The following is a 72,089-nucleotide window of genomic DNA, read 5'->3' as shown; positions in this document are numbered from 1 at the left end:
CTATCTGGCAGAAGAAATGCTCAAGTTAAAATTTTGCCGGGGGAGGTACATGGGAAAAGCATTTGCAGAGGATCGAGGCCTGACCAAATCCTTCTCGCAGAATCCACATCTTGCACATTCTTTAAAGTTTATTCTTTCGCTCGAACAATGGTGGAGAAGATTTTTCTATAGGAGAGAGTAAAAGTGAGTCGATGAAGTTAACAGCATAATTATGAAGTGATAAGCTTTTTTGTATCCAGGAGTGTCGCAATGGCACAGGGAATAGAGGTAGACGGATCATGGGTCTGAGTCCCCTGGACGCCAAACTAACTGTAGCAGGTTTGAGTGATTTTCCTCTCCATGTAACTCAAACGTGAGTCTTGTCATACATTCAGCTCGGCTAGAACATTTAAAACAGAACTTATCAATGTAAAAGTATTTTATTTGAATAGGTTGTTAAAAGTTTTCATCACAATGTACACAAATACATTCATGAAAATTTTATTACATTAAGAATAGGTTTAGCCAAAGTAATTTTTAAATTTAATATTATTGAACTAATTTACCACATTGAATGCCATAGGGGTCACCGGTGACTGGTGCTGAGTTTGTAGCGCCACAGGGGTCACTGATGAATGGTGAAGCCAAGATTATTCAAAACACATAATTCGAATAAATTTTTAATGCTCTTAATTTTTTTAAAATTATTATTATTACTAAAATGGTTTGAAGAAATTAATGCAATAAATACTGAAAAAATCATTTTGGCCAGAAGCCATGTAAAATTAGCGTGGCATTCAACGTGTTAAAGAAACAAAAAAAGTGTAAATCTAGCTAAGCTTAAATACATAAAAAAGTGTAAAGATTGTTTTTAACACATAACAAAATTGGAGTAAACAAAGAAAATTAGACTGTAAATAGAAAAGTATTTATTTATAAAAATAACTACTCATAAAAATAATTATTATTTATAAAAATATTGAATAATTGAAAAAATTTTTTTGCGTTTACTGGAACACAGTTAAGACAGAAAGTAACAAAAAAAACTATAAATAATTTGGTTAAATTTAGATTACACAAACATTAAATTGCCTTTCAGACAGCAAAAAATAAAAATAATGTCAAAAATCACTGTATCAAGTTTATACACATAGCTTTACCTAACAATCAATATATTTTCTTTTGAAATATTGTTATCAAAATTGCTTCGCTTCATATTTTTTTACTACAGTTCAGGAAAAGAATTAGTTATAGATTATAAAAGCTTTTTGATAATGTTATGCTAAGTAACACAGGTAAGGTAGCAATAGCAATAAAATAAAGGTTTCTTAAAAATTATTATCACTGACGCTGAATTAGAAAGATTTACTTGTTAGCTTTTCGTGGCAGGAAAACATGGAGTATAAAGTGTTGAGCATTGAATATGAAGTACCAAATACTTTTTGTATATAGTATTCAGTAGATATCGATAAATCAATAAGAATTAATCTTGAAAAATGCCCGTGCAACAACAGAGATTCTGCATATCTAATCCATTCGTGATCCAATGACATGAATGTTATGCAAATAATATTTTTTATTTATAGTTATTTATCACAAAATTATGTAAATTATACTGCACTTGTTAACAATCCTTTAATATTTTTAAAAAGTCCAAGCTGTTAAGTACTTTTTATTATTTTATTTTAAACATAGAGCAAGGTACTCATCACCGCCATCACTCAACCATGACCAAAAATCCCATTTCTAAGGCTTTACTTTTTAACGGCCATGGTTGGAATGCCATGTAATTTTGATACTGGTCAGATATAGTGGACTCCGCTTGAGCTAGCTCTTTTAAATTTCTGGCACGATAACCAATGAGAGAACTTTCAGCAGTGGCAGAGTTCATGTGCACCTTGCAGAGTATACACGTCAGCTGTTTTATACATTGCCAAGATCAAACTCCTTACCCTAGTTCTCTAATAAGCAGTGTGAAAAATATTTTAACTAGTTGTGCCACAAGAGCACCCTGGAGCAGGCTATTAACCTTTCTTAAAAATCAAATAAATGAAATTTTACTTTCAAATGTTACATTTTTTTAAAGGAAAGTTTTTCAGTCATAAATAATTATATATCCCATGTTATCTATTTTGAGTCAAATTCAGAACTATAATTTGAAATTTTAAACTTAAAGCTGTGATGTTAGAATAAAACATTTTGAAACATTACTTTTACAAAATAATAACTAATTAAAAATTAAAAATCTACAATTCATTAGAAGATTGTTTTTTTCTTTCATGCTCACACCATATTTAATATATTAATAAAGCAAAATCTTGTTTTTTTTCCTCAGGTTTATATCAACTGTAAGTTTAGTAGCAATTTTTTTAAATAATTATAATTAGAATATGTTTATCCAAATGTCACTTGTTTTTTAAAATAGCTAGTGATTGAAAGTATACTTTTCATAATTATAATAAAAATTCGGAAACATTCTTCGTTGTTTTTTAAATTATTTAATCATTCTCTGAGAGAATTTCTGTGAAAGCTCTTGATTATAAACTAAGATAAACAAAAAAGCAAATTGGTTTATTCAAATAAAAATAATTTCTTATTCATAACAATCGCCACATTGAAAACCCCCATACAAAAGTATGATCAAACACTACAGAACAAATATAGGGCATTTTAAAAGCATTCTTCTTAATATTATAATGATAAAACATAAATGCTACAACTACAACAGAAATGTAAACATCATAATTAGGGTTAGCTCCCTCGCTTAAACATTTTTATAAGATTTGTAGCAGTACTAGTTCATCAATAATAATTGAAATGTATTAATAAGAAAGATGAAATCGTTAATTGGGAATAAATATAAAAATAAGATATAAGCATAAGTTTTAAACTTACCAAATTCAAGCATTGAGAACATCACATGCGCCGCTTACATTGAGTTCGCCACATAGCCCGGGTTGAAAATGTAAATATCTGCTCGCAGTGGGTGGGAGGGAAAAGGACAGGAAACGGAAGCTGGGCTGTTCAGATGGCTTTTTCTTTGATTAAAAACTCCATGATTAAACTCTTGTTAATTTTCAGTAAATGAATAAAACTGTACGCTTAAAGCATTTGTGAACGAAAACTGTTCATACAGCTTCAATGAGTAAAGATATTATATATGTACTTAAAAATAAAATTAATGAACACAAATTTTAAAATTTCGTAAAATTAAACTTGCTTAGTTAATGTGAATGCTACACGTGACTGTTGCATCAATTCATGAAAAAATAAAACTAATAACTACTGTAAATATGCTATCTATTTCTTAATCAGGTATATCGTATAAACTTAAAATTCGAATCTCGGAGAGTAAATTGGTTATACATTCAACTTGGCAAAATTTCCAATCATTCAAATTTTAATAATGTGCGATTTTTTGATTAATAAAAATTGATCTGATTGGTGTATTGAATTCCGTAGATACCAGTTGATGTTTCATAAAAAAATAAAACATTTAAAATAGAAGTCAAATAAAACATTTTCTTTTCAATCTCAAATTATTATTTTGTATGTTTCATGAAAGAACAAAAAAAAAAAAAAAAAGCAGAAAACCTTTTAAATATATACTTTAATTAGAGAATTATTGAAATTCTCAAGCAATTAAACAAAAACTAAGATCTGAAAAACTAAGATCGAAAATATCACAAGACAAATTTTGTGTGAACTGAAAAAAATTTTAAGAAATCCTTGTTCAAACTTAATTTACCTTAAAGATATTCAAAATGTCTTCAAAAATTCTTAAGATATTCTGAAAAATCTTAAGATGTTTTAAGGTAACATTAACTCAGGAAACTTTCTTCAAATTTTCTTAAGACAAACTTAATTCATCCTAAAGATATCCAAAATGTCTATAAAATGTCTGAAAAAATTCTTAAGATATTTTAAAGAATCTTAAGATGCTTTAAGGTAACTCTAACTGAGGAATATGTCTTAAGATTTTCTTAAGAATTTTTGAAGACAAACTTAATTCACCTTAAAGATATTCAAAATGTCTGTAAAATGTCTGCAAAAATTCTTAAGATATTTTGGAGATAGAGTTAAATCTTAAGAAATTCTTCAGATTTCTGAAGAATTTCTTAAGAAAATGACATTTTCTTAAGAAAATCTTAAGATTATTTTTAGTGGGGTCTCTTCACTCATTATATTAGCTGTAGGTAATCCTGAAACTCACGACATGAAGATGACTGCATGTCGAGTTCTATCTACACCCTACCCAACCTACCAACCAAATTTTTGATAAGGTTTTTACATATATTTACAGTTAGTTACAAGGAATTTCAATGGAGAATTATTTGACTTACGCATTATTTAAAGTTTGATTTTTTGACGAAATTAAGTTTAATAGATTTAAGTCTTAGTATTGATCGGAATTATCCTATTCTACCCTCTAGTATCTAGTTTTATTATTTTATTCGAAACCTCTGTAGCAAGTTACACCTATATACAGAGGGAAAGAGACAGGGGAACTTTGACATTTTTCTAATGCTCATGGTACCATAATTAATAAGGAATCAAATATCATCTTAAATTGCTGCATTGGGAGAAGATATACTACATAACAATTGCAATTGATTATTTCAAAGCTTGATTCAATTGATTATTTCGAACCTTGAAAGTTAATGTTTGATAGTACGAAATTTGGTCTTTGCTCAATTGAAAACCAACGCCGTCTGCTGTAAATTTTACGGTCAAGCACCTTGGTGCATTGTTAGAAAGACTGACAAATTTAGACCCTGATCCTTTATCCCATATAAGACGGCTCGCCGTTGTCAATAATTTTTTTTCAGGTTCTATTTAGAAGGATCCTTAAAGCTAGACAAACAGTCCCAAAGAAAAAAAAATATTGAATCTGAATCTTGGCTCTGAAAATTCTTGAGTCGCACAACCTTCCCCAATGCTAAATGATTTATATCACACATCAATCTGACAGTACGCGCTGTAAAGAAATTGAAAAATTTCTCTATCACTCCCAGGCTGTGGATAGGTACGTCAAACTTAAGGCTGAAGCTTCGAGTGAAATATGTGAACATGAAAAAAGAGATGGATCTGTTCAAAGTAACACTCAAGTCTAGATAAGCTATGCTTTATTTCTCAAAAAAAAAAAAAATCAGATTTTAGACGTCTGGTACATACAAAAAAATACCTTAATAATGCAGTGAAGCAAAGAATCCTACTACTTTGAAAATGATTATAAAATTTAATATTTGAATGCTGTATATGGGTGATTCTCACGAAATATGACAATTCACTGTCCCTTGCTCCAAGAACTAATACTATAATACTAAAAGAACTTTAAAAAAAATATACATAATTCACTGCTGCTAGCATTTTAAAATGACTTTGTACTAACATTGACTGTTTTATCAATGTATATTACTCACAAAGAATTCGTTTAAAAAAATTTTTCTGTCAATAATTTGTTTGTCCCAAGAAAACCTGTCATTTTCCTGGATACTTTTATTTAGTGGTTTATAACCCATATAGATAGAGCCAGCAATCTATATCTTATGTTAATAGATTGATAAGATACCCTCCTATGTGAACATGTCTTCTTGCATGAATGAAGAACCAATTTTCTTTTTCGAAATCTATTTCAAAAAAATTTTCAAGGTGAGTAGGATTTTGTGTTGTCATTTTCCTGGCTTCTTGAAATCATTTATAACATAAACTACATAGATTTATCTCAGTTATTTTAAGAAACCTTGTTGTTTTCCGCAGAATATAAACGTCTTAGGTCAAAATATTAAATTAAAGTAAAGTTATATGCTATAAAATGGCGAATTTGTCATTATCGTGGCTTATGAATGCCAGAACTTTGAAGTGTTACCAGAATTTTCTTTTAACTGCTGATACTGTAAGGATGGAAAGCAAATATTAACCTAATACCAAGTTTATGTATGATTTTAATATGTTTGGATGTAATCAAACTTATTTATTTATTTAATGATTGATTTCACACAATTGATGAACACAATTTTATTCCGTACATATCAGCAACAAAAATAATTTGATTCTTTCTACAGTGGATTAAAAGAATTAATTTAAGCAATTTATGGTTCATCTAACATAAAGGCTTAAGTTGAGTTACTTACTATTAACTTAAAATGACTGTTTTTTAAACTTCTAAGCTAATATGTCATTTTCCTGGCATTCAAGATTTGGTGAAATTCTATTTTATTTTTTTCTCAAGCAAATGTCAATAAACTTCACTGCTGTCTGTAAGATATTAATAAGTGTAACTAAAGAAGTATGCAAAAAAAATTTTTAGATTATTTTGAGGACTTTAAATTTGAAGAAATGTTTTGGTCCGAATTGTCATGTTTAAAAAGAATCACCCATATATATATAATGTAAATATTCCGAAAAAAATTAGATGGTTTGCTGCGTAGAGTGCAGGTGGAACTGAAAGCGCAATCATCTTCACGTGAAGAGTTATGAGTTGTTCTGAACTTACGTAATGAGCAAATACACTCTCATAAATTAAGCTTTCGCTTTTGATGATTCAGCAATTCTTGAGCTGTATTTCGTTCTTTTGAGGATTTTCGTCAAGAAATCACTTTATTTGCGACGCAGCGCGAACTCTAAAATCTATGACAAGAATATTTCTTCCACTTAGAATCACATTGCAGAATACTGTTAACTAGAATGAAAACTAGATGATCGAAACTTGAAATACGAAATAAGCTAACCGGATGTAGCAAAGTGGTCAGAGAGTTGGCCTCATTTCAGAAAGATTCCGAGTTCGAATCCCGGATTGGGCATGGATATAATTTATCTTTCTGTTCTATGTGTCCTTCTGTTATTAGGGCAACGTTGATCCAACTTTACGTTGTTCACGAAAAGTGCTTAACAATATCACCGTTAGATACCATAAGGTGCCAAGAGTCCCTCATGTCACTTTTTCTTCAGAAAAAAATGAATGAGGAATTTTTTTTTTTTAAATTTTGACAAAATTCGTTTCCATAAAGAAGTGACAATAGTCATTTCATCACTTTGATGAAATGTTGGCTAGGAGCATACACAAAGGAAATGATTTGTTCGTCAAAAATGAAGAAGGTTTTGTGAAATTTGGATATCCATTTTTTTAGTGAAGTTGCGAAAAAATTGTAAACTTCTGTTGTTTTTTTCTAAAACGTTACGCGAATTAAAAACTTAAATTATTGAGCAGAATTTATAACGTATATTCAAAACATCAACAAATACTAAAAATAGAAATAAAGGAAGTTTATTTCAAAAGCCTTAGCCAGCTCAATTTTCTTAAAAAAAAGTTTTTTCAAGTTTTCATTAGTTTTAAGTGCGATTCGTGAACGAAATATATTAACCGATATTAATTTTTATGCAATTCTTATTTTTATTATATAGGCAACCTTTCTTCACTAAAGCGTATCAAAATTCCGAAATTCATGTGTTTTCAAACCATTTTCTCTGGGTGAGGATCTAGTACATCTAAAAAAAGGGTCTCACGGATCTCAAGAAAGGTTGAGGTTCTTTACTTTCTAGTAAAAAAAATTTTCATTCATAGATTACTGAAAATTAATTGTTCGAAGTTACAAAAATCATACATAAAATAATCCCCTTCAAAAAATGGACCCAGGTAAGATCTTTAAATTTTTCATAAATATAGGGTTCTGATCTTTTTATACTTAAATGAACAAAATGTTTTCTAATGAGCAATCAAATTGAAAATCAATTATTGAAAAACTGACAATGATAAAAAATGTACCTGAAAAAAATTTGACGATATTGGAAAAAAAAAGAAACTAAAACCATAACTTTGCTTAGTAAAATCAAAACATACGGTATTTAAACCATTCATTTAGTAGGGGAGAGTGGGGTCATTGTAACAGAGCAAAAATTTCGAGTGTCGGGTTCTAAATTTGGTTCCTAGGTGGCGCACAAGGTGTATTTAATAAATCTACATGTACACCCCTGCTGGCAACCATTTTTATGTACTTTTGAAAGAATTACATCACAAAAGATATTTTCCCGCTACGTAAGTACTTTTTTGGTATTATAATATTATATTATAACAAAGCATTTTTGTTTAAACGAATAAAAAATATTAACCGAATATGTAAGTGGACACCTTAATTAACATTTAAAAAAAAATATTAGTTTTGTTAATTAACTAGCGGTGTTTTTAACAAATGAAGCTGAAATGGCGTCTTGGGGACAATTGTAACAATAAGTAAAGGGACGATTGTAACAGCTGAAAATAAGTAATCTTACGTCTAAAAACCATTACTTAACTCTTTAAGAACCACCAATAGTTTCCTATATCATTTATATTATGTGCATTATTTTATTTGTCACCTTTCACAGCATAAATTAAAATTTTTAATCCCTTAAAGTTAAAAGTTTAACCATTTAGGTCTCTGCTCATTATTATTTTTACTCCTAAAATATCACTATTTTGATCAGTAAAAAAATGTATCACAACTATGATAATATGTATAATTAACTATGTTTCAGTTGAATTTATGAACTGTTACAAGTGGACAATAATAAGTGGGACAATTGTAACAAGTGCACGACTGTCAAAAATTGTTAATAACTAATATAATAACATTTAAAATAAGGTATTTATTTTTTTTTAGTAGAGGATAGTCTACTTTACTCCTTTGTCAATTAATACTAATAATACATTGGATTTCTTGTTAGTTAAAAATAGTTAAGTAAAAAATATTGCAATTGACCCCACTCTCCCCTAATTTTTAAATTCATCCGGTAACGGTTAACCAGAAATTCTTTTTTTTTTTTTAAATTGTAGTTCTTATTACCACATATTTAGTAAGAGATACACGACTGGAAAGCAAATTCAACCGAATAATTTTTATGGAAACAGATACATTTGGAAATAGATACATGGTTAGATAAAATAAGTTTGCTACTAAAAAGCTTAATGAAGGGAGAAACAATACTTATTCATCTAGGAAAACCACACAAAATCACTTCATTATTATTGACATCAAAGATGCTAAAATAATTTAATTAATAGATACCACTAGTCAATAAAATGTTTTAAGAAGATTTATTCTAGAATCTTCCTTAATCCTACAAGATCTTAATAACGAATGATTTAGCATTGGTGTTCAATTCTTTTTTAACTAAAACGTTTTCTAAATCATACAATGATAGTTTAATGACATCGTCTTATCTTAATAGGATTTTCCTCCTTAAATTAATTCAATTAGAATAATATGTGATTAATTTCCTCTAGAACAGCGTGACAAATGTAATCTCCTTATTCAAATACAACAACAAAAAAGAAGCAATATTTCTATGAACGTGTACTTTCGAAGAGATGATTTTAAATGACAAATAAAATTTAGAAATTTTCTGAAGATGTAGGGTTATTTGGATGCTTCTCGTAAAAAAAATGTCCATCTCGTAGTTATATTTTTTTCAAGACATTTTTTTAATATTTTTCAAAGAATAACGGTTGCTTCGGTAGTTAATTTTTAAAAGTATAAGGACTTTTTCCGAATTTTTTGAGAAAGCATTTTCTTTCAAAAACCCGGCATTAAAAGGATGATATTTTGACTTCATTTCGTTTGACAATGTAATTTTTAGTTGTTAACATTTCAGATGGTAAGGAAAAAATTAATTAAACTTAAGATCAACATGCTATTTGCGCAGATGAATAAATTAAATGAACATAATTTAAAACTTAAATTTAAATACTGTAGAAAGCAGATACATAGTTTTGTCACAGGTAATTTTTTAGAATAACTGTTATATTTTTTTCAAATTATTGAACTTCACTGTTAAGTACTAAACATATTCATGTGAAAAAAGTCATAACTTCTTTTTAATAAGGATTGAAACTCAATCAGTACTTTTGAGTAAAATAACTATTCCACGGCATTGTTGCTGAAGCATGAGCAGACATTTTAAACGTAAGCGATGCTATGGTGCCACAGACTTCCGTACCAATTATTGCGTGTGGTACCATTTTTCAGCAAAGGCATATGAATATGATACTCAAGTTTTGGATCTAGAGGTGCGTAAGCAGTAGTATAGCATGTAATTGAGCAGTGGGATGAGTTTTCTTCCCAATCTCACGACAGATATAGAAATGATTTTAATATTTTAGGTGCTTATAACACCGCAATGTCCCAAACTCATACTTGCGAGGATTTGGGTGATTTAATGACTGTCTGACATATTTTAAATTATTACTAAATTTCAATACTTAAAGAACTTTGACAATACCACGGAAATCTCTTGAAATAGTTAAAAGTGAAATCGAAACACGAGTGACAGCTGGAAGAAGAGAGAATTTCGTTAATATATTATTTCAAACTAATTAAAATGTTAGGATTAGAGGAGTGGTTGAAAAGTTAGAATATCTAAATACTATTGTTTTGTGCATTCTGCTTGGTTATCAAAAAGTTTATAAGTTGTACAAGATAATTTTAAAAGGTGACCAAGTTGGTCGCCAAAAACGTGTAAGATCTAATAAATTCTGACAGTGGGGAAATGATCTCCACAGAGTTTTTCAGTTTTCGACATTTCATCCATCTTTGGTCTAAAGCTACAGAAAATAAGTAATCACCAGCATGGTGGAAAAATTCTGGTAAAATTACCAAAATTTACTGTATCGTATGGTAAGTTAAATTACCATATGATAATGACATATCTGTAAAAAACATAATTTTGTTAATAAAACCAAACTTTCAGCATTTAAGCCATGCATTTGGTAATTTTTCCCTTCTTATCGCAACGGTTTACCGAAAATTCAGGTTTTCAAAACGAAGTTATAATTCTTATTCATCCCATTTAGTAAAAAAATACAAAACCGTAATTAAAATTTTACCGAATAAACAGTTTTTATGCCATTTTCTAAGGTATCCTGATAAAATTACCAAGAATTTTAGTGTTGCCTCAGATCCAAGAACATGGTAAAATTTACCTCATTCTGGTAGTTTAAGTAATGATTTTCTCAGTGTTAACTTTAATTAATGCCTAATTAAAATAAAATTTAAAAACTTAACAATACGCTATTAAAAATCACATAATATTTAAACGAAATAATTTGAAAATAAAGTAACTCCAAGAATAGTATTAACCAAAGCAATGAGTCACAAACAAAGAGACTAAGGCATTGAGTTTCCAGATGAAGAACAGGGGTTCTATTCCCTCTGGCCTTAAGTCCGCCCAATTCAAGATCGATTTGTACCATGTGACTGCAAAGTAAAAACGGCAAATGTAGATTGCTAAATAAACTATCATTCCGTTAGTCACAATAAATAAGAATTTTTACCCCCATGACCCCTTTGGCTCACATTTGCTGAAGCGGGAATGCTTTAAGGCTGCTTTTCGAAAGCTCCGTCGCAGTATGAAATAAGGCTTTTGGTGAATAATATGCTATTTTACTTAGTCAGTTCTGCCGATGATTATTCTATAAATAGAGAAAAATGTCAATATTGAGAACTGTTTTGTAAAAATAAAATGCGTTTGTGGTTTAGTTTTGTTAATATTTGAACACTTACTCCAATGCCGCTTTTATCTGGGCACTTAAAAACTTGCAAAAACTGAGAACAAGGCATTAGTTTTGATAATTTTCATCCAGTTCGGAAAATGTCGCCAAATTTGCGATTTTCAAAAAAGTTAATAACTTTTTAAAACATTTAAGTTATTTGTCCATTCTGAAGCCCAGATAAATCTTCTCGACAATTTGATAGATACCGTATAAAATCAAAGTTTTGCTTCAAGTGTAAAGGTACTTTGTGGTTTTTTTTTAATTTTCCTCAGTGGCAGAGCTTCTAAAAATCTAGTTAATCTAATCAATATGATGCAAGTTTCACAAAATATTTTGGTCAAAAGAAACTGAATTTTATACAAAAAGTGCAAAGTAAAAGTTTAGATAACATAAGGTCTAAATGCTCATAAAGTCGCTTACGTACAATATTTCATTCTCATTAACCCATTCATCTACTTTTCCATACCTTCTAAAAGCTGACAGATAAATGAAATAATGATCATCCTCGTCAGGATCAGAGGTGGAAAAAATGCCATAAATAAAGTAAGGGAATGCGTTAACTTCAGCTAAACATCCGCATAGGTGAAGCAGAACTGTATCATGAAGTAAATCATTCTGTTCCGTGCTCGTGTAATTTAGTGGATAGTAAATGATTTCCGCACGAAAAACATTTCCTGGGGAAGTTGCCTCAAAAAGAATGTTTTTAAGGATAATCATTAAATAAAACGAAACATTGTTTCAAATACCTATAAATAAAGAAACAAAACTCAATAAGTGACCCTTTAGAAGATAAAGTGCAGATTTTCGCTACTACTTTTAAAATATTTTTATCCGATATAAAAGTTACAATATTTATTTATAAAATTTAAAGCATGTCCATTTAAATTGTTTCATATCATATTAAATTTTATAGCAATTAAAATATACACTAAACCACCTATTTTAACTTATACTTCTTCGGTGGTATGATAACCCTGGGAGGGTCTTGGCCACCTTCAGAACCCTTTCCCAGGCGTCTTTCGATATGGTGACAGACCTCTAATTTTTGGTTTTAAGAATTTTCATGCTTGTTTCGAGACAGTTTGATGCATCTATGGAGAGTTCTTTGTCAAGCTCTAATGGGCATGGTTAGAATTCTAATCAGGCACTCAGAACATTTTATCCTACGCATTTTCGAGTATTTTATAACATATTGCTCTTTAAAGATTTTGTATAATTCTAAATCTGTTTACATTAGCCATAGCTGGTTACCTGAGTTCCACCACAAATACTTTTTTTGAGATTTTTCTCTCTAAAATTATCTTAGTGTTTCTGTTTAAGAGTGACATTAAAGCACACGTTCACTTGTCATTACAATTTATAAGTGTGGTTTGTGAATCTTATTTTAAATTGCTGCTATGCTTTGCTTACGAACGTATAATTTACATAAAATGTGTCGCACATAAATGCCATTGTATCATACATGTTTTATTCACATTTTAAATTTTAGACAGTTACAAATCCAAATGGGAAAAAGTAGCTGATGACTTTTAAGTCAGAAAGCGTGCATTTTTATTGCTTACAATATGGCGTAATCTTACTTTTAAGCACATTTTACAACGAAACAAATCTCCGTAATGTCAGCAAAGATTTATTACAGCTGTTCACTGTAATATTTAAAAAAATTGTACCGAATGTGAGTTAAACAATTTGATTAAATAAAGATGACATTGACTTATTATGTTTCAATTGCAATGATAGAAAGAGTAACCTTTATCCAAAAAATGCACCACTCATTTATTTTAGAACTTATTCTGAAGCTTCCAGCGTCTTGAGCTAAGACAAGCGTTATAGAAATGAAATATGCTGACCTAGAAAAGCGATTGCATATTCAGTAAAATGTAGTTAACGGATCGCCAGAGATTAAACATCTGCCCGTTAAACGGTGATTTGCAGCACCTCATGGCTGATTATACATTTTACGCCTCTTTTGCGATCATGTACTAAACAGTTCAAGAAAGCATAAGATGCATTTTTGGGAAACTTAAGAAGGGACATCAAAGGTTTAAGTCCTGTTTATTCTCAGGAGCTTAATATTATGATTCTAATTTTAATGTGAGTTTTCCTGTGATGGAAAGCCATTAAACAAACATTAATGTAATGAAAAGAGAATCATTTATTTTAAGTTTAATGAATAGATTTCTGAAAGAACGGGAGAAATAAGTATAAAAATATGCGTTAATTTCTTAATTATATATTTTGATATACAGGAAAGTATCTGGCATTGTAAAATGCAGCACTGTCGTTAGTTAAATTTTTCGAGATTGATGACATACATGCTCTTTCTGCCTTGTTATACAGAATTATGCCTTGTTAATTGAAACTATGGTGTTGAAGCTTGCGGGAAGTTAAATTTTGTAGAACACTTAACTTTTCCCAAAAGCTCCGTTATTAAAATAAATTTGACGCTCATAGTTTATACAGTAAATGTTCTTTAGTTCGATACCCCATTACTGCTATACTTCTATTATAACGATCACTACACGCAGTCTCGTTTGCTGTTACATAACGACCATGCTATTTTAAAACCGATTAACCCAAACCAATTTAATCTTTTATAGTCACTGAAATTTTTTTTATTTTCTTTTAATTCCTAAAAAATTCACTCCAAAAATAAGTGTTACGGAATTTTTGCGCTTTGAAAAGTAATCATTTTTTCCTTTGACAGTAAAACGATGGCTAATAAAAGACCATAGGAAATTATTCAAGCCACTATATTGAGTGACGGTACTGCTAAATAAACGTGAATCTCTATAAACGAAGAAGAAGTGACATAACCAGTTATTCTTAACTAAGGGGTACTGGGCATATTCAATGGTAAAAAGAATTAAAAAATCTCCATTATTGAAAATTCGAAGTACACATTGCATCTTCGTGGTTGTGGAACCACCTCAAAATGTCCTGCATGAATTCATAACGTTTGTAAATTCCATTTTAAGGAGTTCAGAACTGCGAAAAGAAATCACAAAATAACATTTATAAGGTAGCAAGATATGGGTCATTCTCACAAAAACAGTCATTTTCATGTCCCCAGTATATTTTATGTTTGCTTTACAGCTTACGAAAAAAGAAAATTCAGGGAAAGTGTCCTTCGGAATGCAAGCTAACAAAAGAATAAAAATAAAATTATCAATTTTTATTTTTTATTTATTTTAGGTAATTAAAATATACCAATATGTCATTCCCTCACTTGTCCCCACTGCTGATTTAGAAAAAGAAAAAAATTGTTTCTGAAATAAGAAATTTTTTTTTACAAATTCATATTTTTTATTTCAGAATACTGAAATATAGAATTCAGAAAATCAATTTTATATTTAATTTCTGATAAAAATATTAACGCAGCACTATTTTAAACTTTGTCCCCAGTGTTTCGCGTCATTCCCTCACAACAATGTTCTTATCACCTGCAATCTTCTTAGAATAAAAATATTTTAATAAAAACTTCAGAAGTTAACAACTGGCATCATAGAACAAAATTGCAGTATGTTTCCATCTTCAACTTAAAGAAGCTTTGCTGTGGAATAAATTTGAATGAATCAAACCAGGTAAAATTTTTTACATTTGTCATTCCCTCATGTCATTTTTTAGAGTAAAATAAAATACAACTTCCTCGAGAAAGTGGATAATTATATGTTGCTTTCTTGTATGAATATAATTGTATGTGATTGACTTCAGAAATTAATTAGGTCTAACTGTTATTTTTAAATTTTATTGAATTCGTCATTCCCTCACTAGTGTATAAAGTGAGGGAATGACGCTGAAGTGAGGGAATGATTCAAGATGAGTATATTATAAATTTTTTTTTTGTTCAATCGTGCCAGCCAATTTTATTTCCCAAACCTGTAAAAACTATTAAATATATAAGACTAAATTATAATAAATATTAGATATACTTAGTATGTTATCATTTTCAAACTTTAGGTAGATGTAACTTAGATAAAAACATGTATTAAAATAAAATATCATTCCCTCACTATTAGTGTCATTCCCTCACTTTTTAAATAGTGAAAATAATTAATTTGCTTATTAATTAATTTGAAAAATAAATTAAAAAATTTATAAATTAATTTATTAGATTAATTAATTAATTATTAATTATTATAAATTAATTAATTATAATTATTATAAATTAATTAATTATAAATTAATTATTTAAAAAATTAATTAATTTAAATATTAAGTATAATTTATAGGATATATACTTTCTTTATAATGCCATTACATATTTCTATTAATATAAAAAGTTTCAAAGCTTTTTATTCACTTTACTTTTTTGGGATTTTATGAACTGAAAAATGACAGTTTTCGTGAGAATGACCCATATATGATTTATTTTAATATTTTATGCAAAATTGTAATAGGATAGTAGTAAACCATGTAAACCATAATGGAAAACTATGTAATATTTTATTTGTTCGAAATAATTCAAATTTAAACTTTATTTGTAAGTACACTGCCATTAGCCAATTCGTGTACAATATTTAAATGGCACAAGAGCAGTGACATGCAATCAGTCTGAATTCGGTCCATCAAATGAGTCTATGAAAATGGCAAGCCATGTCTTCCCTTTACCCCAAATTATTTTTAAAAAAATGTTTAGTTAATAATATAGACAGTCCGAAAAGTTAATACTGTATTAAAAATCAGACAGCTTAAATTACATTGGATTTATTGGATAAATTAACAGCGTCATTTTCCTGACAAAAAATACAGGAAACAGACAAATAAATAATGGTATACAAATCCTCCAAGTGATCGAAAATCATTAAAAATAATTTAGTATTGTATTAATTTAAAATTAGTTTCAAAAATGGTTCAACAATATTAAGTATCTAACGCTGAATTTATATTTTTAATTGTTGTTTCCAAGGATATAGACTGTGCAAAAGATAAACACTAAGGTGAACTTTTGAAGCATAAATTGCTACCAAATACTTATGCCTAATCTTAGTGTTAAAATCTGATCATTATACTTACTATCATCAGCAGATTTTGCACCTGTTTGTGTCTGACCATCTGGATATAAAATGTCTGGAAGCGAAACATCCTGGATGGGAAACATCCAAATTGTAAACTGCTGTAAGCAATTATTACGACTTACACTATCGAATTTTGGCTGCATGTAAATTTCCTGCAGTAAAATGTATAAAAGCAAGACAATTAGGATGAAACCTCCAATGCGTCCTAATTGCGTTGTATTATTTTTTAAGATTTCAACTTTTTATGTTAGTTAAATTTCTTATAGAACTATTTAAAACATTTACAAAAGAATTTTTTATTAAATCAAAAAAATTACTATTAAACTATTAAAAGATTAACAACCGTTAAGAGTTAAACGAACGTTAAAGTCTAAAACTTGAATAAATTTTGAGCGGTCTCTAAAAGTTTCATGTTCCTGAACTGACCCATTCTTAAAAAAATATTTCATCTGATCTTCCAGCAATGGAATGTCTGAAAATAAAACATTCCTATAAGTTCTCAACTATTTATTCTAAATCTATGTATTCATTAACAATATACTCTTATGATGGTTTTACCTCATCTTCAAGTCGAGTAGCAAGCAATGAGCTTATATAAGTGCAGAATAGAATGTTTTTAACTATAAATTTCATTTACAAGAAAATCTGTTCTTAGTTTCATCTGAATACTTTTTTCACAGCACAGCTATTTTTATCTATCTTAAATTTTATAATCGTCGTTGAATAGCCCACCCTATTTTTCGGATTTACGATTACTAATGTTCATCTTCGTAGCCTTGTAACTTTGAACCAAATCCAAAAGACAACGTAACTCCTGGATCAAGTATTGTGTGAAATTTGCTTTCGTAGAGGACTTTTTATGGAACTGGCCAGCATTTGTGTTACATGGAGAGGAAAACCAAAACCTCCTACTGTTAGCCTGACGACAAGGGACTCTAACCCATGGTCTCACTACCAATGAGGATATTTTACGTCTGTACTGTAGTCGGTGCAAGCCGGGTGTGGAACCAGCCATGTCAACCAGCCATCGCTGGGACAGGAACCCGGTTCACCTCATTGGAAGATAATCCCCTGAGCCATCAAGACTCATCTATCCTAAATTAGCAAAATTAATATTACTAAAACTTAATAATTCTAATTAACAGTTAGAGTAAAATTTGATTAGAGTAAACACTAATGAAAAAAAAGAGGAATCTCCAAGAATTTCAATGAAAGTTTAAAATTAAATTCAGCAAGAAATTCGACTACATTTAGTTGAATCATTAGTTTTCTCGTAAAAGATTAATTGTTAACCTCAGACAATGATTTGGGATCCAATTTTCGTGGCACTTTTGTTCAAACTCGATGAAATTAGAAGAGGTGAATTTAAGTTCCCTAAACATGAAGTTTAATATCTCCTTTTACCACCCAGAGAAAGGGTGGTCCCAAATGATTTGTCGGATTATTTGAATGAATAGGGTAATTATAAGTTTCCTATCGGATTTGTTTCCAACTAATGAGAACCTCGTTACTCTCGAGATTCTCTAAAAGAGATCTCCGTTTCCAATTACGACTTACTAATCTATTTTAACTTACTTTGTAAAACTAATTTTAAGGTAACTAAAATTATCATTCAGAATAATGTTTCTAGAGATAGAATGAAATAAATGCTTTTGTCAAAAAGATATGATAATAATAATGCTATTTACATAGTTGATGATTGTAAATATTTTGAAATTTATTGAATGAGTCGGTCTATTAACGATGGATTAAATCTTTTGGAAAATTTACGTAATTAGCTTTTAAAATCGGAAGAATTATTTTTTAAATACTGTTTGCTTGGTATGTACTGAATAAGGGATTCAGTTATTAGTTTGAATGATTTGCTATTTAAATGCTTAATTTCAAGTAATCAAGCTCGAAATGATTACTTTTTAGAAGTAAATAAATAAGTCAATGAAAAAGAAACGCAATTCGAAATATTTATTGAAATAAATAAAGAATTAAAAATATTAATATATTTAAAGTACTTTGTAAAACTAGTTTTAAAGTAAATAAAATTCAAATCAATGTTTCCAGAGATAAAATAAAACAAAGTTAGTCGTTAAAAAGATATGATTATGATAATGATATTTTCCTAAGTGATGATTGTAAACATTTTGAAATACTTGAATTAATTGAACTATTTATAATGGATATATTTTCTTGAAGAAATAACTTACACAATTAGCTTCAAAACTGGCAGAAACATCTTTTAAATATTAATTGTTTGTGAAGTTCTGAATTGGGAATTTAGTATTTAATTTAAATGACTTACTATTTAAATATTTAATGTAAAGTCTTTAAGCAAAAATTGACTTTATTTCTTGAAGTAAGTAAATAACTAAAAAAAAAAGAAACTCATTGCAAAATATATCGGTTAAAATACGCTATGTTTTATGTTGTAGTTAATAGTATAAGCTAAATAAAACGTAGGAAATTGTAATAGAAATATTCAGTGATATACAAAGTCATTGTAAAATAAATATGTTGAACACATGTTATATTTACAGTATGTGACATTTTATTTTACATTTCGTATAAGATATATAACGTAAAATGAATTTACAGTTTAATTTAGTCGAAAACATTTTTAGAATTGTTTTAGGTTTAATAAAGTGAGTAATTGTTTTTAATTGATGGTAAGAACATAATAGGACATCAAAAGTTTTAATGCAAATAATGCACTAATATTTCTTAATTTGTTTTCGCAAATTTAAAATTTTTCGGTGATTTTTTTTAAGAAAAGAAAAATAAAACTTAACACTTTCAAAATTGAATGCCTTAGAGGTTTATTATGTATATAAATCTACTGTGAAGATCCTGAATACACGTAATTGCTTTGAGATTAGAAAGTTCCACTCCTTGTTTCCTCTAACCATCAAAACCGTAATTGCTTTTTATTTTTAGTTTTTTATCCTGAAAAGTTAATTTTTTTCAGAAGACAAAAAACATTTTCCAAATAAAGTGTATAATATTTATAATGCAAGAAAATTTTGAGCTTTAAGGAAATGAATGATTACATGAAATTGAAAAATGAAGAAAACTCGCTTAAAAAATGAAATTACGCATACAGATTGTGAAATTTGATAAGTAAAACATGTGAGTAGAATTTTATTTGTCAAGGATATTTATATCCTTATAAAAATTTAAATAAGAAACTGTTTTTATCTCTCTTAACAAATGATTTTTTACATTTAAATGTTAAAAAATGTCGAACATTCGGGGTAATTTATGCAATACATGAAGCTCATCAAAATACACTATGTGTGTTTCAAAAAAAAGATATGCAGATTGTTTATTAAGAATTTGATCCGTGCCTTTCAGCTCAGCATTATGGGGACAAAATATGTCATAAGTGTTACAATGTTACGTCTAATAAGAAGAAAACATATTGGTAATGAGCAAGTTTGTATTTTTGCTCATTGAAGCTTGTCTGCTTTGTTATTGTGCTCTTTAAACTAAATACACAAGTATTTAGTAATAACGAAATTTTAATGATGGAATTTGAATATCATACATTAGTCAACTCATGGAAGCACTTTAAATGATCTGTCTGCTGAGAATTTTATTTTAAGGAATAAATCTGTTATTTTTCTAATGTTCAATACTCCTTCTGTTATTTCTAATCTGAAGCGAAAAACACATTCAGTCTGAAAGAAAATATACAATTACATAAGCGATGGGCGACGTAAAAACTAAATAGACTAGAACGACTCCGTACATGAAGAGGAGACACCAAATTGACGTTACAAATATTATTTAGCATTCAGCTTTCTTAGTTTTTATTAATTCACAAAAACTAATAAATAATAATCAGACATTTTAAGTAAATAAAATGAGAAAAGATCTAATTACAATTTATGATTCAGACAGCATATGAAATTTATTACTGGCAAGAATATTTTTGGATATATAAGGGAATTATGTAAAGTGTGATGGAGAGATACTCAGCTTACATTAAATCCCTCCATATTGTACGCGCATCATATATTAACAGCATGTACTTTTAAAAACATTTGATTTCAAACATTTATATTATACATGTAGGAACACTTTCCATTCATTTTTTTTAAATATATAATATTATCAAGAAACTATGGCTAACGATGACTTACTGCTAGAAGAGTTGCGTTGCAATATGATAAATTAAATTATTTGATGAAAGGAGAAAATATTTATTTTTAACTTATGGGAACACTTTTCATTCTATTTATTTTTTTAAAATTTAAAACATATTGTAAATTTATGGCTAATAGTGTTGATTACTGCTAGTAGAGCTTATTTGCAATATGATTAATTAAATGATTTGTGGTAAATATTATTACTTAAGGAAGTTAAATGCAATTATTTGCAGTAAAAATATATATTCTATGGAAATAAATATTTCATATGTTAAAGTAAGCAATCATTATTTTCTCTGATTTACTGAAGTTAAAGAATAAGGAAAATTATAATTATATTGTTTTTTAACCACTCTTAAAGGAAAATAATGGAAAATATAACAAGCGTCTGAAAATGTAAATTTTAAATTTTTTACACTATATAAGCTTAAAATATAAGAGTAAAATATCCAAATGAGAAAAACACCCAATTGAAAAAAAACGAACTTTTAATAAAAAATAAATCTAGCTTTTCTATCCGACTACCTTCGGAACAAAAAATTTCAGAAGAATTATGTTACATTAATCGTGTTTTTTCAAAATTTTTAATTTTTTTTCACTTTACGTAAATGAAGAAATCCTATAAAACAAAATCTATCCAAAGTTATCTGAATTTTAGAGGTTAGTTACACAAACATATATGTAAGAAACATTCACTGAAATTTGAAGACAAAATTAAAAAATTTGTTGGAGTTATCTTGCTTTTCATAAGTGAAAAATCGCAAAAAACTCATTTTGAGAAAAATGCAATTGAAGTTTATAATTGCACTTTACTTAAAGTTTATGACTGTTTGATAGCTAAATATTAATATGTTTTATTGACGCTACTCTTCTTAAGATATATGCACAATTTTACACTTTTATTTAATATCTGGAGTTTTCTGTGCACACATTTTATATTAGTCAGTTTTACTGCACGAGCATTCTCATAATGTTATAATACTTAAGAATGCATGTATGACAATTAATAATTATACTTTATAGTAATAACAAGAAATTTATTATGAATTTGATTTCACTTTGCATGTTATCTTTTTTTGAGGTACAAAATGCTTTTGCAAAGTCACATTTTTTGCACACCAAAGACAAGTTAGAAGAGAGGCTAAGACCTTGAATCTCCCAAAATATTCAACTTGTTATCAAAACAAATCGGGCAGCACAATGAAGTAAATACAGCAATTAGGATCTCCATATCTATAATTCGATTACCACGTATATTTTTATCCTCCAACGAGCTCACTTCATCAGTATAATCATTTGCAAGAGATAATTTTGAAGAACTTGCACTAACTGAAACATCAATCTTTTCAGTATCAGCGTTTCAGCACATTTATTAGAATGTTAATTTGCATGAAATTTACGTTTTTTTTTTGATCGAGTAGTTCTGTTCTTACCCATTTCGTTTAAATTAGTACAAATTTTTCTAAATAAATCAGAGAATTTGTTAAAAATACAACAGAAAAGAAGAAATAAAATGAACGCTTCAAATGTAAACAAACGATTGCAAAAATTCAAGCATATCGTTTGTTGCTTAAGAAAAGTTGATGCTTAAAAAAGCACAGTTTCATAAAAACATTATTCAGATTCATCGGCAGAGAGTCTAGAAGCCTTAAAAATTAAATATTTTTACTTTTTTTTTACATAAATGGAGAAAAAAATTAAAACTATTGATTAGTTTCGGTTTCGTTTTATCACTTCCGGTAAATTTGACAGCTACCATTCATTACTGAAATTACCATAGCTAAATTTCTATTTGACGCATATGCAAAAACGAGAAATTTTTGAAAACTAGAGAAATGGGGCAACATAATGAGACAATAAACTGAAATTTGAATATTTCGTCGAAATACTAGTTTACAAGGTAGTCGGATACCTTAAAGACAATTTTAATTGAAATTTCAGAAACATCACATGTAGCACAAAAATTTTATGCTCTAGTTCTAAGCCATTTTTGAATTTGATGTTAATTATTATAGTAAAAGTTATGTAAAAAACGTTTTTATATATAGGGTTTCTACATATTTTTTAAAAAATGTCTATTTAATATCACTTATTGTTAAAATTAAAATTATTTTTAGAAAAATGTTACACTGCATAAATAAGTTATTGTTTAAGTAATATAATGTATAACATACTTTTTAAGTGGCATGTAAATCTAAAGAGGAGCATCATCTTTTGTTCCCAACGTTTTGTTCAATCGAAAATTTTAATGTATGCTAAAACTGTTCTGCACAATAAATTTTTTTTTGCAGTTTACAAAAAAGATGAATTTATTAGCTATAGGAACAATTACGGAGAAAAAAAATATGGCAAAATTACCATAGTATATGATAATGACTTTTATGGTTAATAAAATTGTAATTCGGATTAATGAAACTAAAATATACAGCATTCAAACCAATATTTCGGTAGTTTTTTAGTTCATATGGTAGAGGTTAACCGGAAATATTCTGGTAATATATAACGGCTTACCAGATATTCTTGTCATTTCTACACATTTAGTAAAAAATATAAAACGGGAAGGTAAATTTAATCGAACAAATGGTTCTTATGTGATGCTCTACGGCATCATAAAAAAATAATACATTTTATCCCATTTACCAGTTTTTATCACATATTATAAAACAATATTTTATTGTCAATAATACCAAAATCATTATCAAAGGGCTTTGGTAAAATTTTCCGAGCTTTTTAGTGTTCCCATAGAGACAGAAATATGGCAATACATACTATATTCTTCACTATAGTCTGGTAGTTTTGACTATACATTTTTTCCTCTGTATAGACATTATATCCAAAGTAAGTTTAGTGCATAATGACAAATGTCCAAATTTATGAACTGATATATTTTATTATTTTTTGCTTTTTTATTACTTTTGAAAATATATTTGCATTTCATAAAGTATTTGTTTAAAAAAGTAGATCGCTAAACACATTTTTTATGTAGCACGTAAATCTAATCTGGATAATTCTTTGTTTTTCCTATTATTAAGTTTTAAACTAATATTCTAAAGAAGAAAGAAAGGAAATTAAAATAAGAAAAAAAATACAAACACAATTTAATTTCAAGAATAAGGCGTATTTGTACACAGTATTAAAAAAAAGTACTTAAAAAATAAATCATTTTAGAGGTAAACAAACATTATTTAAAAAAATACTCTAAATACTTTTTTTCATCTTACAAACTAACTTACGATGTTTAAAATTTTTTTTTAAAAAAATTTGAAATATTTATGAGACGTGTTTTGAAATTTTAAGAAATTTTTTAGGGAAAAAACTTTAACAGCAGAATATTAATATTTTACACATTAAAGCGAAAAAAAAGCAATTATGAAAATAAATTCAAAATGACATTTTATTAATACCCCAAGTCCACAATTTAAATTATTAATTTTATTAATTTTAAATATTGTTCATTGTCAACAAAACAAAATGACAAATTTACAAACAAAATTACAATTATTAACAAAAGACTTCCTTAGCGTGCTAATCTAAATTAATAGTTAGATTATTTATTTAATAATTTATTCATTCAGACAAAATGATCTTTATTGTTCTAAGAGCAGCTTGAAAAAGCTGAAATGATATGTAAATTTATTCTCCATTTCTTGCAATGAATAGGAGAAAAATATAGCCTAGATTTTAATATTTCCATCTTTTTTGTGCTGCACTATTTCTGATCAACTCCTTTAAAGCATTATTTTTACTGAAACTGTTTGCATTTACGTATAGTTTAAAATTTTCTTTGAAGTCTTCTTAAAAAATAGCATCAAGGAGCGTTTGCATAAAATTTGTGTTTATTTCAGCAATTCAATAATAACGTAATAAATTCAATGTTTATATAATCCTAGCAGATTTTAAATTACTTTAATAAATTTAAAAAAGCTTAATAAGCTAAATAAAACTTCTTAAACTTCTTTGAAGCAGTTTTAAACTAAAAATTTGTTTAAAGAATGCATTTAAGTTAAGTTGCAGTGAAGAGATTTTTTTCTCTATTTTATTGTTCTGCTACTTAAAAAAAGCGCTGATATTCTTTCCTTTTCATTTTATTATGCAAATTTTCCATACAATCTATTTTAAAAATAAATAGCCGGTAAAGTAAATGTTAATTACCAATTGACTTTATTTCATTCTTAGAACCTTTTTTTTTTAAATTGGAAGATAAGAAAATATTGCCACAAGCGGAAAAATTATGCAAATGATGTAAACAACGAGTTGATAACGCATTATACGTTTAAAGAATATTTTAGATAAGTGTATAAAGCAACTAATCTACTTAATTTCAAAAAATAGTTTTTGAATTTCAAACAATAACAATAATCTAAAAATTGAATTCAGTAAAAATAAATAATATCCATATTATTTTCATTTAGATGACGAATTTAAATTTAGTAATAAAAATCTAAATAGTTGAATTAAATTTTTCATAAAAATATCAGTTAAATTATCTTTGAATATTTGCAAATATGATAAGATTAATTTTTTTATAGTTTATTGAATTTATGTAAAAAAAAAGATAGATACATCAGAGGTAAATAAAAATAGACGCTAAGGCACACATTTTAAAAATGAAGACTGAATAATATTTAATCACGCAATGATAGATTGTACTAGGCAATATCCAGCTCACTGTAGATGAAAGGAAATATGTAAAAACGCATTAGAATTATTAAATAAAATTGCTCAAGTCGAATATAGAAAAGGAAAACAAGAAAACAAACAATTGCAGTGTCATACGTCAAGTGAAATGCTAATTTTTAAACTTAAAGATGATAGAGCCAATTTAGTATGACATTATTCATAGGAAAAAGAAGAAGAAAAAAAATTTTGCAATCATATATTTCAAAAGATGTTTTGCAGGACGAGATAAATTTCAAAATGTTAAGTGGAGTTATGCGTGTAATTTTATAACACTCGAAACATGGCGTTCTTTTCCAACTTAAAATTTTTTTTAGCAAAAGATGTTTTCGCGTTTCAACATTTCTTGGAAATAACCATTTATTTCAAGCTCTCAAAACACGTACGTCGGATCGTTCCTTCTTAGTGATTTTTAAATCTGTGATTTAAGGTAGGATTGTTTTTTCCTTGTGGTTTTAAGTCGACTAATTTTTGAAGCAATTGAAAAAGTATCGACATTTGTCTTCCATAGAATATCTTTAAGACGATAACCAGTTGTAATTAACGTTTATATATATATATATATATATATATATATATATATATATATATATATATATATATATATATATACGAATTAAAATGCTCTAGTGCGACGTAAATTAACAACAACAGCAACAACACAAATTAACATGAAAAACATGAATAAAATAAAAAGACTAAATTGTAGAGAAACAAGAATGGTAAAAGCAATAGTCGTTATCAAGACACATCTATTGCTATAAATGCGATATTTCTGAAAAAGGAATATTTATACTAAGATAAAAATTACTCTTTATATGTGTCGATATCGCAAAAAAACATATAATTGAAAAGTTATGAAATAAAAGAAAAAGTAATCAAACTTACCGGCGTGTAACAAGATGCGGTTTTAGATTTAAAAGTATAATAAGTAAACAGTTAGTGAAATTAGCGAAGAGGTAAATATTTGAAGTGGTGTTTAAAGCTTGAATCGAATAAAATAAATAAAAATATATATTTGATCGAAGTAGAAAAACTTTTAAGTAAGTAAAATATTAGTGCTGCCATCTATGAGAATAATTAGTAAAAATTCGGAAATAAAATTATTAAAACCCAAAAAAACATTCATTTCGATCCTATCATTTATAGGGTAACTTATTTAAAAGTCATAGCCTGCACATCATACGGATAGAAAGCCGTTTATAGACTTTATCCTTCATTCATACATCCTTACATAAATTTATAGAATTAAAAAAAAAACATTCATTTTTATCTCATCATTCATAGGGTAACTTATTTAAAAGTTAGAGTCTGCACATCATACGGATAGAAAGCCGTTTATAGACTTTATCCTTCATTCATACATCCTTACTTAATTTTATAGAATACACATTTCTATCATTCATAGGGTGACTTATTTAAAAGTCAGAGCCTGCACATCATATGGATAGAAAGCCGTTTATAGACTTTATCTTTCATTCATGCAATCTTACATAATTTTAAAGAATACACATTCTCAAAATCATAGGGTGACTTATTTAAAAGTCAGAGCCTGCACAGCACTGCATTCATTAGGGTGGTTCTTTATGAACCAGAACCCATTCCATTTATACAAAAAAAATTAAATATTAAACATTTATTATACTGGATAATTAAAATAATCGAATTAATATTAAGAGGCTACAAATTATTAAGAAGTACCCTAAAAAATTTTTTTAACCAATCTAGGTCACACATCCAAATTGTTCCGTCCAGTGGCTTTAGAAACAGTTTATCATAGTTAGTTCCTACCTTAAAAAAATCAGAGCTCATTCTAAAAGTAGAAAAATTAAATAAAAATAGATAAAAATAAGTAAAAGTAAAAAAATAAAAATAAAAGTAAATAAAAATTAATGCACCAAGTTTTCTAAGATATTTTTAAAATAGAATTTTAGAAAAGAACTAGGAAAATGGCTATTAATTAAATAGTTTTTATATTTATCAGTATCTATTAAAAACTCGTTATAGTTAGAATTATTTCTGTGAAATCTATGAATTCGATTGGTAATAATATTAGAAAAAACCTTATTGGCTAAGTTATTGTTAGAATCAATGCATTTAATGAAATGATTTTAACTCTCCAGTTAAATTCATTTCTTTTGTCAAAAAGTTTAAATGTAATATTTTTTATCTTTATTAATATTAAGAGTCAAATCTAAAAAATCTGCTGAAGTATTACTATTATTTGTCTTATTAAGAATTAATTCATTTGGATAAATATGTTTGGCTAGAATATCGAAATCATTAAAATTAATAACTAATAGATCATCAATGAATCTGAGAAAGTAGGAATTAATTGGGAGATTAACAAATGATTTAATAAACCTATATTCTTGTAGAAAAAGAAAAATATTGCAGATGTTAGTACTAAAATTATTACCCATGGGAATACCATTAATTTGTTGAAAAAGGCAGTCATTAAAAAGAATGTAATTGTTGTTAAGGTTAATATGCACTAGAAAGTTCCAGTTATCTTCATTAATAATATCATTGAGATTATACATGTTATGAATTTAATGAAGGCCATCATAAATTTTATGTGTTGGAAGAGAAGTATATAGGTTTTCGAAATCAAAACAATGGATTGTATCAACATTATTTAAAGTTTTTAGTGTATTTAAAACCTGAATGCTATTATTAATATTCCAATTTAAATATTTATTATTTTTAGTAAGCTTATTAATCTTGCTATAAACTTTTTTAAGAATGCTCTCAAAGTAAATACCCATTTTTTTCATGTTACTATTAACGCCACTAGCAATAAACCTGAATTTGGTTGGAGTCTTATGGAATTTTGGATTGGAGAAAAGAAAAGGAAAATTGTTAATATTATTTGGTTTAATTTTAAGTCTTTTATAAATGGCATTAATTTTATTAATAATAATATCTCTGTTGGTGTTAAGTTTTTTATATGTTATATTGCTATTAAGTTCATTGGAAAGAAGTTGTTTATAAAAAAATTTTCAAATAATTGCAAAATTATTACTAACTTTATCAACAGTGGTAATACAAAATTTATTTATTTATTTATTTTATTTATTTTATTTATTTTATATATATATATATATATATATATATATATATATATATATATATATATATATATATATATATATATATATATATATATATATCTGTGTGTGTGTGAAAAAGTTAAGGAGATAAAACAACATTTTGAAATAAATGTAGCAAAAAATTTCTTTTTAAAAGAAGGAAAAGAATAAAGGAAAACAATAAGATGTCATGAAGTTCTTTTTATCAGAAGCAATTACTTCATTATTATTCCAGTTTCAATGAGGAATGATATGTGTACAATCGCCATTATTTTAAGATTTTAAAATTACGTGTTGAGTTTCGAAATTTAATAGCTACGATTTTTTTCTAGAGTGATTTTTAGCGTGTACTAGAAAATTTGTTTTTTTCGTACGTTTAATATAAGTTTAGTATGAAATAAATTATTATAATGTTTAATATGAAACAAAACATTTAAGAAACTGCTATATTTTGAACTTATATATTTCTTACTAAATAAGAAAAGTAGATTAAAATGAACAAAAAGAAATTTAAAGGACAAAAACGCTTAAATTGTTGAATTCTACTAATCTATTAATCTACAGTAAATAGTTTAACATCTCCTCAATTTTTAGATTTCAAAATAGTGGAAAATATTTCAAAGTTAAAGATCGTAAGTCTTGACTTTTTTTTTCAGTTGCGTAATTTTAGATGTTTGATCAAAAACATGTCTAACTAGATAAAAAAAAGTAGGTAAATTAAAGAAAACAAAATCTTTTACTAAGAAACATTTTTGAGTTTCAAACAACAAACCACAATGTTAAAAAAATTATTTTTTAATAGTCCTTTAGGATAGCATACCCATGCAAAATATATTATCTACGTAATACAAATAGAACACATGTTTTCATCAAAACATGTGTTTTATTTGTATTAAATTTCAATGAGATCATGTAAAAAATAATAAGGAGCAATAACTGTGCAATCTGCGTCATTTTTAGATCTCAAAATAGTTTAAAAAGATTTAAATCCTCAATATTTTCAGACTTGTTAAGTAAATATTATCTTGCAGACAATTGTTGTTTGATATGACTTAAACTTAGTAATGTTAATTTTTATTAACTGATTTTTTTAAGAATAATAAATAAGGAAATGAAAAGAAATTAAGGAAAGTATGTGAATTCAAGAAAATCATAATTTTTAGTAAAAAATAACGTATAGATTGTTAAGTTCTACCTATGGTTTGTTTTGTAGAAAAAAAATTATGATTTTTTTGAATAAATGTAAAAGTAACGGTATTAGTGAATAAAAATAACGGCGAGTTTTAATAATTCCTAATTTGTTTTATTAAGCAAATTTCACTCGCAGACATTAATTGTTTAATCTGAAAGAAAGCTGGAAAAATCTTAATTTTTATTATCTGTAGTTTTAAATAAATAAAAGAAAGTATGTGAATTCAAGAAAATTTTTGTTCTATTTTTTCTATATATATATATAAATATATTTTTACAAAACAGAGCATAAATTATTCAGTTCTGCTTGAGCGTTGCTTTGTAAAGAAAATGTATATTTTTCTTAATGACTAACATTTCTCAATGACTAACATTAGTAAATCAACTGTCAACTTTAAATGCAACTTTTTTTAATTAAAAAAATGTAGTTGAATTCAAGAAAATCATAAATTTTTCTAAAAAACAACGCATAAATTATTGAGTACTGCTCATGAATCCGTGAAGCTAAGGAAGAATTTTCCTTGTTTCTGAAATACAGTTCGTTAGAGTAACATACCCATACAAAATAAACTATCTAACCGAAAATTTTTGCTAAAACATGTATTTGCATTCGTAACAAGTTTGAACGAGAAAATCTAAATAAAAGTGCGAGGAAAAAAGAAAAGAGAAAAATATATTTTGGCAGATATTCTTTACAAAGACGAATTGCAAAAATGGAGAAATCTTGTGTTGCTTCATGACTAGATGAAAAGATTTTTCTTTATGCCTCCATGGATGTCAAATTTTTTTCAATGCTTTCACTTTCTTGATTTTTCTTTCTGCCTGTGGAGAATTTCGTTTTTTTATCACAATGGTTTTCTTTTATTTTCTTTTGAAGGGAATTTCTTTCTATTTTATTTCTCAGTTCATTTCTTTACTATGGTCATTGACTCGTTTTACTTTTTTTGAGGTTTTTTTTTCTCTTGCGTGAGTTAAACATTGCTTCAATTTTCAACCTGGGAAAAACCTATGACTCTAATATTTTTAGACTATGTTTTTGTCTGTTTTTATTTTTTCCCTTTTTCTTTAATAAAAGTTTAGTTATAAATTAGAGTTGCGAGTGTGAGAACACCAAGCCTTGAATCTCGACTAAATTTACAGTTTATTTGACAATGAAAAATATCTTGAATTCTTTCGATGTACGGATACATGTTATTGAAAAACTTTTTAAGATATTGAAATAAAAATTGGCACAGAGTTAATATATGTCTAAAATTACAAATGTTTTATACATCAGTATGGGTTACCTATTTATTAAACTTATCTCTTATTGAAATCCTAAATTATATTAGGTTGTCACAGCTTGATTATTAGCGCATTTATTTATTTATTTTCGAATGCTAATAAAAGTTTTAATTTGCAGGGTTTAAAGAAGAAACATTTTCAGTTTTTTCCCTACAATTCAGGTCTACTTAGAAGAAAAATAATTTTCTTTAAAATAAACTTAAATTCAGAAACGAAACCTCAAAATGTTTATCACTAAGAGCTCGCGTGTTTAAAATTTTTCATTTGTGTGCAGGATATTGATTAAAGTTGTGCTTTCAACGAGTTAAAAATTTTAAAAACTAAGAAATTTTACATCACCATTTAAGAGATAAAATATATTTTTAATGGTAAAGACACGTAATTTTATGTTTGTTTAATCACAAGAAAAGTTTTTGTTTTATTTTTCCTCGAACTTAAACTTAATGGACATAGACAGATTTTAGATCTTTCTTTCCCCACATGTGTTTTCCGATATATTTCAAAAATTATAAGGATTTAAGACCTTATCTTTAAGATTGAGATGAGGCTTAATATATTCTCAAACCTCATATTTTGTGTCAACAGGCATTGATAATTTGCTTTTTTTTAATTTATCCACAATTTTTATGTTTCTACTAAATTAAAGCGATAGAAGTCAAAAACTATAAAAAAGTAAGCTTATATCTGAGACTAAACTTGTATTTAGGATTCATAATCTCTTATCATTAATCTACTTTTTAAAGGCTTTTTATTATCTTCACATGTTGTCTTCGCATGTTTTTTCCCCAAATTTTAATCATTATATAATCCTCAAAAACTAATCTGTTTAATCTGTAACGTGAAAATAATACTTGACTTTACTATTTTCCATTTTGTTTTTAAAAAAAAGAAATTTTTTCTGATGTATTTTCGTCTTTTTTAATTAACAATTGTGATAAATAATTTAAATTATGAATTAATATGGGATTTATGTATTTAGTCATTTTACACTGAGAAAAAATGTCAAAAGAGTCAGAATGTGGTAAAAATTCCCATATTTCTGGCTCAATTGGAAAATTAGAAAACAAGGTAATTTTTTTTCGATGAGCTAGTTTAATAATTTTAGTAAAATTAACAATAAAATACGGCTTTATAATATGGAATAAGATTTGGTAATTTTATGTTGACATCTCAAAGCATGGCATGAATTCCAATTACTCGGTTAAATTTACCCTTTCATCTTTGTATTTTGTTATTAAATTAGTGGTAATCAGAACTATAATTTTAAAAACAGAATTTCCAGTCAACTGTTGCAATATGATCAGAAAAATTATTCAATGATTTAATTTATATAATTTTAAGAAAATAATTTTTGTAAATATAAAAATATTACTTATTAGAATTTTTTTTCCTCCTTTAACTAGTTATGACATCAGCATATAGTACTAGAATTTTACCCGAATTCTTTTTTGCGAGTAATTTTTCCTTAAATTTAATGATTACAAAAATATCTTAAATTACATATCCCATTTTGATTAGCAGGATATTTTCCTAATTTGCTGTTATCTTAAACCTTAAATAGTGAAAAAAATATAGAAATTTTTTTTTTTATTTTTTGAAAATATTTTACTCTTAAAAATAATTTTCAAAGATTGTATAAGGTTAAACACTTTCTCTGATCACTTCAAATGTATACCAAATGATTAGTTGATTTAAACTCCACCCAAACTTCTAGGTAATATCGATAGTTGGATAGTTATGTGATTTACCACAAAAAAGCAAGCTTAATTTAAATATTAATGTGCTCAAATTGTTACGCTTTCATCATCATCTTGTCCAAACTACTTTATTATTAAGAGCATAGAAGTAAAATATTGATTCAAAACTAAAATTATTTTGCATTCTCTTTCGTATATCTAATAGCGATAGAGTGAGAAGGAATAAATCTTTTGCTTAAAACGGAATGTTCGCCAAGCTGAGATTTCATAGTAGCGTATCTTTTTAATTGCCTTTTTTAAATATTTTTAGTAGTAAAATATGAAATTTTGAATAAAATATTCAAAATTTAAAAGTGAAAATCCAGATAACTAACTCCAGATTTTTATGTCAGCAACAACCTTTATTACCAAGCCCAAAAAGGTTTCTAAATGATTAGCTAATATGCTAAGAAAACTGGAACAATACCAGTTTACGGTTTTTATAACAAGATTGAGTCTGCCTTTATAAACAAGGCTAGAAAAAATCTCAGAAATCGGGAATTAATCAGTGATTCTCACGCACATCAAGAGCAGAAAGCCTTCTCAAAAAGATGACAAATTCAACGTTTCAAGGTTTATTGTACATTTTATTACCATCACTGACACAACGTTTGTTTGAACAGGCCTTTATATTCTTTCTTAAGCACTTTAAAAGTGAATATTAGACAGATCATTTAGCCTCTCACATTAACAAAGTGTTAAAATAGGATTAAATCAACAAATGTTCCCAATTAAAAAAATTTAAATTAGATTAATAAGATTTTAATATAATTTGATTACATTGGCAAATGTCATTTGAGAATCGGGATAAAGCTGGAATGAAACAGGGAAAAAATAAGATTTACAATACTTGTAAATAAAAGTTCGAAAGCGAGATTTTTTATAAAGTTTATTGCATATCTTTATTTAATCTTTAAGGAGACAAGCTTTGCACACTAATAATTCTACTAAGTTTGAAAAAGGATTAATTATTCATCCTTTTTATGCCAGCCAAATAAAAATAAAAGCATGTTTGACGGAAGGTTATCGCTATCTGGGAAGTGTTCCGAGGTAAAATACTCTGTGCTAATTGAAAAAATTATCTATCTATCTATCTATCTATCTATATATGAGCCGCTCAGAAGCCAATGCGGTTAAGTCCATTTTTTGATATTTTCTGATTTTTGGAAATTTTGATGAAATAAATAATAATCTTCTTAGTCATTAAAGGATTTACACGTTGGTTACTTTTTTCTGGGTTAGACAGCCCATTTTTTAATAGCTTCTGAATATATTGTATAATAATTTCAGAAGTCATTGTGAATAAGTCCACCTTTTATCAATATTTTTTTACATAAACTTTGAAATAAAAATTAAATTCTTCTTCTTCTTTCGATATTTGTTGGTAAAACTGAAAAACGAGAAATTCATAGTAACTCAGGGTTGTCAGACGCAGTATTTTTAATACAACGGTAGTATTTTTTCACCAAGAAAAAGGGGTATGGTATTTCTCGTATTATTTGTTTAAAATGTGGCATTTTTAGATTTTTTTAAATTTTTTTTATTTATTTTATTTTCATTTCCTAAAACAAATATAATATAATTCAAATATAATTTTGACGAGGATGATACCTTTCATGTAATTGATATAAAAAAGAAACAAAAATAGGTAGGACAGTAAATTTAAAAAATATAACTCAACCTATATTATATCCTAATGGCAGAACAATTTCAAGAGAAACAAAAAAAGACATCATGTGTTTATTAAAGTATATACCTCCAATTAAACACGACTTTTACAGGACATTAAGGACAACACGTGGAGAGAAGAAGATGATGTTTGTTATGATGAATAAACAAAACTTCTGACAATAAATGTTATTTTATTATTTTTAAATAAATTTTTTATCTTTTTCAGCTGCCAAAAGGCTGCTAAAATTTCAGCTGCCTAAAATTTTTAAGATGCTGTCATTATTTCAATAAATACTTACGTTTTTATTTACACATCCTGCACACATCTTGTTTTTTTGCAGAGTTTACACCTCGAAAAAAGGTTATTATGTAAATGATATGCATGTTACTGTGAATTACTGAAATCAGTGTTTATTGACTTTCACCGGTGAATGTAGACAATTACATAGTAGCTTTGGTGAATGTCCGAAATATTTATTACATCCGATTTGATATTAATTCATTCGTGGATATAATTACATTTATTCCATATTTTAATACTTACTGACGATAGATTAGAAGAAACATCAGTGTTTGGAGTATCGGGCAAAAATGTACCGGGCAATGAAACAACAACAATAAACTAACATTCAATTGGCAAATCATTGCTGTAGCTTTATATAACCAGCATTCGTTATAAAAAGCTAAATAGTAAAAAAAAATATGGATCAAATCACAATTTTAAGAATCGGCTTCTTGGGAGCATCATCCCCTAAATCCATTTACATCGCAAAAATTTTGGATCGTAATTTTTACAGTAATATTTATTTAGTTAGAATGATTCAGCGATTTTACGGTAATTATTACTATAAGAATTATAGTATATTAGATTTTTTATTCCGTAACGTGCTTCGTTAAGAATGGATTTTACGGTACTGGCATCCTGAGTAACGGAACTTTTTACCGTAATTTAATCTGGAATTTTTCACAGTTTACAGTAACTAACTATTTGCAATCCGTATTCGTTTGTTTTTTTATTCATACAAAGGAAGAAATTCACATAGTCAAGAAATAAAAATGTTACCTAAAGTACCTGCCAGTTGATATCAAAATTTTAAAATTTAAAAAAGAAAAAATCTGAATGGATAAGATACAATCTGTATTGATTAAACAGGCTTTATCATTCTATCCAAATAAATGTTTCTTTCTTTTTTTTGACAAATTTAAATGGAGGTTAACAACAATTTCTGCAATTTTCAAGAACAAAAAAAATACTATTTTCTTTCATTTTTTACAGTCCGTGTCCTAATTGAGATAAATCTATCATACGTTTTATCTTTTGAAATAAAATAAATAGCATTATTTTTTTTAATTCAAAAGTTTAAATTTGTGTGTTCTTTATACCCTTGAAAGCAAGGATAATTTCTGATCCTGATCTTCCGAACTCAATCTACTACCTCAAGGTATTTTTATATACCTTACTTCCTCACATCATTTTTATCTTAGATTTACTAAACTTACAAATACTAGTCAACTTAAATTATCTTTTTAACTTAACATTAATGTTCTTAAAAATTAATTTTAATTAAATTGAACAGACAAATAATGTATTTTCCATGTTTTATTCCAATGTTTCTAAGCTTAAGAGGAAGAAAAAAATGTGAATTAAACTTCAATAAATTATTTCATCTTTTTATTAAAAAAGCATTTTGATATATTTAATTAGAAAATAGAAATATGAAGATCTCGAAAGAAACAAAATGACGATATTTTTAAAATATATTAGATTTATTTTTCGAAGATAAAAATTAATCATGTTTTTAAGAAACAAAGTTAATAAAAAATTCTAAATAATAATTCTAAAAAATAAACAACAGTTATTTTAAAACGGTTTTTCATTATTTCCTAAAATTCATAAATCTAACATTCTTAAATTACTTTGCACATACATTTGATTTAAAAATAATTTTTTTATTATAAATGCTTTTTTTTCCTGAACAATAAGACATATTTACTGTTAGATTGAAGTTCAAATACTTAATTTAAAAATAAACATGCTTAATAATTCAAATGAAAAAATAGTTTAGTTAGTAATAGTTAGAACAAAAATTTTCAAATGTGAAAAATGTTGAATATTGTACCTCAAAATTGTCTTTCAAAATTTTTTCTAACAATTAAAAAAAAATTGATGAAGATTTAATTTGCACAAAAATTAATATGATAAGTAAATTTAAAAATATGCATTTATTTGTTTAATCATTATATTTTTTAAAGATTGTTCAAATGAAAATAAAAATATGAATAAAAAAATTTGATAATAATATTAATAATTAAAAACAAAAACCTTGTTTTTATAAAATTTTATGAAATAAATATTATTGCGAAGGAAAAACTTCCACAAAAGGGATTAAATATTGTAAGCTATAATTAAAAATAATTATTATGAACTAATAATTATAATTAAAAATTAATATAAACTAATAATTAGCATTAAAAATTAATATAAACTAATAATTATAATTAATAATTAATATAAAGTTTGTTCTTGGTGATTTAAAGTACAAATAAGTATGAAAATCCCAAATCAGAAATAAAATTGAAATTTTTCGCATTTTACTTTGTTGATTGCTCTTTTGTTTGCATGCCACACTAGTTTATATTCCCGTTTCAGATTTTTGCTTTTACAGATCTTTTGTATTTAATTTTATTCAGTTATTTAAAACATTATTTCCCCGGTCATATTCCCACGACTTAGTTTAAGATGTATGTATTTTATCGCATAAAATAACATTACACTCTTTAAAATGTTGAAAAATATTTTATACCATGTAATTCGAAAAAAAATATAATAAATCGTATATTATTATCTAAAATACTAATTTAATAAAAAATATTTTTTGTGTGAAATTGTTCTTGGATAAAAGGTTTTTATAATTGTGAGAAAAAATTTTTAGTTCGCTTAATAAACTCTTGAGATATGGCAATATACACGAATAGTTAAGAGACAAACTTTGTCCGCTCTCCTAAATCGAAAATAAGGATCATATTTCCCATATTGTAGCTTCCCTCTATATTTTGGGGGTCCAAAATCATAATCCGTTGAAAAAAAGGCATATTTATTCAAAAAAGGTTCTTATTTTTTGCTAGACTTTGTAACTTAAAAGAGCGTCTGCACTAGATAATTAACACATTTGAGGTCACTCCCTTGAAAATTAAGTCGTAGAACGTGAAAAACCGATTATTAGATCAAAACCTATGCAGAGTGATCTATTTCTTAATGCACTGTACAGTGCGTATAGAATAATAAGTAGAAAAATAGACCGATCGAAATACGCAAAATGCAAAATTAACTGTGAGAGATCCCAACTTTCGACCTCTCTTTTGACCAAAGTAATGGGACCATATTTCCTAGACTACGGCGAACCCCCATATTTTTTTGAAATGACGGGACAGAACTCGGAATCCGTGAAGAAAAGGGTATGTACATTCAGAAAATGTCTAATTTCGTAACATGAAATATTATACATATCTTACATTTCGCTTATGTACTAATATTTAACAAATTATTATTTTTAAAGATAAATTTCAAATGTCAGGAAGAAAAAAAGGTTTGTATACACATCTAACAAATGAATTTAGATTTTTTTCAACTAACCACTAAATTAAAATAAATCTATAAAAACAGTTTATCAAAGTATTAATTTAAACGTTTCTATTTATAAATGTAAAACTAAATTCTTTATGTAACGTACTTATACGTTACTTGCTAAAATTAATTAAAATATTCGCCGCTTGTGTATTCTTTGTCATGAAATATTATGAATTTGTTAGTCAAACTTAAAGGATAAAGAGAAAATGCAATATACATTTCGTAGCTCAAAGTTACTATAGCAACCCTTTGTACTAATTTAGAGTTCTGAAATTAGAGACTGGTTGCATAAAGTGAAAACTTGATAATAGAAACCATGAAAGATAAATAGATTATTCAATTGTTTTGCATATCTAGTTGCTAATTTTAAAAGTTTTAATTAATTTTGATTGTTCTTTATGTATTGTCTGTGAAAGCAAATTTCGATAATAATAATCTTGTTACTTTTGTATAAAATTTGAAATTTAAACCTAATATTTACATTAAATTTTAATTTTTATGGCAGTTCTTAAGATTTAAGCAGGTGAATGTCGATTTTATGTATCTCAATTTCAAAGTATACCTAATTTTCTTTATATTATTCTGTTTATGTTGAAAAGATATTTATTCATTTAATTATTAATTAATTGTTAGGCATACATACACAGGCATGTTTGTTCATCGCAAAGTACGACTTACAAGCTCGTGACAAATTGAAGAACATGTAACACAAGTTAGAGAAGGACAGCAGGAGAATGTATTTAGAATTATGGATGGATTCAAACCCACTACGTCGACAATATAGAAGTTTTTTACTGAATGGTAAATTAACTGAACCAGAAAGAACACATAAAACTTTATTTAGACCGTAACATTAGTTTTGTATAGATATTTTTAGCTAAATTTATTTATTGTTTGATATTTTTAAATAGAAATCTACGGTATGTATATAGAAGTTTTTCATAACTTAACTTTATATAATGGTAACGAAGTTTCTTATTTTTTTACACTATGATGCAGTAATTATCTTTTTAATAATTGAACTAATCTTTATGTATGTGGTGAGAATAATTCAACTAAAATAGTTTTAAGCCAAATGCATTGTAAAAAGTCAATCAATTTACCGTTAAAAGTACCAGCACTTTGGCTGCATTATCTGCAATATTAGTTTTTACCGGAAAATTTTATACCGGAAATTTTACAGCAATATTTGCCTTGGCATTAATATTTATTCAATTGCAGTGATTCATATGGTTCTATAGTATATACTTTTGTAACATTTACGGTATATCAGATTTTTTCAAATTTTACTATAAGAACTAATGGCACTTTGGGTAAAGTTACTTTTTGCCGTATTTTGATCCAGAATTTTTTACAGTGTAATGAGAAGGCTGTGCAGCAAAACTCTAAAATATTTACAGTAGATAATAGTTAATACCATGGGAATTTGTATTTCAAATGCAAAAAAGTTCAATTTTTACCAGCAAAGAACCAAAAATGACCATATAAAGCTATTTTTAGATAAAAAATAAACATACATTGGTATATTGTATGTCTGTTTTATAAAAAAATTGTGTTACTGCTGCATTTTGATCCTTGGTAGCAAAGAATTGAACTATTCTTGCCCCTTTTACACTGAGAGTTTCCATGCTTGCTCTCAATTTAAATAGAATCGTCCGAATATTATGTTTTGTTCAGCAGTTTTCTAATGATAATAGCACTGCATATTTGAGATAAGAAGAACAACATGTAGCATAAAACATTTATGATGCAAACTTTTAGTCTAAATTATGAAAGATATTACTCAATAATTTAGGCTCGCGAGACCTGTGCTTACTTAAAGACATCTAAATCACAAAAATATAGTGGCACAGAACTTCCTAAAGGACCAAGTCTATTGATGCTGAATGGACCTAATCTGCTGTTTTCTGGTCGAGTAGATTAGGCTTTCTATCCTCTTATAAAAGCAAAGAATTATTAATAAATGTTTTTTCAACTTAATGGGGGGTTTAATTGACTAAAGTAAAACGCCATCTAAGGAATCAGTAAAATGAAAGTTGCATAAACGATACGTTGAACGAAAATTAAGCTCCGGATTTCATAAATGGTGTCCTTATAATCTACGAAAATAAGCCAATGACGCTCCAATAAGAAGGAAACGATTACAACACTTCTGGGGAACTTATTTACTAATACAAGGAACAGCCTTTATTTTTTTTCCTTCTAATGACGCGACAGAAGAAAGAAGAATTTTCGATAACAAATGGACATTGTCCAGAATATTGCTTGACAGTGACATTTCTATGTTATTAGTTTATAAAGCTTATTTTTTGAGAAAGTTTGAAATAGAGAAATAAATAATATTACTTTCTTTTCTTGATCTTAAGCACAGTATATATATATATATATATATATATATATATATATATATATATATATATATATATATATATATATATATATATATATATATATATATATAAGTTCAAAATGAAGAATAAAACAAAGAAAAATTATAGACATATGAAAAAAAGGGGGTGGGAAATAATAAGTAAAAAAAAAACAACAAACATTTTATTTAAAAAAAAAAAAAAGTGAGATGTTAATTAAAAAACCGGAAAAAAAGCCGGAAAAAAAAAGATATAATCTTTTCTTCAGCCCACACGATTATATCCGCAAAACAGAGTGCTTTCTGATATTGTATCAATAAAGCCAAAGCAAAATATATTAATACAATAGTGTAAGGAGCACTCAAAAAATTATTTTATAAAATAACTACATAAAAATAGATCATAAAAAGTAAATATAACATGTAAAAACAGATAATAAAATAAAATATGAAGAAAAAATAAAATAAAAAGAAAAAACATTAAAAAGGGGGGACTATAAAGCGAGTAGCAAAATCATAACAACTTACATGGACAGTTATTTTTCAAGAATGATTTAAAAATGTTTTCGCAGAAAGATTGCCAGATTACAAAATATGAAAACAAAAGATGAAAACAAAAGCGCAAATTGAGTGTAGCGAAAGGGTTCTAAAGTGTCGTTCTTACTGCACTGCTAAAGTGATTTGTTATTCTGAGTTTTGATTTGTTAGTTACCAAGGATGGGCCCGAAATGGATGTGCACAAGGTAATATTATACTGGATAATTTTAAAAATTGATCATAAATAGTTTTAGAAGATAGATGTTTATTTAAGAAAAAATATAAAATAGAAAAGAGAAACATAAATTGCCTGCTTTGCAAATAATTTTAGCCGCGGATTTGCACGATATGGATTAGCACATAGAAAAATTTTTTAAATTATCAAAGAAAAAATTTTAATACATAATTTTTAACACGGATTTGCCCGAAATGGATTTGCACATGGAAAAATTAACAAAGAAAAGTATCAGTCCTAAATTTCATAAAATTCCAGTAAAATTTAGAACTATCACATGTGGGTCTAATACTTATTTAACTAAACCTGGCACCATTTTCTCTAACTACTTAAATAAGATTATTAACTATATTACTAAAGAAGGTTTCTCTTGGATAATCACTAATAATCAACCGATTTTAGATTTCATTAAACATAATAAAATTAATTCTATTGCGACTTTTGATTTCCAGGATCTTTTCAATAGCATTCCCCTTTCTAAACTAAAAGATGTCCTTTTGAATTATTACCATGATTTTAAAAATATCCTTTGTTGCGATTTTGATTATTGGGAAATTCTGATTAATTTTTGTCTTTTTAGTAATTATCTTTACAATGGAAGGGATATCTTTCTTCAAATTAATGGAATACCACAGGGATCTAATTATTCATCTCTCTTAGCTAACTTATTTTTGCATTATTATGAAAAAAATTTTACTCTGAGTATTAAATTTGTTTTTAGATATATTGATGACTTAATTATCTTTAATTTCCAAGATTTTACTGTTTTATTGAGTGATATATACCCTGAGGAATTAATCTTACTTCGTAATCATGATGATAATATTAATTTCAATTTTTTGGATTTGGGTGTTATGAAAGTTGAAAATATCTGCTTTGTTGATTTATACGATAAAAGAAATGATTTTAATTTTAATATTAATATACTAGTTACTTGGAATTCTAATGTTTCTAGGAGCATCTATTTAAATACCACTTTTAATGAAATGAAGAGAATTAAAAGAATATGTAGTAATATTTATTTATCCAAAATACAAATCTATAAACTCTTTCAAAATCTGATAAAAAACAATGGATACCCAACTAATGTAATAAAATTTTATATAAAATCATTGAATTAATCGTATATTTTGGTGGATATATTTTCTAAACATTTTTTTTGTTAATTTTTATGATTTTCCCATGTGCAAATCCATTTCAGGCCAAAATTCATTGCCAAAATTATTTACTAAATAATTTCTTTGTTAATTTATGTAATTTTTCCATGTGCAAATCCATTTCGGGCAAATCCGTGGCTATAATTATGTACTAAAATTTTTTCTTTGTTAATCTTTCCATGTGCAAATCCATTTCGGGCAAATCCGTGGTTAGAATTATTTACTAAAAATTCCTTTGCTAAATAATTTCCCTTGTTAATCTATACAGTTTTTCCATGTGCAAATCCATTTCGGGCAAATCCGTGGATAAATTGTTTGCTAAAAATTTCTTTATTAATTTATACAATTCCATGTGCAAATCCATTTCGGGCAAATCCGTGGTTAAAATTATCTGCTAAAATTTTTTCTTTGTTAATTTTTCCATGTGCAAATCCATTTCGGGCAAATCCGTGTTAAAAATTATGTATTAAAATTTTTTCTTTGATAATTTAAAAAATTTTTCTATGTGCTAATCCATATCGTGCAAATCCGCGGCTAAAATTATTTGCAAAGCAGGCAATTTATGTTTCTCTTTTCTATTTTATATTTTTTATTAAATAAACATCTATCTTCTAAAACTATTTATGATCAATTTTTAAAATTATCCAGTATAATATTACCTTGTGCACATCCATTTCGGGCCCATCCTTGGTAACTAACAAATCAAAACTCAGAATAACAAATCACTTTAGCAGTGCAGTAAGAACGACACTTTAGAACCCTTTCGCTACACTCAATTTGCGCTTTTGTTTTCATCTTTTGTTTTCATATTTTGTAATCTGGCAATCTTTCTGCGAAAACATTTTTAAATCATTCTTGAAAAATAACTGTCCATGTAAGTTGTTATGATTTTGCTACTCGCTTTATAGTCCCCCCTTTTTAATGTTTTTTCTTTTTATTTTATTTTTTCTTTATATTTTATTTTATTATCTGTTTTTACATGTTATATTTACTTTTTATGATCTATTTTTATGTAGTTATTTTATAAAATAATTTTTTGAGTGCTCCTCACACTATTGTATTAATATATTTTGCTTTGGCTTTATTGATACAATATCAGAAAGCACTCTGTTTTGCGGATATAATCGTGTGGGCTGAAGAAAAGATTATATCTTTTTTTTTTCCGGCTTTTTTTCCGGTTTTTTAATTAACATCTCACTTTTTTTTTTTTTTTTTTTTTTAAATAAAATGTTTGTTGTTTTTTTTTTACTTATTATTTCCCACCCCCTTTTTTTCATATGTCTATAATTTTTCTTTGTTTTATTCTTCATTTTGAACTTATCTAATGAGTGCTGTTTACTTGCAGCTTAAGCGCAATAAATGATACTTATTGTTTTTCTTAGCTTTCTTAGTGTTTTCTTGTATTTATTTATTTATTATATATATATATATATATATATATATATATATATATATATATATATATATACACAAATTAACATGAAAAACATGAATAAAATAAAAATAAAAAACTAAATGGTAGAGAAACAAGAATGGTATAAGCAAATAGTCGTTGTCAAGACACATCTAATTGCCATAAATAATGCGATATTTCTGAATAAAGAATAATTATCCTAAGATAAAAATTATTCTTTATATGTGTCGATATCGCAAAAAACCTTATTTTGAAAAAAATCATGAAATAAAAGAAAAATGTAATAGGAAATCAAACTTACCGGCGTGAATTAAAACGCGGTTTAGGTTTAAAAGTACAATAATAAAACAGTTAACAAAAATCGCGAAGATGTAAAATATTGCTTATAGCTTGAATCGAATATAATAAAATTAAAAAAACATTTGATCGAAGAAGAAGAAAAAATGTTTAGGTAAAATATTAGTGCTGCCATCTATGAGAAACAATTAGTAAAAAGGTAATAAAATTGAAATAATAATAAAAATGTTAAACGGATTGAATAAATTAGCAGTCTTAAAAAAATAAAAAATAAATAAATAAAAAAAATAAATAAATAAATAAATAAATAAAATAAAAATAAAAAAAATTAAAAAAATTAAAAAAAAAATCATTAATAGGGAAATTAATTTAAAAGTCAGTCTGTCAGGATAGAAAGCCGTTTATAGACTCATCCTTCATTCATAATTTTACAGAATACACATATCCATCTTTCATAGGGTGACTTATTTAAAAATCAGAGCCTGCATACAGGAATAGAAAACCGTTTATAGGTTTTATTCTTCATTCATACAACCTTACATAATTTTAAAGTATACACGTATCACCTGCATTTATTTGGGGTGGTTCTTTATGAACCAGAGCCCATTCCACTTATACAAAAATAAAAAATAATTAAATAAATAAATAAATAAATAAACTGTTTATTATACTGGACAATTAAAATTAAATTAATTTTAAGAGGCTACAAATATTAAAAAGTAACTAAAAAATATTTAACTAATCCAGTATAAAAGGTCATACATCCAAACTATTCCGTCCAGTGGCTTTAGGAATAGTTTATCATAGTTAGTTCCTACCTTGAAAAAATCAGAGCTTATTCTTAAAACAGAAAAATTAAATAAAAATTAAAAATTAATGTACCAAGTTTTTTAAGATTTTTTTAAAATAGAAATTAAGAAATGAACTAGGAAAATGGCTATTAATTAAATCGTTTTTATATATATCAGTATCTAATAAAAACTCGTTATAGTTAGAATTATTCCTGTAAAATCTATGAATTTGATTGGCAATAATATTAGAAAAAACCTTATTGGCTAAGTTAGAGTTGAAATCTATGCATTTTTTAACTGGAAATTTAAATTCATTTCTTTTGTCAAAAAGTTTAAATGTAATATTTTTATCTGCATTAATATTAAGAGTCAAATCTAAAAAATTTGCTGAAGAATTACTATTATTTGTTTTATTAAGAATTAATTCATTTGGATAAATATGTTTTGCTAGAATATCGAAATCATTAAAATTAATAACTAATAGATCATCAATGAATCTGAGAAAGAGAGAATCAATTGGAAGATTAACATGTGATTTTACAAATCTATATTCTTGTAGAAAAAGAAAAATATTGCAGATGTTAGTACTAAAATTATTTCCCATGGGAATACCATTAATTTGTTGAAAAAGGTGGTCATTGAAAAGAATATAATTGTTGTTAAGGTTAATATGTACTAGAAAGTTCCAGTTATCTTCATTAATAATATCACTGAGATTAAACATGCTATGAATTTGAAGAAGGTCATCATGAATTTTATTAGTTGGAAGGGAAGTATAGAGGTTTTCGAAATCAAAACAGTGAATTGAATCTACATTTTTTAAAGTTTTTAGTGTATTTAAAACCTGAATGCTATTTTTAATATTCCAATTTAAATAGTTATTATTTTTAGTAAGTTTATTAATTTTGTTATAAACTTTTTTAAGAATGTTCTCAAAGTAAATACCGATTTTTTTCATGTTACTATTAACGCCACTTGCAATAAACCTGAATTTGGTTGGAGTCTTATGGAATTTTGGATTGGCAAAAAGAAAAGGAAAATTGTTAATATTATTTGGTTTAATTTTAAGTCTTTTATAGATAGCATTAATTTTATTAATAATAATATCACTGTTGGTGTTAAGTTTTTTGTAGGTAATATAGCTATTAAGTTCATTGGAAAGAAGTTGTTTGTAAAAAAAATTTCAAATAATTGCAAAATTATTACTAGCTTTATCAACAGTGGTTATACAAAATTTATTTTGAATATTTTTAATATCTTGTCTTAAAACAGAGTTAAAAATTAAATCCTTTTGAAAAACTAATTTGTCCCTTTTAATATTGATTTTAAAATCTTTAATGATATTCTCTCTCCATTCAAAGAAACCTTCAATTGGGAAATTATGTTTGTAAGATAATTTTAAAATAAAATCATCGAGATTTTTAATAAAAATGGAAATAACTTTGTTTTTTGAAGTTGGAAAAGATGGTCTAAATTTTGAACCTAAAGACATAAATTTTTTAATATTATCGTTGTCAATAATATCTAAATCCCCTGTAATAACGTGTTTATGGAAGTTATCAAAAAAAGGAGTATCTTTAAAATCATCACAATTACATACATAGTTGAAATTATCTGTAGCTATATTCCTATAATTACAGATTAAATTTTTTAGACTCTTAGTGTATCTGAAAGTTGGTTTGCAATTAAGTTGGATAGGAATAAGGTTTTTATTTTTACCTATAATCCTTACCTATTACCTTATATATTTATATATATATATATATATATATGTATATATATATATATATATATATATATATATATATATATATATATATATATATATATATATATATATATATATATATATATATATATATATATATATATATATATATATATATATATATATATATATATATATATATATATATATATTTATTTATTTATTTATTTATTTATATATATTGCAGTATTGCATTTGTCTTAAGGACTTTATTTCAGGCATTTAAGTACATTGTTATTTTTTTTTATGGGTACCATACATTTTAGTGAGGAAAGTCTAACCTGGGTGTCTGATCAATTTATACAACCACTGCTTTCGTTACTGGTTTTTCAATTTCAGAGCTGGGAAGGGATAAACAAAGTAATTTTTAAAGTTTCGTTTCGCATCTCTGAAATATCTGAGTCTTCTTCTAATATATTTTTTGGTATTTTAATTGGAATTTTCCGTTTTTAATTTTCTGTAATTTAACTTGAGATTTATGTTAATTGATTTTAATTAAATCTTTTGCTGCGCAATTTTCACTATTTATTGAGTAAAATTGTATTTTAATCAAAATATTTTTAAGAAAATATGATAATTTTAAATTATTCACAATGCTCTTTAATTTAAAAACTTTTTCTTCAAATTTGACGTTAAGTCTTAGACTAATATTTTTATTTCAACTAAAGAATATTTGGAATTCGACTAAAAGACATTTATTTATTTCTGTATCTGATTTCATTACGCGGGAGACATTAAATGATCATAAGAAATAATTATTTCATTGAGAGTAAGGAAAGAGCTTTGTTTGAAGTTGATGATATTTAAAGGCTTAGATTTAAATTGCCTTATCAAGGAATTTAATATCCAGACACTCCAGTGACAGGCAATTCTTAGAGATTTGTCGAAATATGTGCAATGATAGTATTAATTATAAGTTTCCCATTACTTCCCCTAAATTTATAAAGACTTCCTGTCTTTTAAGATTCTTTGCAAAAGACCTAAGTTTCCAATTACATTGCAGAAAACTATTTCAGGTCGGCTTTGGGAAACTAATTTCAAATGCAATAAATTTTTAGTGGGGGAGTTTTCTGGAAAAGAGTAAAATAAATAACGTTGTCATTATGTCAAATGATTCTCATAATTAAAATTTGCCAAAATGAATAAAATAAATTCTTTTTAATGCTTCGTAAAAGCTTTTTTTTTCTTTCTAAAAATGGCTGAAACATTATTTCAGCTGAAAACATCGTACGAAACACAGTTATCCTATAGTTTAGATTAAATTGAAAAATTAAAATTTAAACATTAAAATTAAATTGAAAAATGATATTGTGCACTGTAAAAAATTCTAGATTAAATTATGGAATAATGCACCGGTACTTTGGGTCCATCAACCGTAAAATCCATTTTTACCGTGAAATATTAAGTAATATTTAGATTAATATTCATTTAAATTGAACGATTTATTGAGTTTGAGGAAATTTTTCTAAAAAATTAAGGGACATCAGATTGGATATTCCGTAAGAAGTGTTAGTAAAAACATATTTCATAGTTAAAAATTCCGGAACCCTGAGTCTCGATATATTTTACTGGAATTTGATCCGGAATTTTTCAGTGTAAATGAATTATATAAATTTTTATTTAAATACGCGTGTTTGTTGATATTCAATGTGTTGTTTAGCTTTTTGTTCACTGCAAGACGCTCCTTACAAATTGTTGCAAATTGATTGACTTGATATAGTTTTAGAATTATTAAGTCAATATGATTTATCAATTGGTTCTATGACGTGGGAATAGGATGTGGAATCAAATTTTGATAAAAAATTATACGAGACTAGGATTTCAGGTTCAGTCATTGCATTAAAAAAGAGGGAAAAAAAGTTAAAAAGAAAACAATAAAAAAAGATTTATGAATTAAAGACCAATAAAAGCGCAACAAAACCTATTTGAGAATACAAGACAATAGATGCTTCTTATAAGAGTAGAATACCATGAGCAAAGATGAATTCACAGAAATTTAAAAAAAAATTAGAACGACATGAAAGGTTTTCAGCTGTGGCCAATTTGATATTCAGGATATTATTGAGATATATGCACGCTTGTCATTCTACCATAGCTTAGAGCTTACCCAGTTATTATCAAGGAAATGAATAAAGAGAAAAGCATTGTGAAGCGGTCACTTTGAATTCTATAGTCTGAACCCTGAGTATCGATATATTTTACTGGAATTTGATCCGGAATTTTTCAGTGTAAATGAATTATATAAATTTTTATTTAAATACGCGTGTTTGTTGATATTCAATGTGTTGTTTAGCTTTTTGTTCACTGCAAGACGCTCCTTACAAATTGTTGCAAATTGATTGACTTGATATAGTTTTAGAATTATTAAGTCAATATGATTTATCAATTGGTTCTATGACGTGGGAATAGGATGTGGAATCAAATTTTGATAAAAAATTATACGAGACTAGGATTTCAGGTTCAGTCATTGCATTAAAAAAGAGGGAAAAAAAGTTAAAAAGAAAACAATAAAAAAAGATTTATGAATTAAAGACCAATAAAAGCGCAACAAAACCTATTTGAGAATACAAGACAATAGATGCTTCTTATAAGAGTAGAATACCATGAGCAAAGATGAATTCACAGAAATTTAAAAAAAAATTAGAACGACATGAAAGGTTTTCAGCTGTGGCCAATTTGATATTCAGGATATTATTGAGATATATGCACGCTTGTCATTCTACCATAGCTTAGAGCTTACCCAGTTATTATCAAGGAAATGAATAAAGAGAAAAGCATTGTGAAGTGGTCACTTTGAATTCTATACTCTGCAAGAAATTCCAGATCAAAATTACTGAAAAGCGTACCAAAGCGTTTCTAATATTTTTTACCATTAAATTAATTTTAAACGCGAAATATCTGATATATGAAAATTTTTACAGTAATAATTTGCTCAATTCACAGAAAAGTGGACATGAAAATTAAAATTTAATTACTTTAAATATCGTTGAAATTTTTCCTCTTAATTTTGAAAGTGTATACTATTTCATATTTTAGTGAAAAATAAAGAAGTTTTTGCCATTAACTAGTTTATTTTCTTTTTTTTAATGGCAAAATGTCTGTATGGAAAAGGCTGCATTGAAAATATCTCGTTCGGTCTCGTACGAACGAGTGATTCTGAAAATCTCTAAACTTGTATATATAATCTGACGGATATTATTGATAGTTTTGCCTACAGAAAATTGCTCACTTTTCTTTGTCACAAAAGGTAATACTTCCTGATTTCATTTTTAATTGTTTCACACTCCCAACAAAATTTACATTTATGATATGATTTTGAGTGTGAATCTATTACCCATCAATTGTATACATCGTATAAGTTACATATATTTACAATTGCCGAAATGTATTTGACGACAAATATTTAAAAAAATTATGCAAGCTATTAATAATTTATAACTTGTACTATAACCAATGAAATTGGTCTTTCTTAAAATAATATAATGTATAATTATAAAACTCTACATCTAGCTAAACTTGGCTGCACCCTTGTTTTAATCAAATTTAAAATATAAATTATATTCTTTTTGTGCACACAAACAGACTTTTGCCACAAAACATTATTTTTTTCGTAGATTCTTGAATAAGTTCAGAAACAACAAAGCAAGCCTTTGATCCTTTTTGGGAAAAAAATATTTCCTTCAACATTTCTATCTCGTACGACTTTCTTTCAGAAAATTTTTTCCCCAAATTTCTTAGTCTGCTTTATACATAATTAACAAAAATACCACAAGTCTGTTTGATAAAAACACTAAGCTTTTGAAAACATCTTCCGGCATTTTTCAGTGTATTCATTAGAGAAAGATAACTCTTCTTGAAAGAGACTATTTCCTAATTTTGTTTTAAAGTTAGAAAATCTTTTATACATTTTAACAAATTAGATTTTATAATGTGTCTTCTTGACAGAGATTCTCTTAATGAGATGTTGGAAAGGTATTCTTTCTCTTTGGTGGTTAAGAAATGTTTTGCAAGAATGTATGTAAGAAAATTTAAAAGCATGATGCATACTAGGAAAATAACATAAATCCACTTGGAGTGTTTAGTTAAAGAAAAAAAGTTTTCGAAATATTTTATGATTTCACAAAATTTAAATTACTAAAAATATCTCCCGAGTTCTTTAAATAACAATATAAAATAATACAATAAATTATAATGTAAAATAAAGAAAAATTTTACCTGTTGAGTACTAAGAGTGAGTCAAGTTTACTCATACAGTACCCTTCCAAATTATTATGGACACTTAAAATTTCTAAAAAAATTGTCATTTTTCAAAGTGTCATTACTTTTTAAAAAATGAATTAATTTTCATAAAAATTTCAGGATATCAAAATTACTGATTTAATTTATCTAAATTTTTTGCAAAAAATTGCGCATTTGAACAAAACAGTTCGTTTTTAAAAAAAAAATTTCAAATCTGACAAGTTGCTACTTTGTTACAAAATTTTTTGCATAAAAATTACTATTGACACATTAAAGTACAAGCCATTAACATTAAAAATCATTAACATCACATAATCATAAAAATCATAAACATAAAGTACAAGTCATTAACATTAAAAATCATTAACATCATAATCATGAAAATCATAAACATCATTAAAAATTGCGCATTTGAACAAAGCAATTTGTTTTTTAAAAAAAATGTCAAATCTGACAAGTTGTTACTTTGTAGAAAAATTTTTTGCATAAAAATTACTATTGACACATTAAAGTACAAGTCCTTAACTTTAAAATTCGCTAAAATAATTGACTTTACGATTTGTTTTGACTGAGATATGAGGTTTTGAAAATTCTTTGTTATTTATAGTGAAAGCGAAATTATTGTGAATTCGAAAATTATTTAGCATTTAGTATTATTTTTTCGCAACTTTCTTATTCGGATTAATTAGGCTTTTTATTTAAGTCATTATTATAAACAAGGACATTATTTGTAAATTTGTAATAACAATTTTAAAAAACGACTCAAGAAATTTTTAAAAAATTTAACTTTATTTTGCCACATATTTTTATACAAAAGTTAAACTTTTCTCAAGTGCGATAAATATAAATTCATGCGAACCTTACGTAACGAATAAATAATTAATAGCTAGCAAATTTTCAACAGTAAAATAGTCGATAGGTCTTTAAGCTGAAGAATAAATACTAAATAATTTTCGAACTCACAATAGTTTCGCTTTCACTATAAATGACAAAAAATTTTCAAAATCTCATAACATGGTCAAAAAAAATCGTAAAGTCATTTACTTTAGCGCGTTTTAAAGTTAATTACTTGTACTTTAATGTGTAAATAGTAATTTTTATGCAAATTTTTTTTTACAAAGTAGCAACTTGTCAGACTTGACATTTTCTAAAAAAAATTTGCTTAGTTCAAATGTGCAAATTTTTGATTTAGAATTGAGATAAATTAAATTAGTAATTTTTAGGCGAAAGCAGAAGACCTGAACATGATATCCTGAAATTTATATGAAAATTGATTCATTTTTGAAAAAAGTTATGACACTTTGAGAAATGACAATTTTTTTAAAAATTTTTAGTGTCCCTAATAATTTGGAAGGGTACTGTATATAGGATTTTTTTTATAGGAATTTGATTTTGTTTACGATTATGTATTATCAAGCAGCAGCTTTTTATTCCTTTAATCAATCCTTCATGCATAGAGAACCAGAATTTCCGATAAACCATTAACATATGAACAGAAAATAATGAATGGCTTAAATACCGTATGTTTTAGATTAATTTACCAGAAATAGGATTTTCTTTTTTCCAGAAACTATTTTTAAAAAAAAGATACTGTAATTCTACTAACAAGGAATGTAATTTTACCAGCATGAAATTTTATGTAGCATGAAATGGCACAAAGAGTTTTTACACAAGTTCTTGGATGTTCAAAAACTCTTAATTGTGTTTTTACTCGAAACCTCTCACGTTTTCGAGAATTATTGTTTTTCATTTGGTAATAATAAGAAAAAAATAATAATTCAGAAATTAATGTTGTGAAAATATTTGAAACATCAAATTTTACAGCAATTGTGTTTAAATATATTTTGGTTTGTTTAACAATAAATAAATAAGCATATTTGTAACTGTACTATTAATGAGATTGAAAATTTGTAGGAAAAAGAAAACAGCACCAATTGAAATATTTGAAAAAAAAAATTTTTTTTTAAATTATTTTCTTTCTTTTATGAAAAATATGACCATGCCGAGAATGGTTTAAATTTCTATCTGAAAAAGAAACTTTTTTCTGCAATAAAGAAAAGGAGTAAACAGTTCTCAGTAAATATCTTTGATATTTTTTTGTTCTTGTATAATGTCCCTGCTGGCGAGGAAATATTTAAGCACTTTCTAAACCTTCAAAAAAAGCTAATAAAGTAAAAATTCTTATATGTTTTATATCGAAAAAACTGTTTTTTTTTTATCAAATCAAAGTAACATTTCTTTATAACTGATAGAAGAAAGAAAAGAAAAGATGCCATCTTCTTAAGTGATGTTTTTCCTACAAAACATTCTCTGAAACTACTCATAAATTCTTTTATGTCTGTAAAAAAATAAATACATCAAAAAATAAAAAAAAAATAATTAAAAAGGGTAAAAGTAGAAATGATTTCATTTGAAAGTTATTTTATGTGATATATTTTTTTATTCCCAAATCAACAGAGATATAATTTTATATACTATTTTGTAATTATGAACTTATTGCACTATTGTACTAAGGAATTTTTACGAACATTTATTTAAATTTTATTGTACAGGAGAAACCTAAAAAGTTGCTCAAGAAAAAAAAAGATTCTGATAATTTCTCTGATTTAAAATCGTGTTTGGTGAACGATTGTTAAATATTTAAATTATAATTCTTAAGAATTAAATTATTGAACATTATAACATTAGTAATACAAGTATGAGTTTCAAAATATAGCCATTTTTCCATACACAAAATTTATATCCCCATCAAATACATTGCAGTAAATATTTCCAATTTTTCTCATGATATGTTTGGTAAAGTTAACTGGAGTACCATTAAATTTGTGATATCAATAATTGTGATAATTAATAACGAAATGGTTCGACTCTAGTAAAACGAACGTTTTATAATCTATTTACTGTCTCTACAGATGACAATTTGAGCAATTATTTGGCTTCCCTGACTGCATACACCACTGCTCAAAGAGTGCAATAGTGCGTACGCTCGAAACGCGAGCAAAAATTCTATAAACGTAATTTGCCCATTTCAGTTTATCCGATTGCTGTTACTTTCCCTTCAACTCATGAAATTTTGATGTGCTGTAGGCAGCGTTGACTTGAAAAATTCAAGTTCTCTTAGGATTTCGAAAATAGGACATTCAAATAGCATTAATTCAGTTCATTTTGTGAGGCATTCTGACTTTCAAAATTATATTTTTTATTACCCCATATTTACAAAGAAAAACAAAACAAAAATGAAACAAAAATATCCCTGTAGTTGGATTTTATTCTATACTCTGAGGAATCATGATAAAACAAACAAATTATACCTCCATTACCAAACTTTGTCACAAATATTAAAACCATATTTTGTTGTTGATTTGTCCAAAATCAATACTAAATCGCTTGGAAGAAAAACAATTTCCATAGAGAGATAAATAGATGTCTCAATATTTTGATGTTTCCATGGATCCAGAAACACTATAAATATGAGCGTATTCCGGTAGTTTTGATCATTATTTTTTTCTCTGTGTAAGGACTGATAATTCTATAACATTGTGTAGTTCTGTGAATACCTTATGGAAGTGAAATTAACTGAACGTTTTGCATCATTATGGCTAGAAAGCGAAATATTTTATTCACATTAAATTACCAAATACTTTATAAAATATTCCGACAAAAGACATACGTAAAAAACAATAAAACTGTTTTTTCCATTGCACGGGGGCAATATTTTATTCTATTGAGATGTTTGCTAATTGCTTCCTTAGAATCCACCACGTCGTTGCTGCATTTAGCAGTTATTAAGAAGAAAAAAAATTAAGAAATCCACAACTAAGTGAAGTCAAAAGATTCAAGCTAATGAGGTGATTTTCTAAGCAAAATTCTGTAAACCATTCTCGAAATGTAGTAAATTGAACCTTGGGAGCACCGGTATTCAAGACCTACAATAATAGTGAAATGTAAGCATAGTTAAGTCAGGTTCCCAAGTCAAAAAATTCTTATGTAATATGGGTCGTTTGTGTTTCATGCATTTATCAAAAACGCATTAATCATCAGTTCCATAATTTCATCGCTATCAACTAGACTATTAGAATGACCTTTTATGGACATTAACAGAAAAGGTTTTGAGCAAGATTTAAACGAACTTGCTCCTTCCCGTGTTAGTCAGAAATACTTTTCAAAGTAAAAAAAATAAAATTAAATTGATTTAAAAGCCATGAAAAACAGTTAACTAAGAGTTTTATGAGGCATTTTAGAGAAACTATGTGTTATGAAGTATTTGTTTTGAGCTACTTCTTTACAACTATAACAGTTGATTACCACATTTTGATAATGAAACTCTTTCGAAATTTCTTAGTTTGTAAGTTTGTAAAATTATGAGATATTTTTGTCTTTGATATAAATAGTATTTTGATATTAAAAATAGTAAAAACAATACAATACTTTTTTTTCGATAATATTTCCATCAAATGATCCATTTGTTGTTGTTGACGTATGCCTGTGAAAGCAGAGGGGTGCGATTGTTCTTGTTTTCCAGTGGCGCTATATATGGCCAAGAATTCCACTTCTACCACAACCATACGTCACACCCGTTTATAAGGCGGACCCATCCATACCTCAATTCAATCATCCACAGATCGTAATCTTGACCTGAATCAGATAACGATCAATCTCCCATTCAGCACCCCCAGAGGTTTTGATTTGTTATGGGAGCATGGAGGACTTAGCGACTCGACAGATTTAACATGCATAAGTCACCATTTACTACATGGGGAGTCTTCAGCAGGCGGGGTTTCGAATCCACGAACTCTCGGACATGGGCCCAGCGCCATACTGACCAGGCTATCCCAGACCAGATCCATTTGTTAAAATGTTCGAAAGAAGTTAAACGTTGCTTGAAAATATGATCCTTTTTCAAGATAACAGAATAGGAAAATGTTGAACTAAAAAAAAGAGACGACTGAAGTAGGAAGACGTTTAGTTTGTTCTGAAAGTTTTAAAAAATAAACATTTAGAAAAAATACATTTTGGAAACCACGTTTTCATTATCTTCAATTTAATCGAATTTTAATGATCTTCTTATATCCTTATAAGTAGTCTAAAAATAAATAAAATCCTCTTTTTAATCAATTTTGAATAATTATTAAATACACTTCATTTTGAATTACATTAAAAATAATTCCATTCTTAGAAGAAGATGGATATGGTTCTCATATTGGACAGAGTAAAATTAATAACACTACACTAATCAATATCCAAGCAGTTCTTCGATTAAAAATTAAGTATCGATATTACTCGCCTAACCATTATCTTCAAAACATAATTTTAAGCGCTTTGTGAACAGATGTTTATCGCGAATCCATTAAATGTAATGTTGCGATGCCGTAAGCACCAGAATGGTTCTCAGGAAAAGGTAAATTTCTAGCAAAACAGGGAAATCGATCCGTATGAATGGACTTTCTCCTGAATCGTTTCAAGATAATTTTCGATTTAAGCACTTATTCCTTCGTAACATATTCTGTGTCAGAAAATATAAGTGCCAAAATATGGAAATCACGTTGCATTACTGGTTGGTTCAAAGATATTTTCTAACGGTAAGTGATACAAAGTTAAGATTGCATTGTCTGGAGACTATACGATGTTTAAAGTTTACTCTAGCACACAAGAATGGTCTGTACTTTATAAATAGGTTAGTTTAATTTGCATTAATTAGTTAATTGTTTAATTATTATGGAAATTCCTTTACAAAATATTGCTTCTCATTTTAGTTTTATGCGAAAACTCTAGTGTCATTTTCTATTAGATAGAGTGAAAGAAAACTTTATGAAATGTTGCACGATAATATTTTCGAATAGTTACAAAACCTCATTCATTCAAGCATCCTTTCATCATTTTAATATTCAAACATTCTTATACTCATTTCAGGATTTATCCATTCATAAAATCACTCATTCATTTCCTCTATGATTCATTAATTAACACATACATGTATTCATACATTTCGTAATCATACATTGATTTGCTTTATTCACTCATAAATTTATTTATTTATTCAGACTTTTATTCAATTTTTGAATTATTTATCAACGGGGTTTAAATTTTCCTTACTAATTTTTTTAAGTAATTCAGTCATATATTCCAGCATTCTCACAATTTGGCAGAAAGGATTCAAATGTTGGCGGTTTGCTTGTAGTTTACATCACGCACGATTTTATTTTATGTAGCCAAAGTACTATTCTGGGATAAAATAGGTTCATATTTGGTTGCCAACGAAATACGGCCCCAATTATTCGGTTCTCTACGTTGCGTAGCCACTGTAATTTTTCGTAACTTTTGTATGGGGCAGAAAAAGGTAAGCCGCCGTGAACTTATGTGGTATGAGGCAGCTGTCCATTGGTATTTCGTAAAGGTCATACGATGTTAAGATTGTATTGTCTGAAAACAATGCAATTTGGAAATTTACATTAGCACTGAAGCAGACAGGCTTGTGAAAGGGTCAGGAAACTGGCCTTGGATCTGAAATGTTCTGGGTTCGAATCCCGGGCAAGGCATGGATGTTCTTTCATTCTCTGTACTATCTGTCCTCACTGTGAGAGCGCCGTTGCCCCAACAATATATAGTGCCCCGGAAAAGTGGCAAAACAAATCTGCCCTTCAGGTGCCTGCATGACGTAGGTCATTCTTCGGGCGCGCGTTGTGAAAAAAAAACAAAAAAAAAACATTATCACTAAATTATGGTGCTTGCTGTATAAATGATCTATTTGCAGGTTTGCTTAATTTACGCAAGTTAATTGAATGGTTTATATTATGAATATTTTATACTAAAATATTGCTTTTAATTTTAGTTTTATTCTCAAATTCTAGTGTCACATTCTATTACATATTTTGAAATAAATCTCTTAGAAACTATTGTGTGATAATATTTGTCACTAGTTTCATTCATGGACGCCCGATGAACGATAGCGCTTCGCGCTGTCGTGCCACAGGTCCCTGGTTCGATCCTCGGGCAGGGAAAGGTTGACTCAGCCTTTCATCCCTTCAGTGGGTCGATAAATGAACACCAGGCATGCTTGGGAACTAAACACTGGGGGTTCCGCTTTCGGCTGACCACCTGACCGGAACATCTGCTCCTGCACCCCAGAGCCCAAGGTCAAGAAAACTGAGATGGGTACAGTTGGCCTCGGCCCTCTATGGGCTGTCGCGCTGCTGAGTTAACTTTTTTCATTCATGCAATAATCCTTGCATTCTTTTCGTCTTTATGTTTTTTATATTTACTCATTTGTTCAATCATTAATTAACGATATTATCACTTCTTAATTTGATCATTTATTAATTAATTAATTAATTACCTGAATTACTCCATTATTCACGCATATATGTAATCGTTAATTTTTTATAACCATGCATTCATTTTCTTCACTTATTATTAATTATTTATTAATCCACTCAAGTTCTCAATTATTTATTCATGTGGTAAACCTTATACTTACTAAGTCATTCAATTCATGACCTAAATTCATAATTTGTAACACTCATACAATTATTTATTTAACTACAATTTATTCATTTTCAATGAAAAGGAAGAAAATTTTTTTTTAATGGAACTTCCCTTGAACCACTTTAAAATAACTTGCTGTTTAACAACATATTCTTCAATAACATATTCCATATCAAGAAATGTAAATGCCAACATATAGATATAAAGTTGAATTAATGGTTGCTTCAAAGAAATTTCGTAACAATAAGATACATGAGTTTAAGACTGTCTTAAAAATAAACAAATGTTGAAAAAGCACGCCAAAAATGTGCACGCCTTGAAAAGTTGTATTTTTTTATAAATCACATAAATAAAATAAAACCGATGCATAAAATATTTTAAAAATCAATTTACCCAGTAGAAATGATACTGGTACTCAGATTACCTATGAGTAATTAATAATATTCAGTAGACTAAACAATTTACTAAAAACTGTATACTCCTACGTAGATATTTTTTAATTACATTCTTAAACTGTTTTAACATTATGATTGCTTAAATCAAAAACATTATGTAGTTTGATTTTTTCAAATTAAAATGTATTATTTTAATATGAGTTAAGGTATATTTTTTAATAACTATTTAGTAATTATATTTGTTAACATTCTCTTATTCATTCCCTTATTCATTTCTCGTCTCTAAAAACGATTTTTATCACCCAATAAATAAAAGGTTAATAGTATATCTTTATACAGAAAATCATAAATTTTTAAAAGTTCAATTTCATAGACCAAATCAATACGGAAGAAAATGTAAGTTTAATTATACCTGGTCTTAAATCTTATCTGTTTATGAAATTACTATTATATAGGTTAGTTATGATTTTATTGCTTCCATTTGTACTTATTTTTAAAAAAAATGTATTAAACAATTTTATAATTCTTTAAACACTTCATCTGACTCACGTATGGAAAATCTCAAACTGTTTTAGTTGGAATGAAAATTGTAAAGAAGCATTAGAAATTGCTATCAATTTAAATATTCGTAATCTTCGAAATAAAACCTAATGATTTCAACAATTGAAAAGTATTTTTCTTTCTTTAAATACAATGCATTTAACCGCTTACTGATGCTTGTTTCTGTTGCAGTGCACAATTTATTACAATACAGTCACAATTTGATCTATGCAGAAAGTTTTATTAACCAATGTATTTCTTTATTTGTACTTAAACAATAATCAAAATTTCATACAAAAAAATTTACATTTAAAGATAATATAACAGAACACATTCTAGTACATAATTTTTAAACACTCCCAACCTCATCATAAGAACTACCATTAATTTCCCCACTACAAACACTTTTGTCACCCACATAATATATAGGAGAAACACTCTTTTTATTGCTCTATTAGAAGATAATAACAAAGTGATCCTCTTGGGGCAAAGTGGTTCCTTTAATCTTCATTTTCATTATAAGCTAAGAATTGATCTATGCTCCACCCAAACTGTCAGAAAATAGAAAATATAAAAGATTGGACTAAAGAGTAATGCTTTCTAACACGATAAACCAAACTTTTTTCAGACAAAGGAGGCATTCTTTCTCTTTTCCTCCGTTTTTATGTTATCCATTTTTATATAACATTGTTTATTAAAGCCTTTGTAACGCTTTTTAATGAATAATTTGCTTTACTTTCTTTTATAATTCTTGGGAGTTTTTAGCTTTTATTCAATATATTTTCAGGTAAAGTTTTGCCCACATTTAGTCATCGTACTATATATTCATTGCGAAAATGGGAAAGCACTGGTAGAAGTTTTGTAAAATTGTTTTCAATAGGGCGGTTGGAATAAAACTTTTTATGTTAAATAAAACTTTTTTCCCCACTTAAAATTGGGGCAACTCTGAATCTGTTTCAATACTTGTGCTACAAAAATATCCATAAATTGAGAATTACTCAATTGAAATATATATATATATATATATATATATATATATATATATATATATATATATATATATATATATATATATATATATGCAAGAACACTTAGTCCCTCATCACAGGCTCAATCTGCGGTAGCCAATAATGAGAGAGGCTTCACCACACAAGGAGTACCAGCTGTACTTTATCGAAAACATCAGTCATTTCTCTTATATACTCAGTAGCTACAGATATCCGGGCAAAACTGTCTCCAGTATAATCTATAGGACCATTATTATAACCATCTTTGAACTGCCGACCAAATTGTTTGGGTTTAAGACTATTAATGTTTAACTCCGTAGCCTTGTAATTTTGAACCCAATCCAGAAAACGAGAGAGCTCCTGGATCAAGTACTGAGAATTATGTGCCTTCGTGGAAGAATTTTTGATAGAATGTACCCGCATTGCGTTACACGGAGAGGAAAACCACTAAAACCTCCAGCCTGATCGCAGGTTGATTCTAACCCATGTTAAGTCTGCCAATGAGGATATTTTACGTCAGCACTATGGTTGGAGCTAGCTGGATGCGGGATTCGTATCAACCAGGCATAACTGGATTTCGAACCAGTTTCACATTAAAAAAATCTGAACGCTCTATCCACTTAGCCATCATGGCTCATGTAGAACCATCTTTGCAGATGAGGATCTTCTTATGAATATGGAAGAAATTTTGCAGAGATAAAACTAAAAGTACAGACACATAAGAAATTTAGGGAATTCGTTCTGACCTCGGATTGTATGGTGATTTGCAGTTTACCAGTTGTGTCTTCTACGTGCCATGGGTTTGTATATATATATATATATATATATATATATATATATATATATATATATATATATATATATATATATATATATATATAGTGTGTGTGTGATGCTACAATTGGCATTACATATTTATTTCCTATCTTTCAAAATATCTTTCATTATTAAGCTTTTTTTAATTAATAGATATATCTATACATAATAATAAACGCTGCTGTGCGTGTGTCTGTTTGTCTGTCTGTCTGTAATCACAATATATCGCCCCAGAAGCCTACGAAACTCAGCACATAATTGTGCTTTGACATAATGAAGAAGTATTTTTTTTTCTTCAAAAATTTGAATAAGTTTTTTAGTTATCAGTCATTTTTAAGAAAATCTATGCCTTTTCGTCTTCAAAGAGCCATATTCAAAAAACTATTAAAAAATGCATATACTTTTCTCCACTCTTATAAATGTATGCTAATGCAAACCTTACAATTGAAATATTAATTTTCGGCAACTTAAACCAATAATATACGAAGGAATTAATAATTTAATTGTAAGGTTCACATTAGTTTACATTTATCAAAGTGGAGATAAGTTTAACTTTTGTATTAAAAATGTGGCAACATATTCGATACGTAAATTTACCATAGGTCTTAGGTTACAATAGCAAAGTTACATCTTCAAACATCCTCAAGAGCTATAACACATCTGCAGCAGAACTGGATATGAAAACAAAATTGCAGGACCGGAACACTTTAATTGTCCACTAATCTTCAGATTTCCTGCCGTGTTTTAAAAAACTTTATTTGTGAAAACTTTTAGCGTGGCGGACAGCTGGCCTCCTTAGTTTTAAATAAGTCAAAAACGAACTTTCAAAACGAACATAAAATATTTATTCTATTTTTGCATCGATCAACGTAACGGATACTTTTTATTTCATTACTAATGCAGACTTATTAATTCACTGTTTCCTCTAATCGAAAACAAAAATCTATTTGTAATGTTTTATTATAATTTCCAACCGCTAAATGTTTCATTTGCATGGTTGTAATAATTTCCATAATTTCTTGGCGACTCGTGATCGCCAAGGCATTTTTTTTAAACCCAATATTGATATGCTGGTTGGCTTTGTTTTGGTTATGCTATATTTTGATAAATCGCCCACTTTTGGATCCCCTACCCATGCATCACTTTTGTCCGATAGGAACAATTGTTTTAACTTTTAATTTCAAATTTGTAGCGACTGGGAATGCTCTTACGGGCCTCCCCAGTCTCAATTTCTAACCGCAAGAAATGATATTCTGACTGTATGATCTCTCACTAGAGAGTATTCTGATTTGATCCCTTTAAGGGATTTCTTTTTTTTTTTGGATGTTAAGAAATGGCCATTCTCTTTCACCAATTATTCTTAATAAAACTAATTTTTACTAAACGATTTATATATTGTTCCCTGGACATGATTATTTTTAATATTTTCATAATCAAGATGTATGTTCGTACGGTCAAGCAAAATCCACTTTACTATTATTGGCGGCCACTGATGTAATACAACCTCCACAATATATATATATATATATATATATATATATTTGAAGCTTCATAAATTCAATTTAATTTAAAGTTTATAGTTTTAAGTCTTGTACCAGATATATCAGCAATACTTTTTTGCAAAAATAAAATATTAAAACTTTTGTAGAACAATAAAAGTTCCGTAATTAAACTACCGAATAAATTCATAGTTATATTAGAAAAGTTTACCATAAAACGTGAGGGGAAATAAATGACGAGTTAAAAAAAATCAGCACACAATACATAATTTTCTATTTGGGTCTTAAAACCAAGCCTTCGCTTGCTTTGACGGTGGTTGTAAACACGTTTCACACATTTTTCATGTTTGAATTTATTTAACTTTTGTAATCGGAATCGTTTTTAGCTTTTTAAGTTCTTTCTCTTTTTTAATGCTTTAAATAAATGTTGGGAGTAAGGATACAAGTCTGGAGCATGTTAACATTTTCCTTTGAATTTATGTAACTCATTTTATTGCACCTCTGTATTTATGTTGATAAGGTTTTTATCTCCAGTTTTACTAGCGTCGAATGTGTGCTACAACTTTTCTTCTGCAAGAATGGCGGAAATTACGTGCTTCAAACTAGTAAGCATTTTTGTTAGCTTTTTGGATTATTTTATGGCTTATTATAGTACTAGTAATTTTTATGCATATTTTTTCCAGATCACGAAAACTGAAAAACATGGATAATTTAAATTTTACAATCATAATATTTTATTCTTAAATATTTATTTGTTTTGATACATTCATCATCAAACAAAATACTAATTGCTCAAACAGCAGGACCACTAAAAATAGAACAGTAATGAGATTTATATGATAAAATAGCTATTATGGAAAAGTTCTACTCAAAATAGTAATATCCTGCATCGGTACAGTTAGTTACAATAAAATCTAACTTACTACTGGAATTAATTAAAATCTCCAATTTAAGATGATGATATATTTAATAAGATTTCCACTTATTTGATCTATATTTTATAAAGAATACGCTATAAATTACTTGTTGTATTATTCTAATTACTAAATTAGTCTTTATAAGACATAATACTAATAAATTACAATTATTATTCTAATTACTAAATTAATTCTAAATACTGAATTAGCCATTTTATAAGACAGGATAATAATTTAAGTAATTTCTTAATCATTGATGCGGATTTTAGACTTGTACAGCTATGCATTTTTTTAAAAAAATTCAACAAATTTTATTTTTTCATTAGACATCTTAAACTTTCTACTTAAGAAATGATTTTCAATTGCAAGAATATACATATTTAATCAACTAATATGTTAAGTAGAATGTGATGAAATGAAGAAGTGTAGAAATGAGTGTTATCCACGTTAAAAGGGTGCATTATATGGATGTACGAGTAAAATACCATATTGCGCCATTGGGGAATTTTCCCTTGAATTATTCTCAATTGAGATCATTTTTTGTAGTAAACATAATTATGTTAAACTCTTTTTACAGCCATGAATTTTTCAACTGCTTTACTGTTGACAAACTTTTGTTTATCATATTTAGAGTAAGTAAACAAATTCTTCCATTTTAAGAAAATATCATTTTTTTAATATTGTAATCATTAAGCCAAAATTAAATTCCGCATTCGACCACAGCAATTAGGGTAGCAAAGCATTAGGGTAGAAAAAAGATTAAGATTAAAAATATTAATTCTGCAACTACTGAGATAATCAAATCACATGAACTCTCCTTTATTTGCAAAACATTGTTTAATAAAAGTTACCCTTAAAACTTCCAAACTAAGCTAATTAATGTACCAAAAACATTTTGCTATTCATTGCACAATATGATGCGCACAACTTAGAATATCTAAATTAATTTATTTTGCTGGGTACTTAAACATTCCGGACAATACTTCTTGGCTAAATCACTTCGGTAGCTATTGTTTAGTTGAAACACAATTACTTTTCCTTTATTGTATTTCTTTTCATAACTCTTAACAAACTACTTTGTGTCAGACTGTCAAAGTAGGTCAAATGGAAAGATTATAAATTATGACCCACGAAAGTGTGACAATTTTCTTAATATACTTTAATTATTATTTCATGAGGGATGCTCTCCATATTTATAATGTTTGATAGAGCAACCGTTATTCTTGAGCTAATAAAGATAAATGGACCTACTTGCTATCGTATGTTTGGTGTCAACTTATCAGTATTAAATAAGATGTTCTACAAATTAGTATTCTTGACATTCTTGGATACTTTTTTTCCCTTTGAATTTTATCCGTGTTCAGCAAGCATAGAAAATCCCAAAGCGTCCCCAATTTTTTTTATTTCTTTATTTTTTTTGTGTAAAAACACAAAGACGAAATAGAAATATAAAGTAAGTTTATTTATAAAAAAAAAGTATAAGGCATGCTCTTCCAATACTTATCAAAGAATCTGAATCTAAGCAGTATCTAGTTTTGAAACATATACAGTACCTACTGTAACAGCTTAATAGAAAAATCAACCGCAATTTTGAGACTGCCAAAATAACAAATAAATATATTACGTAGTCATAATATATTTGCTTAGAAACTATAATAAATTGTCTCAATTAACAAACTTTTGCCTTCATTTATTTGTAAAAATAGATTTAGTATAAAAATGGATGGATTTTATGATTATGATTTTATGATGGATTTTATGACATAATGGATTTTATGATTTTCTAAAACAAATTAAAAGGAAAATAAAGCGAATTAAATAAAAATTAAGATCCTGGCATATTTGAAGCAAGAGCAAATGCCGGAAATAAAAGCGATACTTGGTTTTAACACTTTGATTTCATATGATATTAAAATAGTGATGTTTTACTAAATTAGTTCAATACTACTCACTAATAACTGTGCATTTATATTCAGTTCTTATATTCAGTTCTAAGTCTTATCAAAGAAAACTCTTACTTATTTCATTCTTATCCTTATTATTGTTCTATCGCCCCATCACAACATCCTGTTTCTTTTCAATCTCTTTCTTTCTGCTCAGAATAAGACTTTTCTTTTTATTTTAAATAACTTTGAAAATTCAACCTCCAAATAACATTTTTGAATTCAGCACACCATAATCTGAAAACGAAACTTTCTTTCAAATCATAATTTTGTGTTAAACATGGTGCAATTTCATTGTAATTTTTCAAAACACATTTTTCACATTATTATTTCTGTTACAGGTTTCAGTTCTTTACATTCATATTTCTGTTATGTTCTTTTTCTGAAAAATACCATTTTGAGGAAGATTGCCTCGAAAGGAGATGGAAATTCTTATAAAATAATTGCGCTGCATGGTAATGGCATTTCTGGTAACAAAAAAAAATCATTTTGGTTAATAAGACCCAAATATACGGTATTAAAACTATTCATTTGGTCAAACTATTCATTCAGACTTTTAAAATTATAGGTTTCATTGCCACATATTTAGTTAAAAATACAAAACTGAAAATGGAATTGAACCGAATAAATGGTTTCTATCCCATGTTCTAAGATATCATGATAAAATTTCCAAATATTACCACATTTATCAGATTTATAAAATTATATTTTCTTGATAATTTTATGAAACTCATTACCAAAATCCTTTTTTGAAATTAAACGAAATTTTTGTATTCCTATAGAGCGAGAAACACTGTAAAATTTCAGTAAATTCTGTTAGTTTTGTCATATGTCATTTCTGTCAGTGCGGTGCAGTCGAGATATATATATATAAATATAATATATATATATAATATATAAATATATATAAATATATATATATATATATATATAAATATGATATATATATATATATATATATATATATATATATATATATATATATATATATATATATATATATATATATATATATATATATATATATATATGATATAAATATATATATATATATATATATATATATATATATATATATATATATATATATATATATATATATATATATATATTGATCTCTGGGAACCAAGTTTGACTGGCGAAAACTAGATAAACAGCACTTTATATCTCAGCAGCATGGGTAAATTAGAAGTACCTTCAAATAGTAAGGTACTTTGTTGATTTAATTCCTTACTATTTGAAACTAGTAAGTAGAATTAATTCCTTTTTCTAGAATACCAACTTGTTAAAGAAGAAAAATTTAAATTTACCAATTAATTTAGGATACCAATTTCGCCCTCTAAAATTACATTCGATTAACTCATGCAAATATTTGCATACCTGACAATTCAAAAATTTTTCGACTGTTATTAAAAAAATTTTTTTATTATGATAAAGATTTACGTATAGTTATATTTTGCTATAAATTATCTATGGATGACCGAGTTTTCTAATTGAGTGCAAACATTTTTTAATAAGTTTTTGAGATATGGTGAAATACGCAAAGAGTAACATTAATATTAATGGATCAAAACTTTGGACCGCTCTTCTGGCGTTATTTCTCCTGATGTTATTTCAGAGAAAGCACGTTTTTGTGTCATACTTCGTAACTTAAAATATCATCTGCATTAATTATAAAGCATATTTGAGGTCACCTTAAACCATTAAGATTGAGTCCTAGATCGCAAAAATCGAATCATTAGATCAAAAGTTATCTGGGATAATCCGTATTTTATTTTTGCGCACTGTATATTTTACTTTTAAGTAACTCATCTTCTCCTTATTAAGGTCATTGAGAAATAACTTTAAATACATCAGTTCTTTTATTTTCAGTCCTGAAGTTTGTTTTTTCTATAGTATTATATTGAAATAATAGTATCATTTAGAAAGGTTCACGGGCTGTTTCTATTTTACTATGTCTTAAGAAATGGCTAAGCATGTCCACCTTTTTCCAAACACCCTAGGTAATAAACAACGCTTTCTCTCTCTCCCCCCCCCCTCCTAGCTAGCTTCTATCAAAACAATTACATTTGCAACAGAAATAAACCATAGATAAACCGAAAATGAAAACATCAAAGGTTAAAAAAAAATTATATTTTACGATAATGCTATACTTCAAAGTTTAATTTACACATACAAATTTCAGAACATACCAAATCAAAATTTTATGCATGCTACTTTGATCAAAATGCACTCTAATAGGAGATAGAAAATAAAGGGCACCTTTTTATTAATTTGTTCTATCTATAATTATTCAAGAAACTCTCCTCTGAACTCAATGCACATTTTCAATGTTTTGTTCCAATCCTTAAAATTAAGTTTGGGAATTCTCTTCAGAGTTGGTAAAGGATTTTCTTCTATTGAACAAATGGATATAAAACAATTATCACTAATACGTGCCTTTCAAAATAAATTAAAGTCACTAATTTCCATATCAAGAGAGTATTGTTATTGTGGGGCTATTTTTTCCAAAATTTTTTCCCAGATTTGACGAATAATAGCTGCATTATGAGAAAGTGCCTAGTTAGAATAAGAATTTTTCTTTATTGGATAAATGAATATAAAACAATTATCACTAATACGAGCCTTTCAAAATAAGTAAAAATCAATAATTTTCATATCAAGAGAATATTTTGATTGTGGGGCTATTTTTTTCGAAAGTTTTTCCTAGATTTGAAGAATAATAACTGCATTATGAGAAGGTGCCTAGTTATGGAACAAAGCTTGTGAGTTTTATCGCCACGTTTCGAGTTCCTTAAAAAAATTCTTCAAACGTACGCACTGCAGAATTATAAAATAATAATCACATTGAATGTCTGATCAGTAGGCAATTCACATTACCGTGAAAATGACAAAAAAATATGAATAAAATGAATGAGAATAAAATTAAGCAGTTTATTCTTCAGCTGCTTTTATGTGTAATAGAACGGCATATTTAATGCAAATTTTTGATGACAAAATGGTTTGAATATTCTGTTTAGATTGATATGATAAGAGTTAACTTCTCATTTTCTGTTACTTGGAAAAAAGGGACAAAATTATCTTTATTATTTTATTTAATCTTCGTTTACTAATTTGCTCAAACAGTCTATTATTTATAACTGACATACAATGAAATATGTGCTTAATGAATTAAAAATGAGGTGAAAACTAGGTATACATATTTTTTTTCAATTTTTATTGGCACTGAAATGTAAATAATAAGAAAAAAAATAATATTGAAAAGGCGTTGTTTATTGCATGGAAAAATTCAAATTTATAAAATTTGAGAAATAAAACAGTTTTAAAACAAATTCTTCTAAAAGGTCTTTTATATTTCTTTTATTCGTATGCAAATTGAATTTCACAATTCGTGAACAAAATGTTAATGGAAAATGGTTGCATTAAATAAACAAGGTGAAGAAGAAATGTCCTACTTTGCATTTCAAAGCTGATAATGTATGCGCTGAGAGCAGCAAGCTTCAACAGAAGTTAATTCCAACAATGCAGGGGGGATTTCTTTTAAAGTCTTCTCTCAATTCGTTTAAAGGCAGCAAGTAAAAGCAATTTGTAATTCTGCTAAAATTGTATGTTTTAGATAAAATTGAAATGAAAGTGATCTTTAGAAAGTGTTGCTATAAAGGTGCATCTTTAATGTTAGTGTGAAGTAATGTTATTTTTTCCTAAATATTTAAACTTATTGGTGTCGCGAGTCTAGCTGTATTTAATATAATTTATTTTTACTTGCAATATATTTTTTAATTTTAGTTTCAGATTCATTTTCCTATGCAGCCTTTTATTCCGGTTTGAATCATTTCTGGTTGTCGACTCTGAATACTTCTGAAACAATTTGGATAAAAATATAAACACGTGTATTTTTATTCTGGCTGGTTATCAGGAACAGTGTGCAAAAAATTAAATTAAAAAGTAGATAAAATACATAAATTTTCATCCATTCATCGCATATTAGTACTAAATTTTTATGTTGTGTCGAAATTTAAATATGCATATTTATTTGTCCCGATGATAGTTTAAGCTACAAAAGCAAACAAAAATTGAAGCAATTGTACAAAAATTCAAATGCGTCATTTAAGAATAATTTCATGTAAAAAATCATTTTTTATATATATTTATGTTTTTTTTTACTATTTTACTTAATTATAGTCGAAAGTGCCTTGAAATGCAAAGCATACAGATTTTAACTGTCTATGAAACTAGCTTTGAGTTTGAATTTAATCAACAGTTTAAGTCCGAATAATATTATTATTTACATTATGAAGTATTTTTGACATTTTGATATCTTCCGTTAATATTAACTTTTTAAAAAAAAAAACAATTTTAGAAATTTGTTAGATTGAATATTTTTGTCTTGCCTGTAATATAATTTACCAAAAAACCAACCAGTTTAACTTCTATCAACTCCCTTTTAAATTAAATACGTTAGATAAAAATTCTCTTCGGGCAAATATTTTCAAGTTTGATAATTAATTTATGTTCTTTATGGTTTATATATAAAATTTAAAAAAATCATAAATAAAAAAACTTATTTTATTTTATAACCGTCGTTGAACAACCGACCCAATTTCATGGGTTTACGACTACTAATGTTCAACTCCGTAGCCTTGTAATTTTGAACCCAATTTATAAGACAAGGGAACTTCTGGATCGAGTATTGGGAGAAATTTGCCTTCGTGGAGGACTTTTTTATGGAGCTAACCAGCATTTGCGTTACATGGAGAGGAAGACCACGAGAACCTCCCACGGTTAGCCTGACGGCAAGGGGACTCTAACCCATGATTCGTCTACCTCTGAGGATATTTCACGTCAGCACGTCATGATTTTTGTTTGCTTGAGTTCTAAAAAATGGTATTTTTGCCACTGATAGTTCTCCTTTCTGATTCTTGTGATTTAATTTACTTTTCTGATATTTTTTTTGTTACTCTGGTTGTAAAAAAGAGTGTGCCTTTTTTATTTGTCCTGTTCAAAATATTCTCCTGCTCTTATCACCAAGTATAGGAGATGCATTACGATACAATAAACAAGAGCTTCGAAACATTTTCTGATTTAAATTTTGAAGATCCAGATATATGTAAGCTAGAGTCTGATAAAGCGGGAGTTTTAATTTACATACAGAAAATCTAAATGAAAATAACTTAGAGCTTGTTATTCCATTCTTTATCAGTACAATATTGTTTTTTTTAAAACTAATAATGGAACAGATAAATTTGGAAAGCAAATCCTATAATCGATGCAAATATAATGAGATAAAGTGATAGTCCAATTATCAAATTGAATAAGAAAGGAGCACCTGATGAATCATCGGAATTCTAAAAATTGGAAGCAATTTCAGAAAAATGTAAAGAACGCATGAAATGTGCTCTTCTTAGCGTCTTTTAAGATTTATTCCTGGAGAATATGTAGAATGTTCCGTCAATATATAAAGATCTTATACTTTAAAAAGGAATTTAAACTATTAATATATTTCCGAAAATGTTATTTTACATTTTTGTGCACATCTAAAAGGATATAATTTTATTCCGACAGAAGAAGCATGCTAATTCAAAGCTGTATTTATGTTGACCTGAGCCCTCTTGACTACCAAAAAATTAATGTCAGGCTCTCTTTTGAACAGGACATTGTTAAAAGTGAAACATCTACCGCTGCTCTCCACCTTCTTGCGCTGGAGACAATGGGAATCCGTTACCGGGAACCGCTCTGGCTGAGAGTTTTTACAGATGGCTCTTTCCATCCGGATCAACCAAATGCTGGAGCTGGTATCTCTTGTAATCTCTTCTCCTTTGGTGCTCCAGTGGGTGCCAATAGATCTGCTTTTGACGGGGAAGTTGTTGCAATCCGTATTGCTCTTGAACAGCTTTTTTGTTTTATTGAGTCTTTTTCAAATGTGGTTATCCTTTCAGACTGGAAGGCGGCGCTTTGCTCGATTGAATCTATGCATTGCCCTTCCAATTGCGACGTTCTAAAATGTCAGGATGCGATACGCAAACTCCACCATTTTGGCAAAACTGTAGCCCTACAATGGATTCCCGGGCATTGTGATATTGCAGGAAATGAGAGGGCTGATGTTTTGGCAAAGAGAGGCACAAGAATTCTCCAGGCTCTTAGTAGCCCAGTCCCCTTTTCAGCTTTAAAAAGGATCATTAGATCAAAAATCCATGGGGATTTCCACCATCAATTGTCAGAAAGGGTAAAAACCAAAGTGTGGAGAGATCTTCGACAGAACACCATTCCAGACTGGCCGCGCCGCGAAGCGGTGGCTCAGTTTCGACTACATACCGGACATGACTGCCTTGCCGCGCACCTGTTTCGTTTAGGGCTGGCACCTGATCCCTATTGTTCTCTATGCATGAGCCAAGCAGTTTTGGATGGCAGCCACATCCTGTGCTGCAGGGCCCTCCGCGGGTCGTCGTCTACCGAGCGATATTGGGAAGCAAGAGCGCTCCTAAGGAAATGACTTTTTACTTTCTTGTTTTGTTCCTATGTTTTTGCTTTTTCATGTCAATTACCTCTGCCATTTGAAATAAATAAATAAATTTATGTTGACCATTGTTAATGCAAAATGCCCCATCTAAACGCCTATGTTCCGAAAATGGAAGATCGTTAAAAACACACTTAAAATTATTCCATTCATTTTATTTAATCTTTATTGTCTTTCGATGCTCTTTAGTAGTGAGTTTATCAAATTTTAAGTAATTTAGTCAAA

Source organism: Parasteatoda tepidariorum, chromosome 10, assembly GCF_982258835.1.
Source record: "Parasteatoda tepidariorum strain Cologne lab strain chromosome 10, Ptep-v5.0, whole genome shotgun sequence".
Lineage (NCBI taxonomy): Eukaryota > Metazoa > Arthropoda > Arachnida > Araneae > Theridiidae > Parasteatoda > Parasteatoda tepidariorum.
This window is presented reverse-complemented; position numbering follows the sequence as displayed.